General features: G+C 35.8%; 3 protein-coding genes, 1 long non-coding RNA gene and 1 other non-coding gene across 6 annotated transcripts in view; 2 read left to right on the plus strand and 3 right to left on the minus strand.

Moving 5' to 3' along the window:
- Positions 1 to 1,503, plus strand: part of LOC104232810 (uncharacterized) — a 1,654-nt gene extending 151 nt beyond the window's left edge. The window contains exons 2-3 of the long non-coding RNA XR_712431.2: positions 264 to 368; positions 1,305 to 1,503. This is a non-coding gene — a long non-coding RNA (uncharacterized lncRNA). The remainder of the gene's footprint in view (positions 1 to 263; positions 369 to 1,304) is intronic.
- Positions 1,504 to 11,082: 9,579 nt separating this feature from the next.
- LOC104232811 (chaperone protein dnaJ 11, chloroplastic) lies at positions 11,083 to 11,616 on the minus strand. The gene has a single exon (XM_009786093.2). The coding sequence runs from the start codon at positions 11,614 to 11,616 to the stop codon at positions 11,083 to 11,085; it is 534 nt and encodes a 177-aa protein (XP_009784395.1).
- A 20,171-nt stretch (positions 11,617 to 31,787) lies between these two features.
- Positions 31,788 to 31,861, plus strand: TRNAI-AAU (transfer RNA isoleucine (anticodon AAU)). Its single transcript has one exon. It is a non-coding gene; the product is annotated as a tRNA-Ile (tRNA).
- A 1,353-nt stretch (positions 31,862 to 33,214) lies between these two features.
- On the minus strand, positions 33,215 to 39,098 carry LOC104211975 (calcium-dependent protein kinase 28-like). Of its 2 annotated transcripts, none has more exons than XM_070168010.1 (12): positions 38,223 to 39,098; positions 37,113 to 37,243; positions 36,958 to 36,999; positions 36,730 to 36,841; positions 36,548 to 36,656; positions 36,221 to 36,390; positions 35,524 to 35,650; positions 35,061 to 35,176; positions 34,854 to 34,961; positions 34,625 to 34,687; positions 34,062 to 34,235; positions 33,215 to 33,800 (listed from the first exon to the last, which is right to left on the minus strand). In XM_070168010.1, exons 1-12 carry the CDS (start codon positions 38,649 to 38,651, stop codon positions 33,639 to 33,641), a joined length of 1,743 nt encoding a protein of 580 aa, XP_070024111.1. In that variant the 5' UTR covers positions 38,652 to 39,098; the 3' UTR covers positions 33,215 to 33,638. The 2 variants fall into 2 exon arrangements, with proteins under 2 accessions (XP_070024111.1, XP_009759436.1); XM_009761134.2 differs by having other exon boundaries at positions 36,578 to 36,656; positions 38,223 to 39,096.
- Positions 39,099 to 55,810: 16,712 nt separating this feature from the next.
- On the minus strand, positions 55,811 to 57,808 carry LOC104217085 (naringenin,2-oxoglutarate 3-dioxygenase). The gene is made up of 3 exons (XM_009767241.2): positions 57,298 to 57,808; positions 56,400 to 56,828; positions 55,811 to 56,302 (listed from the first exon to the last, which is right to left on the minus strand). The coding sequence occupies exons 1-3, from the start codon at positions 57,664 to 57,666 to the stop codon at positions 55,991 to 55,993; spliced, it is 1,110 nt and encodes a 369-aa protein (XP_009765543.1). The 5' UTR covers positions 57,667 to 57,808; the 3' UTR covers positions 55,811 to 55,990.
- Positions 57,809 to 72,089: the final 14,281 nt, after the last annotated feature.

Consider the following 72,089-nt stretch of genomic DNA (forward strand, 5'->3'; position numbering starts at 1 on the left):
ATGTTTTTGTCTTGACGTTGTGCAAAGTGTGTCTTATCTTAAATCGAAACTTAAAAGAATCTCATAATTTAAGTATGTGTTTGAACCCAACAATCATTTAACCAAAACTTAAAATCGCTAAATCCAAGGGCGAGAAGAAATCAACAAGGGAGAGAGTTTTACCGAGTGTGATAAAGATTTGAAGGTATAAAGTTTCATGCTTACGTCATGTATCTCTGTATAAAATTCTTCTTCTTCTTTTTCTCCTTTTTTTTCCATAGCAGGCCTTATATTGGGTTTCCCCCTTTTTGGGATTCAGTTGTCGGAGCCGGAGCAACAATCTATTGGATCACAGGAACTCCACAGAATATTTTTTTCTCTTTCTTCTGGTATGGCCAAAATTAGAATTGCATCACAAATCAGTATTTGAATTGTAATTATCTTCTTTCTATCAATAAGGAATAGATTTTTTGAGAGATTAAAGAAAATATTTTGATCATCAATTCTCAAAAGTTCTGTGCCCATTTGCCTCTGTTTCCATCTATTGTTTGTTGCTGCTGTTGCTATTGATGATACATAATATGGTATGTCTAGATTTCTTTCAGTTTTTCTTTGCGTAATATGTGTTTAAATGCAAAATTTTAACTTCAAGACTCATATTGTTTTTTGGAATAATCTGATAACTTCAAATCAATATACAATTTAAAGGTTGCTATGTCGTATAGTCATATTTTATAGTAATTTGCAAGTTGTGAAATCCTCAAGTGCCGAAAAATGGGGTGCTACACTTACCCCAGTAGGACGTGCTTGCGCAAAACAAGCAGGCGAAAAAAAAAAGGTGTCTATATCAATGAGGAATAATCTGTGGAATCCACTGATCATGAGAGCTATTGCTCAAGTTTTTTATCATAAATACATGTGCCTAAATTAAGTTTTTGCATTTGATTCAGAGGAAAAATTTACCAATCAAAGGGTTAATTGTAGAGTCTAAAAGAGCCTATTTTGCCATGTAGCCTATTTATAGTCTTACGTTGTTGTGATGATAAAGCAACAATCTTATTTTTAATAGTGTACATGTTGAAGCAAATGAGTTCCTGTTGCGGATACATATAATATTGTATAACCAATTGTCATCCGCGACTCTCATGTTCTGTAGCCTCCATGTTACAACAAAGTTATGTCAAAATTAGGCAGGTAAGTATATCAACAGGCTCATTATGGGGATTGTCCAGAATTAGATTTCCAGCAACAGTACAAGACTTTTTTGATTGTGAAAGTATTGTACATCTCTCACTGATATTTGCTTCTTTCGTTATCTACTTCAGGATACGAGACGTCAATCAAATGAAACTAGGGAAACAATAGTAATACTTACTGTGCCACAACTAGAGGCTATAGTGAGGTTGAGGTGTTGCTCTCCTTTTGGATTGAGACCCTTTTATGGGGAATGTAAGAATACCCTTTTTTTTATTATCTATGTTGATTTTATTTTGAATTTGAGACAAATTTTATAGTCGTACCTTTACATGAGTGCATAAGATGGAAGTTCCTTTTAATGTCTTTGCCTTGAAGTTTTTGTGTTCAAGTAATCCAATACATCGTTGTCTTTTGCTAATAAATAGAGAACTTTTTATTGGCTTATAGTTGGGTAAGATTTTTTTTTGCCTTTGTTGATACCTGATTTTACAACATGACATACCCTTATTAGCATTTTTTTTATTAGATACTAAATTTAGCAGCACATGCTAGGGTGGCCAATATTAAAGAGGAAAGAGGAACAAATGTTTTACCGATCAATTCATCTAATAGTTTGCAATATACGTCTGTTTCTACATGTAGCAATAACTTACCTTAAGTATGCAATAGAGAACTTTGTTCCTCAACTGTAAAGGAATAAGTAGCTTCTAATGATGTTGTTTTCGATTGGAACAACATGATGGCTGCTATATCAATAATTGACACATAATCTTGATGAGAATTAATGTTCTTATTGTAGATTCTGCTAACAAGGATTAGGTATTTCTAGGATTTTGGTTATCAATATGAGTCTTCATTTGTATCATCGACCAACATGATTGACTTGCTCATGTGCTCATATACTTCTGATCTAAAGTACAAAACAACTGAAGGTGATGTCTTAATTATTGTGATTATACATAATTTTAACTGTTTTTTGTTTTTGTTGATCACAACTTGAGACAATTTTTTTTTTTTTTGTATTCTCACGCGGACTAATCCTTTTAAAGCCAAGTACTGGTGTAGCATTACCCTAGTATGATGTAACATCTCTTGATTATTGATGGTCCCTGTCAATAATTTTATAGAGAAAACCCGATTAAATTCATCTATTTTTTTTTTGGTTTAATTCCTCTGAATGTGGTTGCTAAATGTAGTCTGCAATTTATTTCTGTCTCTAATATTTTTTCCCCATCTTTTTTCCTTTGAAATGATCCGCACATCGCGTGGGTAAGTATACTAGTATACATAAAAAGGAAAAAAGGCATCTGTAGGCATTTCTTAGATTAGACTAATGCCTATAGTTAATTAAGAGGTTGAATCTAGAATTGCCACGTGCCAACACTTTTTCCTTATATTTCAATGAATCACTCACAGTTAGATTCTCTATCAAGTCTATTATGTCCTTGATAATTCTACGTTTGAGATACTCCATGTTATCATGTTCATCGGTTTAAGAGATGATATTTTTGAATTTCATGGATTGACATGGATAATGTATTATAAACCAGTAAACAGGTAGTAATATTAAGTAGTATAGCAACTATTGATGGAATTCAACTTACATGCAATAATAATTTGGTTCACAGTCAAATATTTATAAATATTTAGTTGATTTCTTTATATAAATATAAGGTTTATGCAAAAATTATTGGGTTCCCGAAATACATATTCAATGCTTTGGGTCCGCCACTGAATCTTGTGATCAAGCTCTAAGAATGAAAAAGTTTCTGACATAACATGTTTTTCCTTTAATGAGTTTTATGCGACCCGAATCAAAATTAGTCAGGCTATTGACTATTGAGTACCGAATATCATATGGTTAAAGGACAAAAGAAAAAAATCGTTTCTAAAATTTCAGCGCTGCTTATCTTTTATTCCTTTTGGTCCACAATAAATGATTAATTTGCTTTTTTATTTTGGTCCAAAATAAGTGTCCATTTATATAATCAAGAAAAAATTCAATTTATTTTTCCAAAATTATCCTTATATACATATTCCTAAAAAGTCATTTACTCTTCACATTTGAGAAAAGAAGTGCTAATATAGCTTTGGTGCAATATTTAATGAAGGGTAGTTTAGTCACACTAAATATTTTCATCTAGAATTTAGTAATTCCTGGTGTGCCCAAAGCAAATTGGTCACTTATTATCACACCTCCTTTTTACCCGAAAGGGGATATAAGGGAGTTTTTCCAATTTAAGTGACATTAATCGAAATGGGATTATTTATTTATTTAGAGTCGCCACTTAGAATAATTATGGTGTTTCAAGTCATCGGTTTATTTTTAAAATCCCAAATCGAGGAAATTTGGCTCTATTTATGGTCCGCGAATACAAAAGACCAGATAAAGCAAATCTACCCACTTAAAAGTTAAACACACCATATGTGCGCACAAATCAACTTCACAGAAGAGAGAAAGCTAAGAAGATCTAAACCAAACAATATGCCCCAATTCAGTGTTAACAATCACTTCATGCAACTTTAAAAAACTTTCCTGCTTCTGTTGAGGAAGCGAAAGAAGCTAAGACCAATGCCAACATCAAGAAAATGGATGAAGAAATCTTTGAAACAGTCATATTGGTTGTATTTTTTGCAAAAGGACTAAAAGCTTATTTAAAAGATATGGAACAGACCTTTTAATTGAAACATCTCTTCTGGATCAAATTTTAAAGTCTCCAAATAAACTTATACATCACTGTCAAACTAGCAAAGAAGAAATCTAACTATAAGATCTACACTAAAACTCGAATTATGAACGGAACAAGAACCTCAAAGTTGGTTCTTGGTTGAAATTTCTCGTTCAAGGCATAAGAAGACAAACAGCCAACTCAAATACACAAGTTACTCTCAGTAAACTTAGGATTAGATAACATAAAAAAAAATTTGCTTTTCAAACACATGTAATAAATCATGGATGAGTAGACTTCAGCATTGACATTGGCATACACAAATACAAAACGGTGCTCAGCTACAGCATACCAAAGCTTTTCAAACTTGCCAAAGCATGAATCAAATACAGAAACATTGACAAAACCTCGTTCGATGCTGAATAAAAGCTAAGAAGAAAACAAGATGGAGTTCAGCTACTACTTCAACAGAAATCGCAGCAATCTAGCACCAAATCACTCCTTGATAACCCAGAAATTGCAGAGTAATCTAGGCCCTCATATCTCCATTTTTATTCTCAAAATCTAGATTTGTTGTTGAAGTTCTTTCGAATTTGAAGGTGACTTCGATTTTTCATGTGTTGAAGAATGAGAGAGGTTAGAAAGGGGGATTGGAGAAGAAGAAGGGAGCCCGTTTTAGGCAATGTGAGGGGAAAAGGATCTGATTTTGGTCTCTCTCTCTCTTGCGCCGCTGCTCCTTTTCTTTTAGAGGAGAGGGTCTGATCCGGTCTCCCAGGTCTTGAGGGAGATGATTCTTTTACTAACTAGATGACTCTAGCTTTCCCGCGATTGTGGGCCCAACGATTTTGATTCTAATGCAGCTTTACTTCACATTACAACTAAGAAATAAGAACACTTCATGAGATGTACAATTAAAATTCCCTATGCCAAAAGAACACAGACAAAATTAGACATAAAAAACCCACAATACCAAATATGCACATAAGCTGATATTTCCAAATTGTGAAAAAGTCACCTTCAATCTTATGGTATCTTGAAAAATCACTCAACATGGGTGTGTTAGCTAGAGGTGTACAAACCGAACCGAAAAACCACACCAAACCGAAAAGTCAAACCAAACCGATTAAAAAACCTGACTTGGTTTGGTATTGAGTAAAAAAATTCGAACCAACCCGGCATATAAATATATAATTTTTATATATACTTTTAAGATTTTATATAAAATTTTCTTTAAAAAATATTTAGAAATATTTAGATATTTTAATATGTGCTATTAATAGAATTCTCCCATAAGAATATTTTAATCGATAATATGTTTGTCAATTTTTTATATTTTTACTAAATAGATATTTACTTATAATCAAATATTTAACAAAGTAAGATTGAAATAATATGTAAGTAACAAAAACCCCGAAAACCCCGACAAAACTGAACCAATCCAAACCGAAATAGTTGGTTTGGTTTGGTTTTGAATAAAATCGAACCAACCTGGTCCATGTACACTCCTAGTGTTAGCCATGAACTTAATTAAAGAAAAAAGTCGCCTTCAATCACCTCTTGTGCAATTGTATGTTGTAGCCAAGGTAATATGTTTCCCTTTATAAACATCTAGAGTCCCCGTTTTTCCCTTCTACGTCTATACCTGCTGAAATTAACTCTCTTCTCTTTCGGTTGATGCGGCTTGTGGATAGGAAACCAAGTACTAACATTTTAACCATGCATAATTAAAACTTTTGTCTGCACCTAGGGGTATACATATGCCGGGTTGGTTCGGATTTTACAATTACCAAATCAAACCAATTGTGTCGGGTTATTAATCTAAAGACCAAACCAAACAAATAAAGCTCGGATTTTTCAATCTCGGTTTTTCTCGGGTTTTCAAGTTATTCGGATTTTTTCGGGTCTTTTTCCGGTAAAATCTTCGTAGAACAAAACATATAACGCATGCTCAAAATATTTCTTTAATCCTAATAAGATACAACTATATAAAGTATTTTTCAAGAAAATAATACAAAATATGAGATGTGTCATGGCATTATCCTAAATATTCAACAATAAAGACAATAAAATTATGTAATACAAATATTGCTAATTAAAAAGCCATAATAAAAATAAACATAATCTAAAGGTACTAGTCATGTTAAATAAATAGACTAATAAGAGAGTATTAATTACATGACTAAACGCTAAAGAAAAATAAAAATAGGTTATGCATTTTTATCTAAATTATTGCAAAACAAAAAATAGATATTCAATACATTCTCGTTCGTAATATTAAATTGAATGTCTTTTGTTAGTATTAGTATTGATTTGATTTTAGTTTGGGCTTTTGTTAGAATTATTTAATTTACTAATATTAATGGCTAAGCATTCAAAAGTTCTAAGTCCAACCTTCAAACAATACCTTAAAAGATAAAATTGTGAAATTTTTTAAGAAATATTTATAATTTACATCACAATAAGTATATTTATATATTAAATATATCTAAAATTTCTATATATATAATGTCGGGTTGGTTTGGTTTCGGTTTGACTTTCTTTAGTTAAAACCAAACCAAACCAATTTTGGTCGAATTTTTTTTTCAACACCAAACCAAATTATAGTCGGATTTTTTTTCTCGGTTTGACTCGGATTATCGGATTGGTGCGGTTTGTCGGTTTCCTTTGTACACCCCTACCTGCACCCTTGACTCGACATGTATGTATTGCAAACTGACAAGATCTTCACGATATATCTTCTTTCTCTACAACTTTCAAGCTCAAGAGTCAAGAAGAAATATAATGATAATACTTGCTTCAATTAGATCCCGGAACAAGTTCCACCAAGGTAATTGTGAACCAGGCAATTTTGAAAGATTGGAAATTCAAGAGAAGGGGATTATGTAGGATATGTTACATTTCCAAGAAACTTTTGTCCTAAAAAATGATTCAAAATTACTTAGCAGAAAGATATACTCTTTACATCAAAGCAATATACACAAGTAAAACATGAGCGTCACGCAGTGTTCTAGGCTTTGCTCGCCCAGTTCCCTTCCGCCTCCACGATTTTCTACCAGTCCCAATAACTTCACTAATGGTTTTAGTTGAATGGGTTCCCTGCAACATTCTTCAAGAGTAGGTCAACAACACCATTTGAATCCTTTACTACCTTGGCAAGTAACTATAATTTTACAAAGCTTGTAGAATCAGGGGAACAAGCATAAAGATAGCAAAACAGGTAGGAGAATAGGAGGCCCTCATGAATTTAAATGATTCGCCTTAGACCATTTTTTGTCTGCAATAATTTTCTTTAGCAAGGCGATATTTTTCCCAAAGGCATATGAGTTTCTGTGGTCTTCATATGCCTCAAAATGATCATCCTGATTCTCTTTTTTCCCCAGTAAGTCTCTTTGTTTCCCAGAAAAGCAATTGACAGTAAGATGAGAAATGAAAAATGATAAATGGCTCTTAGGCACGAGAAACATAGAGTAAAACAGGAATAGCTCGCCAATATGTATGCTCTATAATTGAGAATTTGGGATTCAAAAGAATCGGGCACATACTTGTTGTTGTTTTGCTAGCTACCATCTCACAACACGATGAGTAATATCCTTCCTAATTGGCACATCAAAAACATCCCTAGCCAAACATATAAAACCCTTGTCTTCATTATGAAAACTCATTACTGAAATGACCAGGTCCTGATGGAGCCCTGTCATATACAATAATCAAAATGATAGTTACACAAAATCAGATGATATAGATTCATCCATTGAAGTAATTTTTCAGTATAAATAAGGCAGGGAGTTATATGGGGCAAACATTATAACAACTCTACTTTGTACTATTAATATGAGGCAATCATCCTTACAAAGGGCAACATATGATGATCTAGGAAGTGTTCCATCATAGTAGGTGAAAGTAAGGCAAGCAACAAACAGTTTCAACTATTACTTCTTCGTTACTTCTAAAGCTAAAGGGGAATAAAATAGCATATTATACTTAAACCAACAACATGGCGATCAAGGCAAAAACATTTCCATGAAGCATGATAGAGAGCTATGTTTTCATTATATTCCTACAGCTTCTAAGTTAGTCATGGGAATATGAGGAACTATAATTCCATTAATCAATACTCAACAATCATTTTGTGCCAAATAGCTGACCTCAACATGCTTGGTATTGCGGATAGTAGTTATTGTTTTTCTGCCAAATACTTAAAAGTACACAAGCCTCATTCTCTAGAAAGCTAAGGAGTAAAAGAGAAACTTCCCCAAAAAAATGCAGTCGATGCCAAAAGATACTTGTTTTGCAAGATGTGATATCCAATAACGTACTACTTTACGCTATTCTTTATAAACTGAGGGGGCTCACTAAAAAAATACTGGTAGGTCCCACACAATACGAGTATCTATAGAATCTTCTTTGAATTCTAACTTACATGACATACATAAACATGCCATTTCATTTTAAAATATTGCTGGTAGAGAATCTCCTAACCTCCAATATAACCAAAACAGATAAAGGTGATTCATCCAAATGAAATAAAACTCTTTGATGTTCCTCTATGACTAAAAAATCATGTTTGGTTATCATTTTTCACAAATATGTCCAAACTATTTCAGAAACTTCTTTTATATTATATGTAAAAGCATCAGAATCTTAAAGGCATATAAAGTTTAACTGAGGGCTTCAAAAAGTAAAAAACATGACAAACAACTTACCGAAAAGGGTGAATCTTTAGAATAAAATTCCATCGTATATTTTGGTTCTTTAGAGATTAGGCATAAGGTTTCACCGGATATAAAGCGGCAAGAATCAAGAAGGGGATAAGAAACCCGCTAGTAACAATAAGTAACCCCTGAGGAAATACTTCAAAAATGGATTATTACAAAACAATAAGACGAAAGGAAAGAGTTACCAAAGCAATTCAAGAACCTCACTTTGATAATTTAGATGCAATTAAAGAGATGTCAAAGTGTTTACGAAAAAACCAATTCGATAAACCCCTCTCATCCCTACAAATTTCTGGAACAGATGAAAAAATACACACAAACAAAAATTTCGAAAATAAATATAATTCAAAAGTTCCAGAGAAAAAAAAATCATAATTAAACCCCAAAAGACAATTGCAAGATAAAATTCCCATACATACAAAAGCAAATAAATAGATATTCCAAATGAAAATAAGGGAAATAGAAGTAGGCACATTAGTTTTAAGCTGACACGACAAGAATGACAAAAGGGCATCATTACGGAGAAACCTCATTCAAGAACTATAAAAAATCATATAATTAATAAATGAGCAATTGGAACTCAACTGAAACTACAACTAAAAAGGCCTGAATCCCATCATCAATTGCCACCCAATTAAGAAGATGAAGAGATTCGAGCAAAAAAATGGAGGAGCATTTCTTTGTGAAAAGAGATGAAATAACCGATGTTTCTAGAGCTACCTTCAAACCTGGAGTGAGCAAGCAGTGAATACATAAAACATTTTATGTTTATCCATCTTACCAATTTAACCTTGCATATTGATGTAATTACAATTTTGCTATTGGTCGACCAGACTTGGCTTTTCTATATAATAGAATGAGGGTTGCTGCTAGGTTAAGAATGGGGAGTGGGCTTTTGGGGCGAAATTTGGACCTTCAATTGATATTGGGCTGCCGAAATTCGTTTGGCCCAATCCAAGGCAAGCCAACGTAATCTCTTTCTTTCTTTATTAGGCTTTTTTTTTCAAATTCTAATTAAATCTAATTTTTACATAATTAACCTATTCAATCTAATTTACCTAATCCTTAATTAACATTGCAAAATGCCATGCAAGAAATGTCTAAAGTATTTTTTGGGGATTTTATATTTTAGTAATGCAGTTAATATGCAACTAGATGCTACCAATGCAATTAAAGTCTAAAATGTAAAATATAAAGAAATAAATATTTTTATGATTTTCTATGGCTTAAAACAACTCTAAATATGCATGATCATGCAAATAAATGCAAGAAAAAATTCTAAAATTCTATAAAAGTGATTAAAATTATTTTTTGATTTTTTAAGAGTAATTTTCTATGTGGGGCAAAAATTAGGTGTTCACACTTATTGTGGACCCGGGGAGTACCTCCTTAAAATGAAGAAATAAACACATAAAATTTCTTTTTCCACCTTTCCGCCCACTTATCTTCAGTCTTTTCACATCGGCCAAACATCAATAAGGTCATGCCAAGAGGCAAACATAAATCTACCCTACCAAGTCATATTAGTTAAACTTATTTTGTCCCTTTCCTCACACCTATTGTTAGCTCCATCTAAAGTGTGTGTCAAAATCAGGCAAATGCCCTACTTTTTAGTTACTTACAAGAAGCAAAGACTGCATATATCCTCCAGTAGCAACAGCTTTGAGTGCATTAATCCCTTACTCCGAAGATGTCGACTTTCAATTATCTTTGTTTTTACAAAGCACAAATTGTATTTTCGTTACTCCCACTACATCAGCTTTGCCATAGTATTTATAGGGAAGTACATATAACTAATCAATTAGACTTATCCTATGAATTGTAATATCTTGAATAGTTCGTTTAGAATACCAATATCTTTCTCTATTTTGTAGGATTATTTTGTTTATTTCATTTCCTCTCGAAGTTAACTTTTTGTTTCTAAGAATTCAAAGATCATTAAAGTCCTCACAAATTTCCCAAATCTATATACTCCGCTCCATTTTTATTGAACAAGTAATCACCAAGAGCTAAATCTTAAACAAGTAATCACCAAATCCAACGTCGAATGAGATTAATGGACCGATATCAATAATTTAATTTTTTAAGGATTTTTTTCACTTTTAGAATCATATAGTGACTATACAATATCATTTTTTTTATTTTTTAAATCCAGAAATATAAATACCAAAGTCTAACAATTTCAACCATTGGAAGCAGTTAAGGCTTCTGCCACTTTTTTTTTTTTTTTGGAAGTATATATATCCAGTAAATGGAGAAAAAAATTTAATAAGAGAAAATTAAAAGGACTACATGCATGGAACAGAGATTTTGTAGAATACTGGAAGTATGAGAATTGAAATTCATGTTAGTATTCAGTTATAAAATCAGCATATACAACGTAGAAACCCTAATCAGATGCTTAACAGAGAAAATCCAACTAATTTTCCTCTTTTGTTTTTTGCCATTTTTTAATCTCTTTTTCCCTCTGCCTCACAAAATGTACAATAGTCTTCGAATTTCAAATCCGATGATCGGATCAGCTACCAGCACTGATCTGTCTCCCAGTTCCGGGGAGTATAGCCGGTGAATCCCGACATTGCTGAAGGAGAACAACCGCCGGAATACAAATTGATGCTCCGGCGCCTCCGGGAAAGGCGTCGGTCATAATCGGCACGTTTGTCCGGATCGGATAGAGTGGAATAAGCAGAATGAATCTTCATGAAATCGTCCGCCGACGAGTCCTTCTGATCAATCGCCGCCACATCGGGATGGCAAACTCTAGCTAATCTCCGGTAAGCAGCTTTGATCTCCTGGACAGTAGCGCCCATCGGAATATCTAGAATTTCGTAAAACGACGCCGGAGAAGCAGGGATCAGGTTACGAGGCAGCGTCGAATACCTTGAAGTAGTGGATTCAGTTTCGACGGAAGCGCAGGTCGCAGCGGCAGCCGTGAAATAACCGGACTGCCGGAATGTGAGAGAAGACGGTGAAAGAGCAGAACTGTCGCCGGAGGAGAATATATTCACCGGCGGCGGTGGGGTTTGAAGAAACGAACGAGTGGAAGTGGAAATCATGGGTGTAGTTTTTGTGAAGTGTGATGAGTCAGAGGAAAGGAGGCATAAAGTGGTTATATAGAAGAATGGGATGAAGTTTTAAGTGGGGGGCTAAAAGTTAAAACGGTGAGATGGTTAAAAAACTAAAATCTAAAGAGTTGGGGGGGCAATGTATAATTATGAGGAATTGGATCGTTTAGAAGTTATGCAAAGGGAAGGCTTATCCGTTATATTTGGATGAGTCAGCACTCAGCTTATCCTATAGTGAGCTCTGAGTTAGATGTGGGTCTCGGTATTATTCTTTCCTTCGCAAAGCAGCATAGACGATACAAGTAGGAAATATCACCAATGTGAAAACAACATAAGAAGATAAATATAATATAGTATGAGTTTGCATTAAAAATCTAGCTTGAGCCCTACGTATATATATACTCTACCTAAGGATAAACTAGTAAATAAATACAAGATCAGGATAAGTAATTGATGAACAAAAATTACCAAAATAAATTGACGACAAACAAAAGTTCAACTCAAAAATGGAAGCAATCTAGAGTGTACGTATCTTACTTATGATAAGTAAGATAACGTGTGTGTATACGATAAGCGTATACCTCCAAATGCACTAATTAATCCATAGATGAACACTATGACGAATTATAGTGTATAAAGGGGCAAGATACCTTAGATCGATATAAAATTGCATGCTTATTAAATTTTCTCAAATTAGCTATAATCTCTCTAAATCCATACGAACTTATATAGCTGATATGAACTCAACAAAAACAATCACTCTATATGCAGACGATACTAGCTAGTTACTTTGGGTGAGGGGTTAGGCTTTATTAACTTTTCAAGTTCGGTATTGACATATTTTTTCTTAGTTTAAATGGTTGAAGATTTCTAATCATAATATCCATAAGTGTGAGCTTTAGAGTTTTTCTAGCTTATGTGAACTCCTCTCTTCGTCTGTAAAGAACTAAATTATTGAGTTTTGTGACTCTCTTTCTCTCTGATATATATATATATATATATATCGAAAAATAGTTTTGCGATTTTCGTAATACAAATTAAGTTTAATGACTACATGCGAAAATAACCCTGATATATTACTATGTATAACTTGACCATGTTAAGAATATGTAAGTAATACTTATGTATACATACGTACTTACACTTTGAAGCTTTACTGTTGTTTGGTCACATTTTGGAAATACTTTTTGAAGTAACGCTTTAAAAATACTATTTGAATTATAATTGTTTTCTAAATTTAAATTTGGTAGTTTAAATCAAAAGATAGCTCTAATAGATAAGACCGTTTTCATGTTTTGATTTGATATTTCAAAAGCGTATTCTTTATGGAAGAATTAACTTAGATAACCACTTGTCCACGTATTTAAACTTAAAATAGCCAGCAGGTATATAATATATGTATTATTCATGTATAATATACGTAAAACGTATATACATACTGTATAATCTATGTAGACTGGCTAGAAAAAGTAAACAGTAAATTCCACATTCTAATATGTATTATTCATGTATAATATGTATATTCGTGAATAATTATTGTATAATCTATGTATACTAGCTAGAAAAAGTAAACAGTAAATTTCGCAGGCTATTTATGTAAAGAACCCTTTTTTATTTGCAAAACAGGCTTAAGCTAATGCTAATGAGAAAGTAACATTGTATAGTCGCTCTCAAAATAATAGTCGAACATATATAATATATTTTTTGTATATTTTTTATATGTATATATTAAAGACGGGAACTAACACGTAAAAAAGACGCATGCTAATCGTGAGTGTCGTTATCAAAATATCAAACAAGAAAGAAGAAAGATAGGAATGGTTGTAAACCGTTGAAAACAGAACCTGGGCCATGCCTGCTTTCGATTGAATGAAAGCTGACCACAAGGATATTCTACCGTTATGAACACATCAATTAGCATTTAGTAGTTTTTTTCCGTTTCATTTTATGTGTTTTAATTTGTTTAAATACGAAATTTTAAACTGTAAAAAAACAAAAAAAATCTCATGATCTTAAAGTAAAAGTTACTAGTATAACATACCAAGATTATCATTTAAAAAAAAAAGATTATCTTCATATAGACTTTTGAGAATGATCAATTCAAGAAGAGTTTAGGAAAAAATAAAATAGTTTTTTTTATGAGAAACTGAAATGAATGATAGTAAAATTGGTGAATTGAGCAAATTAAGCGGGAGTTTGGGCATAAGATTTGTGAAATTCAGAAAAAAGTGATTTTTGTAATTGAAAAAAGTATTTAAAAATTAGAGTTATGTTTGGACATGAATATAATTGGAGCTATTTTTGAATTTTTGTGAGCGATTTGAAGTGAATATTTTGAAAAACAACCTTTTGGAGTTTTTCAAATTTCCGAAAAATTCCAAGATTTAACTTCAAGTTAAATTTAAAATTTTTATGGCTAAACACTGATTCCGAAAAAGGTGATAATTTTTAGGAAAAAAAAAATATATTTTTTATGGCGAAAATACCGAAAATTCTTCCTTTCGATGCTCCATAATTTGAAGAATTCGTAAAATTGCTTAATCTTGTCACTCGCATGCACGGTATTAGCTTTGTCAACGAATAATCGTATGGTTATTCACTTATTGCAGCTCCAATATTGATCAACAAATAATTCATCACTAGAGTTTAAATTTTATCTCTAAAATAATTAAGTCAGGCCCCAAACGGAACGCCACCGAAAATTTAGTTTAAGGATAAGAGCGACCCATATGCCCATATCCCTATCAGTTTAACATTCAAAACCATAATAGACATTGGATAACTCTTAATATTGTTGTCTAGTGTCTGCTGATTCAAAAGATCAATAAGAGTTCTTCAACGATATTATACTAGTAAATATGTTTGAACAAATCAAACAAATAAACAAACCACAAATTAAACAACCAATTATTTATGCATGGTATGTCCCATATGTTTCCAGAAACATGTCAAATCAGCTTATGGAAAAATCGTTCTGGAATACATATGGACAACACACAAGCACCAAAAAAGAAACAAATTAAGAAGAATAAAAATGTCATACTGTGTGCTACAACTATTATAGCAAATTGATGATACAACTTCCAATGAAAATAGACCATTTTTTAAATATTTAAATGACTTCTTGCAAGTAGCGAAATCAACTTGGAGAGTTACTTTAACAGCATCAATCAATAAATAAATACTATAATGATAATTTTACCCAGAATTAGAAGCAAAGCTCAAAGCCTATATATATATATATTATATGCTTTACGAGCTCCCAAGAGTCGCATGACCTTATACACAAGTTTCGTCTTTCTTTAATTACTGAGAGTGAAGGCAGTCACTCATTGTTTTCTTCCAGACTCTCTAGCCTCACAAGCTAAACTTGCATTTGCCTGATTTGGCCCCACTCCATTGCAATATATATGTGTTAGTGCCCCACTTTGGTTGGGTGGGAGACCATTTGTTTCTAATATGGCCTTTGACAATCGACATAACTTTTGGGACGGACAATTATCTATCTCTTGAGCTAGCCGAGTGATAGTAGGCTATATAGTTGATATTTACACCTTAATATGACTATACTTCGTTGTTGTTTTATAGATAAATTGCCAATAAAAATGCTCTAAATAGTGTTCTTTTGTTTAACAGGGAATATTATATGAGAGGAAGCAACATGAAGTAATTTGGAGGCGATAATATGAAGAAAAACGTCACTCGAGAAGTACCCGAACACAAAAAAGCATAAATGGCCTGGGCAAGAAGGCCACCGCGGTAGATTAACAACGTAAGGCAGAAAGGTCAGCATTCACCGCGATCGACCGCGGTTGACCGCGACCGTGGTGCACTGTTCACGTTGCTGGAAAGTTTGAGGACCAAAGTGTAAAATCGGGAAAACTTTTGCAAAACCCTTATATGCTTTAGAAACTCGCTCAAGATGGGGCTAAGCTAATTTTTAGACTACTTTTGGAGGTAAGAACATGAATGAGAAGATCAACCAAACATTAGAGTTTTTCTATCTCATTTTAATTCTTGCAATTTACATTATGAACAATTTAATAGTTTTCTCTTATTTTGTTATGAGTAGCTAAATACTTATCTAGGGTTGATGGAACCAATTGTTGGTTGAAGTTTTGACTCAAGTTGTTATAATCGAGCCGGATTTATGATATGATTGTTCAACTACATTTTGTATGGTGATTAATTGAATGGGCCCTTGATTAATCGTGTCTAATTACCTTATATTGCTTGAGAAAGAGTATTAGGTTAGATAGTTATTGAACAACACCACTTTTGGGTAATTGAAGAGATTCATTACTTGAACTTAAAAGTGGGTTTAGAGATAACAAAACATTGGTGGAATAGTTTGGAGTTGCACACATATTGTCAGCTAGAGTAGTTCGAGAGAATGCTCTAGTAAATTATTGTAGTTGATCGAGAGATAATTACGATAACCCATAACTCTTAATCCTCATAGAGTATTATGGCGAGATTATAGCAGAAGAGTCAAGACCTAAACTAGCAATTGAGGAAATCACTGCCCTAGACATTTTTTTTACCATTGAATTAACTTTGTTTTAGCGTACTGTTGTTTTTAATAGTAGTTGAAGTAGTTAAACAAAAACCCAATCTTTATTGATCAAAAATCTTGCATCTAGAGATTGATTGAGTTGATAATAACATTGCCGTAGAGTGTAATAGATAGGTTAGTTCCCTAAGGATTCGATTCCGAACTTAAAACCGAATTATATTTGCAGCGACCGCTTTGTTCTTTAAAAGGCATAGTTGGGCGTTATCAAATTTTGGTACCGTTGCCGGGGAGCTAACGGCGTTGTTTATTACAATTTAGAAGTAGTGTTAAAATTATTAGTCAAATCAATTTTCAAAGGTGTTAAACAATTTTCATTGAAATTCTAACGTTTGAACTATTATGGAATTCAGGTGTATGCCTAGAAATTCTTCGAGGACTGGAGAACTGCTTGAAGGACTTTCAGACCCCGAGAAAACATTCAGGATATTGAACCGTGCCAACAAGAGGATCCAACAACCACAACAACCACACCAGCTTGAAATTGACATGGGTGACGTAGAGAACGTCAACGGAAACATCAGGGATGAGCCAGATGACCCAAACTTCAGAGTGGTGGCACCTCTTGTGCCAGAAGCTGCACTTTATGATTGGGCTCAACCCACAGCTGACAACCTGGCAACTGCCATAACTGTGCCTGCAATTCAAGCGGAGACATTCCAGATCACCAATAACATCATGCTGCATCTGCTACAGAATAAAGGATTGTTCTCCGTGTCACACATTGAAGACCCTCAGCAACATTTGAAAAATTTTCTGTCAATTTGTGTCACTCAAAAGCAGCCAAATGTGACCCCAGAAGCTATCAAGCTATTACTGTTCCCGTTCTCTGTAACTGGAGAAACTCAGACTTGGCTGAATTCGCTCCCAGTCAATTCCATTGTCACCTGGGAGGAATTAGTAAAGCAGTTCCTGAATAAGTTCTATCCGCCCAACAAGACTGCAAGGTAGATTAATGAAATATTGCAGTACAAGCAGCAACCAACTGAGACCTTGCAAGAAACTTGGGAAAGATTTAAAGGAATGCTGGTGAAGTGTCCTCACCATGGCATTCCAGACCAGATGCTTGGCCATAGATTCTACATGGGGTTAGCTGATAATCTAAAGGCCAATGTGGATGCTTCAATTAGAGGTGCATTTTTGAGTAAGACATTTACCGAGTGCAAAGTCCTTCTTGACAAGATGTCCCAGAATTCGGGGTGGATGACTAGAGGTACAACACTAGCACCCATAGTGCATTCAGTTCTTCTTGACCCAAATAATTCACATGCAGAGAATATGGCCACACTCATGACTCAGATGTGTATTTTGACAAAGAAGATAGATGAGATGGGTACCAAACAGGTGCATATTGTTGACACGACAAATGGAGGACTGTGTACACCCTGTGTTAATCAGTCTTATGTGTGTTCATGGAGCGGAGAAGGTGAAAATCAAGGGGCAAGGGAAGATATGAATTATGTTAACAAATTTAGGGGTCAGATACAAAGAGGACAGCAGTGGAGACCGACACCAAATCAACAATACAGACCCAACATGCCTTAGCCTGGGGGCATTCAAGCTCAAGGCCAAATGTTGTTATACCACCAGAGACAACAGGGCTACCCACAACAGAACCAGCAACAGTTGACATATCAGCCACCTCCTCAGCAGCAAGATAACAACATGGTAGAAATCAGGGGGATGCTCCAGCAACTCATTGGGACAAATGATAAGATGTAAGAAAAGTTGGCAGTACATGATTCAGCTATAAAAACATTGAAACTCAGTTGGGGCAGTTGTCTATGGCTTTAAACAACCGCCCCCAAGGAACATTGCCAGCGGATACAAATATTAACCCCAAGGAGCAAAACCCGAATCAGCTGATGGCAGTAAGTCTCCGGAATGAGAGAGATTTAGACAAAGAGCAGGAGGTTGCACAAGCCAGCAAAGAGATTACACCAGCCACTCCAATTCTACTAGAGGTAGATGAACCATCAAATCTGACTGAAGTGGTGGTTGAACAAGGTCAAGATGAAAAGGGTAAGGCTAAGGTAAATGAACAAGCTGCAAAACAGCTAGTGCCTCTTGTGCTACAGAACCCCAACAGAGAGAAGCCAGCAAACAGTGCACAAAGGGTGATACCTGCACCATTCCCTCAGAGACTGGTAAAACAAAAGAAGGAAGATCAATACAAGAAATTCATGGAGATGCTGCGTCAAATTCAGTTGAATATTCCTTTGGTGGATGCCTTGAGGAAGATGCCAGGTTATGCGAAGATGATGAAAGACCTAATGTCACGGAAGTTTGATTTTCAGGACCTATCCACAGTAACTCTCACGCAGACTTGCAGCGCAGTAGTGACTAAACCGATGGCTCAAAAGATGTCAGACCCAGGTAGCTTCACTATTCCATGCACGATTGGGAGTTATGCCTTTGCAAAGGCATTATGTGATTTGGAAGCCAGCATAAATTTGATGCCTCTGGCTGTTTACACCAAACTGGGCATTGGCAGAGCTAGACCGACTTCGATGCTGCTGCAGCTGGCTGACCGCACAGTAAAAAGGCCTACTGGGATTCTTGATGATGTGCTGGTGCAAGTGGGGAAGTTCGTGTTCCCTGCAGACTTTGTTATTCTGGACTGTCAGGTAGATGAGAAGATACCTATCATTTTAGGTAGGCCATTTTTGGCCACTAAGAGAGCACTAATCGATTGTGAGGCTGGGGAATTAAAAATGAGACTGAACGATGAAAAAGTCATATTCAATGTTCAGCAATTTATGAGGAGACCCAGTGAATATGCTAATTGCTCTCTAGTGGAGGTAGTGGATGTGATCCTGCAAGAAGATGATGTGACCCTGACTGCTAAAGATCCATTGGAGGCATGTCTAACAAATTTAGAAGAAATGGATAGTGAAGGGTTAACTGAGTGGGTCATGATACTTGAAGGCCAAGGATTCTGGAAAAGAGAACCCCAGTTCGAGTCCCTTGAATTAGAAAAAAGGGATACACCTCCAGCAAAGCCATCAGTAGAGGAACCACCTAAGTTGGAGCTGAAGCTGCTCCCAGCTCACCTCAGGTACGTTTTCTTAGGCCCCGATTCTACTTTGCCTGTTATTATATCATCCAGTTTGCTAGATGTGCAGGTAGAATAGCTCTTACAAGTACTGTAGGAAAGCAAGACTGCCATTGGCTGGACCATGGCAGACATAAATGGTATCATCCCAGCCTTCTGTATGCATAAGATTCTCTTGGAAAAAGGGCACAAACCTTCCAGAGAACATCAACGAAGGCTGAACCCGATAATGAAAGAGGTAGTAAAGAAGGAAGTGATCAAATGGTTAGATGCGGGAATCATCTTCCCTATCTCTGATAGCAATTGGGTCAGCCCTGTCCAATGTGTGCCGAAAAAGGGGGAATGACTGTTGTGCAAAATGAGAACAATGAGTTGATCTCAAATCGTACAGTCACGGGATGGTAGATTTGCATGGATTACCGAAAATTGAACACAGCCACCCGGAAGGACCACTTTCCCTTGACTTTCATTGACCAAATATTGGACAGGCTGGTCGGGCGATCGCACTTCTGATTCTTGGATGGATATTCGGGGTACAATCAGATATCAATAGCCCCCGAATATAGAGAGAAAACATCCTTTACTTGTCTGTATGGAATCTTTGCCTTTCGGAGAATGCCTTTTGGGCTTTGCAATGCACCGACGACATTTCAACGGTGTATGTTAGCCATTTTCACAGACATGGTGGAGGATATTATAGAGGTCTTTATGGATGATTTCTCCGTGGTGGGAGATTCATTCGAGGACTGTCTTCACAACTTAAGAAGAGTGCTCAAAAGATGTGTGGAGACAAATTTATTGTTGAACTGGGAGAAGCGCCATTTTATGGTATAGGAAGGGATAGTCCTGGGACATCGAGTGTCCAGTAAAGGAATTGAGGTCGACCATGCTAAGGTTGACGTGATTGAAAAACTACCACCGCCAACTTCAGTCAAGGCGGTGAGAAGTTTCCTTGGGCACGCCGGGTTCTATAGGCGATTCATAAAAGATTTCTCCAAAATTGCTAACCCATTATGCAAACTCCTTGAAAAGGATCACCCCTTTATGTTTTCTAATGATTGCAGGTTGGCATTTGAGGAGTTGAAGAAGAGATTGGTGACTACACCCATCATTGTTGCACCCAACTGGGAGCAACAGTTTGAGCTCATGTGTGACGTAAGTGACTATGCTATAGGAGCAGTCTTGGGGCAGCGAAGGGGTAAACTAATGCACCCGATTTATTACACAAGCAGAATGCTAAGCGGTGCACAACTCAATTACACTATGACGGAAAAGGAGATGTTGGCTGTTGTTTTTGCATTCGACAAATTCAGGTCATACTTGATTGGCTCGAAAGTTATTGTTTACACTGACCATGCAGCAATTAGGTACCTGATAGAAAAGGAGTCAAAGCCACGCTTGATTCGCTGGGTTCTTCTGTTACAAGAATTCGATCTGGAAATACGTGACCGAAAAGGGACAGATAACCAAGTAGCTGACCACCTCTCAAGGTTGGAAGGAGCTGAAAAGAAGGTAGAGGTTGAGGATATAACAGAGACATTCCCGTATGAACAGTTACTAGCAATGACCATGGAGGAGGCACCTTGGTATGCTGATATTGCTAATTATTTAGCAAGTGGTATTATACCTTATGAACTCTCCTCAATTCAAAATAAAAAGTTCTTTCTTGATTGTCGGTATTACTATTGGGATGAACCTCTATTGTTTAAAATATGTATAGATAACATGATCCGGCGGTGTATCCCCGAGAAAGATCAACATTCTGTTTTGTAGGCTTGCCATGCTTCACCATATGGTGGACACTTTGGAGGAATTCGGACAACAGCTAAGGTGTTGGAGTTAGGCTTGTACTGGCCTACTCTGTTCAAGGATACCCATGCTTGGGTTAAAAACTGCGATGATTGCCAAAGGACTGGCAATATATCTCGTAGACACGAGATGCCAATGACCACAATTCAAGTGGTGGAGATTTTTGACATTTGGGGGATTGACTTCATGGGGCCATTCGTCAGCTTGTATGGTAATAAGTACAAATTGGTAGTAGTTGACTATGTCTCCAAGTGGGTCGAAGTAGTGACTCTCCCGACCAATGATGCAAAAGGGGTACTAGGCTTTCTAAAGAAAAACATTTTCACACATTTTGGTACCCCAAGAGCTATACTCAGTGATGGTGGAACCCATTTCTGCAATAGAGCATTCACACGGCTGTTGGAAAAATATGGAGTTCGTCATAAAGTGACCACCCCGTACCACCCACAATCGAGCGGGAAGGTTGAAGTGTCCAACAAGGAGATTAAAAGTGTCCTCACAAAAATAGTGAATGCAACAAGGACTGATTGGGCAAAGAAATTGGATGATGCATTGTGGGCATACCGCACAGCCTTCAAAACCCCAATTGGTATGTCACCGTACAAGTTGGTGTTTGGTAAGGCAGGCCACCTCTCAGTTGAGCTAGAGCATAAAGCATTTTGGGCATTGCGGTAGTTAAACTTAGACATAGAGACAACATGGACTAACAGAATCACTGGGTTATATGAACTCGAGGAATTCAGGTTCCAGGCCTTTGAGAGTGCTAGATTATACAAAGAAAGGATGAAATTAATGCATGATAAGCACATCTTGGATCGAAACTTCAAACCCGGAGATCTAGTGTTGTTATACAACTCGAGATTGAGATTGTTCCCAGGTAAGTTAAAGCTCTGATGGTCAGAACCCTTCAGAGTGGTGCAATTGTTCTTAAGTGGAGCTGTAGAGATTGAATCAGAAGATGGGACAAATAGGTTCACAGTAAATGGGCAAAGGTTGAAACATTACCTTGGAATGGCTGAAGAAAAAAGGGATAGAGTAGTAATCACTTTGGAAGAGCCCCAGTACGCGAATGAGGAGTGAGGATCAAATGTTTGCCTGATTCCTGTTTAGCCCAGGATATGTAGGAAACCTTTGAAGCAAAGGTTCGGTCAAATCTTTTTCAAAAAATGCTTCACACGGAGTACTCGGATGGGCAAAAATCGCTCGCTTTATCTTTGCACGAAAACCCTTCGTGTCTTCGGGCAAAGAGGGGCAGCTGTAAGCACGTGATTTTTGCCCTATATGAGAATTACTCCCAAAAAATTCAAAAATAAAATGATTTTTCTTTGGTGTGCAATTTTGTGATATTTTGAATAATTATTTGTATTTGTCTGTGCGTGTTTATTTGCTAAATTAATAAAAAATACAAAAATATGTCGCATTTTGCATGTAGGATTTAATTCTACAATTGTTAGTAATTAAATTTGTTTTACAAAAATTAAAAATTACAAAAATAGGCATCGTTTGCATTTTTAGCATTTAATGTCCAAATATACAATTTTATGCTTAATTAATACTTAATTGTGCGTTAATTGTTATTGGGAGTTAATTTGCGCTTTTATAACTTAATTTAGTTCTTAATAATAGTTTAAGTATTTTTATAATTTAGTTTTAGAAAAAATAAAAGAAGAAAAAAAACCTACAAAGAAAATAAAAAAAAAGTTGAAAATTAGAAGAGAAAGTAGTACACACCTGATAAATATTCTGGTATACAGGTGTAGAAATTAAGGGTTGAAGATTAACTAGCCTTTCAAAAATCTGAAAATTTCCCTTGGTTTCTGTCCGTTATTTTCGGCATTCCTGGATTTTATTTTGAATTTTTCAAATCTGTCACTGGGATTTTCGTTGACTGGTTATTGCTGGTTATTGTTGTTGTTGCTGTGTTACGTATTACGTTGCTGACTTTCTTCTTCTTATATTGACAATATCAGGTACACAACTGTAATTTTGGCATTTTGTAAGCTGAAATGAAGAATGGAGTGTTAAATTTTTAATTTAGTTTAATTTTTTTTTGTATTGTATTTAGGTTATTCATGTATTATTATTCTGTAAATCACTGTCATTTGGCATAACTAGGCATATTATAGCGACATATTAAATAACGCCTTAACCAGATTATTAGGAAATATATTTAAACCCGATTATTAATTAAAACTGTTTAATAATAAAAAATAGAAGAAATAACGTAAAAAATGGCGTTATTGAATCAGTTTGGCAAAAATTGACTAAGTTCCTTATTCATAAGGTTTTTCGTCAACGATAAGTTAATCGGAATCATGTAGTTAATTTCAGTTAAAACATGAATTAGTTTGCGAATCAAGTATTAGGACATGATGTGAATTAAAACAAAGTTAGTTAAGGTTAAATTGTTTAATTTTTTTAGAAATATGGTTTAGTAATCAAGTTTTTTTTTTCTTTCAATTTTCAGTATTTGTAAATAATTAGTTTCAATAAGCTTAAATCTTACTAACAATTTGAATTTTAATCCAACTATGGGATAATTATTTTTTTATTTTATTTTTCGACAATTCCATGTTGTATTTATGATTATAATTTTTATTACTTTCTGTTAATATTTGTTTTTCTCTTCTATTTAATATGTTATTTTCAAGAATGTAGATATTGATTTTATATTTATAGACAAACTTAGTAATAATAAAAAGGTAGTCATTAAAGGATATTCTTAAAATAAGGAAGGATTTCGCTAAAAATAAATAGATGTAAATAATACAAAAATTTACAGGATTCTCCAATCTCATTTATTTATTTAATTATTTTAAAAAAAATTACTTAGAATTTGGGATGGATTGTTTAGTGAATTTCACTTCCTTCCCCAAAGATAATGACGCGCTAGACTCTTTAGGCGCGATTTAATTAATTTTACCTTCTTAAACTCGGATGCGCATTTCATGCGACCCAAATCTAAATCCTAAAACATTGAATAAAAATGTGTTCCGGATTGCGGGTGCATTTCATGTGACGTAATCCAAAGACATGTTTTAAACGATGTTCACAATTTTTTTTTTAAAAAATAATAATAATAATAAAGTGGTAAAGAGTTAAAATTGGCACATCGGTTCATAATTGTATTAAAATCAGATAAATAAGCCAAATATGACAATTGAGCGACCGTGCTAGAACCACGGAACTCGGGAATGCCTAACACCTTCTCCCGGGTTAACAGAATTCCTTATCCGGATTTCTGGTATGCAGACTGTAATATGGAGTCATTCTTTTCCTCGATTCGGGATTAAAATTGGTGACTTGGGACATCCTAAATCTCCCAAGTGGCGACTCTGAAATAAATAAATAAATCCCGTTTCGATTGTCCTTTAATTGGAAAAACTCCTACGCCCTTCGCGGGGTCGGAAAAAGGAGGTGTGACACCCACCACGGCCGCGGTGGACCGTGGTCGACCACGGTGGGTACCAGGTATTTTAATTATTATTTTTTGTGTTTTTCTTTTCTCTTTTCTTCCTCTTTTAATTTCAAAACCCAAAACCCCCCCTCTTAAACCCAAAATACCCGATCCCCTCCCCCAAATTTTCAATCTCTCCCTCTCTCTAAGCCCTAACCACCCAAATACTCTCTTCTTCTTCTTCTTCTTTCCTCATACTAACATCTCCCACCTCCATTCCTCTCAACCATTCTTCAACTACGGTATGTTCCTCACTTCTTCCCTCTCTTTTATTTTGTATTGTGTTGTAGTTTATGTAGTTTTATATTGTGTTGGGATGTAATTGTTGGTATATTCGTTTTCTTCTTGTTTTTGCTTTTAAATTTCGTTTTTGAGTTTGATTGGTAAAAGGGCTGTGCGTTGCATGTTTGAAAAGGTATTTATTGGTGGGTGATTGAATGAAGTGAGTGTGGGGTGTGTGGTGTGGTAGTATACTTGATTGGGGAGGAGCTTTGATGTACACATAAGGGCTATATGTTTTTGGATAGTGCCCTGCTCACAAGGTTTTTGGAAAATTGACCCAATGGAGATATAAGGAGCTATTGTGACATGGTTATGGTGAAGTTTGAGTAATCATCCATAGTCACATATTTTGCGCACTCACTAATAGGCGTTTCGTTGTATGACAGGTACAATGAGTTCTTCCAGGAAGAGATGAAACACCGGACCCTCCACTAGCGGACTGGGAGGCTCCTCACGAGCTAGGAGCCAAGCCAGTGCACCTCAGTTCGATAGCACTCGGTTTGTATCCAAATCAGTGGAGGATAGATACAACAAGAAAGCAGCTAAGAAGTTGCAACCTAAGATGCACATTGATTGAACGACTTTGGAGGTGGAATGCCCCAATATGTTTAATGAGCTGATGCGGTGTCACCTGGACATCTTCTTCGAGGTACCGAAGGAGGCTAATGTTCAACTAGTAAGGGAGTTCTATGCGAACTTGCCAGAACATGAGAATGGGGTTGTGACGGTGCGCAACACCCCGGTAAATGCATCCCTTGACACCATCCTCAGGGTATACAGGCTGCCAGTGTTTAGGGGTGAATTTGATCCTTATCGTACTTTTAGCGGTACACGGGCCTTGTGGGGAACTCTTCTCGATACTATCTATGTGCCGGACGGAGAACACCTATGGATCAAGAACAGGATTACTCTCAACTCTCACTATCTGAATTGGGAGGCTAAGTGTTGGCTCACCATTGTCAACAGTCGATTGTTGCTATCCAGCAACACGACAGATGTTAATCTACCACGGGCATCCGCAATCTACTGTTTCATGTCCCATAATGATTTTGATGTGGCCCGACTCATCCATGAAGAGATGTTCATTAGATCACCTAAGCTAACTAAGGGCCACTACTTCCCTTCACTGATCACCCGGCTATGCCGTATTGCTCAAGTCCCTAAAGACCCTCGGGTTGATGGGAGATTGCCACTAAAAGCCCCGTTTCGGGCGAGAAAAATAGGAATTGGACGAGAGCCGGTGGTGAATGTTGATGACTCTGATGATGATTCAGCCGGTGGTGAATGTTGATGACTCTGATGATGATTAAGCCGATGATGATGATGATGCTGAGGTAGCTGCAGTTCCTCCTCCTCCGAGAGTTGATGTGGCAGGCCCATCACAGCCACGCCGGAGCACCCGTATGACAGCTTTGGAGCAGGATATGGCTGGGTTGCGTACCTCAGTCACTGATTTGGGTGCCTGTGTTGATGCGGTGGCTGAGAGGCAAGTGAAGCCGGAGAAGAAATTCTTGGGCTGGTTAAGAGGGCTGGGACGTGCGTGCAACGTGAACCCAGACACTGTCTCCGATCAGGAGTGAGCCTTCGGGGAAGTTCCTTAACCTCACTATTCTTTAAATTTTTAAGCCATGGGGACATGTCTTCATTTTAAGTGTGGGGTAGGGGATACTTCATTGTATGCTTGTAGTTGTAACAATTGACTGTTTGATTTTGCTTGTTTTGTCTTGCTTTGATTGTTTTGATGTAGAGTAATAGTTCATTAGGAAAGCTAAAATAGTAAGCGACTTGTCCCGATGACGGATCTCTTTCGGCGGGATTCTTGAGGGACTAAGTCGAAAAAAAAATTTGGAATATGGAGACTCTTCCTGATGACGGATCCTTTAGACAATTTTCTTGAGGGAAGTTAGTCTAGAGAAAAAACCAAAAAGATTTTTATTTTTTTTTTATTTTTAGGTAGTGTAGTAACTCCCCCTTGGTTTTTCTTTGGGCCACGGTTCTTTTCCAAGGGTTTAGCTTGAACCGGGTATAGGTAGTTTTTATTTATTTTTGTTCTTTTTAGTTTTTAGAGTAGGACTAATGGGCTACGAGCTAAATTCGAAGGAAAACCCTTAGCATTGATACACCTGAGCACAATAGACACTAGAGTATAACGCCTAACTTCATTGGTTGAATCCTGTTAGAGTGCCTTAAAATTGTACGTTTGTATCTAACTTGAACAATCAAAAGAGAATGTCTTGATAAACCAATCCGGAGTGAGTCATGTGCCATGTGTGTGTGAGTTTTACTGTGTTCCATGTTTCATATTTGATGCCTAGAACTTGCCCTGTGTGTTTGCAAAGCAAAATAGTAGTTTCTTTCAGTTTTAGAAGTGATATAGGCATTTCTTTGTTGAGTCAGACATATAAAGTAAACCCACCTGAATGCAATACATCTTAGTTAACCCCGTTGAGCCTATAAGCCTATTTCTTTGGCAACCACATTACGAATCTTACCCAATTATTTGAATAGTTTGCCGTTTGAACCCTTTTACCTCCCAATAAGCACTTGAATGATAGTGAAAATATGCAAAAGCAAAAGTGTGGGGTGGTGGTTTGATTTTTGAGTGGAACCATTGAGATAGAGAAAAGGTGTGGAATTTTGAAGCATAAAAGAAAAGGCAACACGAAAAAAAAAGTAAAAAATATGGGTTATAAATAAATATAATGGTTGATAAGTGGTGGTTTGTACAAATTGCACCCAATGGATGGGGATGTTTTAAACAAATGAGGTGGAGTGTTTGGTTGGCACAACTATGGTCTTTAAGTTTAATGTAATTGTATTAAAAGTGTTTAGGGAGGTTAGTCACTATATCTAAATATATCCTACCTGTCCCTTAGCCTACATTACAACCAAGTAAAGTCCTATTGATCTTAGACTGAATGGGCTCAATTAGTAAAATATTACACTACGGGCAAGCCTATGGTGCATCTTTGTGGCATGTGAATATTCTTTCTGAGAGTGAGTGAATTTTGTCTATCTTAGTTCCTACTTGTTCTAATTATCATTATATGTGGAACTACTCTCTTGTGTGATGTGAGGGCATGTGATTCACAAAGGAAAGGTAAGTCTTGACTCTTGTATATAGTAGTTTGAGTAAGTGCAAATGTTGCATGGTACAAAAGGTTTGACTCTTGAGGTAAAGATTATTCACTACTAGGTGCAACTTTTGTAAAATGTTCATGGTGTTAGTCATTAAGGGAAAAGCTTAGGGAAGGAATTTTGATGGAGTGTGGTGGATTGCTCGAGGACTAGCAATAAATTAAGTGTGGGGTGTTGATAGTAGGCTATATAGTTGATATTTACACCGTAATATGACCATACTTCGTTGTTGTTTTATAGATAAATTGCCAAGAAAAATGCTATAAATAGTGTTCTTTTGTTTAGCAGGGAATATTATATGAGAGGAAGCAACATGGAGTGTTTTGGAGGCGATAATGTGAAGAAAAACGCCCACTCGAGAAGTACCCGAACACAAAGAAGCATAAATGGCCTGGGCAAGAAGGACACCGCGACCGCGGTGAACCGCGGTAGATTAACAACGTAAGGCAGAAAGGTCAACATTCACCGCAGTCGACCGCGGTTGACCGCAACCGCGGTGCACTGTTCATGCTGCTGGAAAGTTTGAGGACCAAAGTGTAAAATCGGGGAAACTTTTGTAAAACCCTTATATGCTTTAGAAACTCGCCCAAGATGGGGCTAAGCTGTTTTTAGACTACTTTTGGAAGCAAGAACACGAGTGAGAAGATCAACCAAACATTAGAGTTTTTCTATCTCCTTTTAATTCTTGCAATTTACATTATGAACAATTTAGTAGTTTTCTCTTATTTTGTTATGAGTAGCTAAATACTTATCTAGGGTTGATGGAACCAATTGTTGGTTGAAGTTTTGACTCAAGTTGTTATAATCGAGCCGGATTTATGATATGATTGTTCAACTACATTTTGTATGGTGATTAATTGAATGGACCCTTGATTAATCGTGTCTAATTACCTTATATTGCTTGAGAAAGAGTATTAGGTTAGACAGCTGTTGAACAACACCACTTTTGGGTAATTGAAGAGATTCATTACTTGAACTTAAAAGTGGGTTTAGAGATAACAAAACTTTGGTGGAATAATTTAGAGTTGCACACATATTGTCAGCTAGAGTAGTTCGAGAGAATGCTCTAGTAAATTATTGTAGTTGATCGAGAGATAATTACGATAACCCATAACTCTTAATCCTCATAGAGTATTACGGCGAGATTATAGCAGAAGAGTCAAGACCTAAACTAGCAATTGGAGAAATCACTGCCCTAGACCTTTTTTTTACCATTGAATTAACTTTGTTTTAGCGTACTGTTGTTTTTAATAGTAGTTGAAGTAGTTAAACAAAAACCCAATCTTTATTGATCAAAAATCTTGCATCTAGAGATTGATTGAGTTGATAATAACATTGCCGTAGAGTGTAATAGATAGGTTAGTTCCCTGAGGATTCGATTCCGAACTTAAAACCGGATTATATTTGCAGCGACCGCTTTGTCCTTTAAATGACATAATTGGGCGTTATCACTGAGCTAGCTTTAAGGTCCATTTTTTATCAATATGTTTCTCCATTATACACTTTCCATTTAATAATATTGGATCTGAATTCTATCCACCGTTTTTAAGACAAAAAAACAGAGAACAATTCCCGGTTCCTCTTCTTTTTTCTGTTCAAAGGAAAGGTTGCATTAATTTCTTTGCTTCTTTCTTCTTCCTTCTCTCTTTTTTTCTTCTTTTTTGTTGATTGAAATAGATCGTAATCCTGACAAGTCATCCATATTTTTATTTAGGAAGTTAAAACAACCTAGCAGTATATAGAAGTAACCCCTCTTCATATAAAAATTGAATCCACCATCTTGAAGTTTTAAAATTGTCTGGAATGCTATTGTTATATTCATGAGTGGAACAACTACAATCTTCTCAATACATGATCGTATGGTAATTGCTCCAGCGTTGTGATCAATATGCAAATCACTAGGGATATAATATGTTAGTTTCCATTCTTATCTATTCTTGGAAATTTGTATATAGATAAAGTCGCTAGGGGTATATGTGAACAAAGTCCCATATGGAAAATCAGACAAGAAAAATAAGCTACTTAATTATAAAGAATTGTATACTTTTAGTTGTGTGAGGCCTATTGAGAAAAACTATGCGGGCTTAGCTCAAATCGGATAATATAGGAGGAAAATCAGAAATACCCAGATTTACAACTAGTAATTGAAAAATAGTCACAGTCTCAAAAGTAATCAAAATTCAATAAATTTTATATATAAAGATAAAATCTGAACAAAAACATCCTTAAAAATCAGAAAAAATTCCAGCATAATATGCCGAAGTTCGAATTTTTTACTTATGAGATTAATTCTAGCATAATGTGCTGAAGTTCTAACATAATATGCTGGATGTTTACACACAAGAACTCCATAATCCAGCATATTATGCTGGAATTTTTTCGTGTTTTGGAATATATTCCAACATAATATGCTGGAAATTTATACGCATGAGCTCCATAATTCGACATACTATGCTGGAACTTTTCATGTTTCAGCAAAACAATGGCTATTTTTTAATAAATTTGCAAATGATGACTATTTTTTAATTATTAGTTCGAAAACTGGCTAGCTCGTGCTATTTTCACTATCACGCCATGTTAAGAATATTTTGGACCGTTCTAGTCCAACAGCTAAATATCTTTATCATTAATATTCGAAACCCATTGTGGACGACTCTTATTGGATGATGTCTACCTAGTGCATGTCCACCGATTCATGAGTCGACCAACAAGAATTTTCCTTCAAAGAAATACTAAAATGCTGTTTGAACAAATAAAAAAGAGACAGAAACCGCATACTATTGAAAAAAAGTTCTTCAAAAAGAGGGGGGGGGGGGGGGGCACGGCCATGTCACCATTTGTTTCTGGAAACCTGTCAATTCAGCTTAAGGAAAAATGGTTCTGGAATCCATGGACACACATACAAATACTACTAAATAACAAAAGAAGGAAAGGAAAAAGTCATACAGTGTGCAACGACTATTGGCAAATTGGTGATGCAACTTACAGTGAAAATAGACCATTTTTCTAGTATTTTAAGGACTTACTTATTGCCCATTATGCATCGACTTGGGTGAGATACGGTTAAAGCATAAAAAATAATTCATCCAGAAACAAATACGTCAAAAACAGTTCCAATATGCTTTACGAGCTCCCAAGAGTCATTTGACAAAGAAATTATTGATCTGAGGGTTGTGTCGAAATAGATGTGATATCTTTATTTTTAATTAATAATATCGAGTTCAAGCTTTGAACACTGAAAAAATTCTGATAAAGAGTATTTTTCGGACGTTACAAGAAGATAAAACCTTAATCGGATCCAATTAACTTCGTCCTTTTTTATATAGAGAGTGAAGGCGTCACTATCTACTCATATTTTTTCTTCTACACTCTCCAGCCTGACATTTTAGACTTGCATTTGTTTGATTTGGCCCCACGCAATTGTAATATTGATCTCTTACGTTTCTCCATTATGTACTGTACATCTCTCTCTAGTTGATTTAAATTCTATATATATATTGATGGTCTATTTTATAAAGTCGACCAATAATTCTGATTTAATATACGTAGATTAAGAATATGGTAAAAAGTGGAACCAGGTGCGTCTTTACTTTAAACCCTATTCCCTGATTTCCCTCACCTTTTCATAACAAATTATCCACTTTGATTTGCTTCGAGATTTAAAGTGTTTGAAAATTTATATTTTTCGGCTCGAAGAAGTGTTCAGAATAATAGTTTACTGAAAAGTATTGCGTAAATAGTTACCATTATTGCTTTATGACAAGAAAATGTCTTTTTGACGGAGATATGTAGGAGACAAGTATATGTCTTTGTGTCTTATTGTACAAGGTGAGTGCACTAGGCGTAGTGGCCCATTAGCTCAGTTGGTTAGAGCGTCGTGCTAATAACGCGAAGGTCGCAGGTTCGAGACCTGCATGGGCCAAAAACTTTTTTGTTTTAGTTGATTCATTTTCTGCAGATTCGGTTGTCATATCAACCACATGCGGCGCAGGTTGTTGAAGAATGTATATATGGATGGCCCATTTAGGTGGAAAAAGCGACGTGACAAATGCAGTTATTTGAACCTTGCAAGAGGTTTTGTACTTCATTTAGCAGCTTGCTTAGTTGCGCCAAAACAACTACTGTTAGTAAAAGATAAAGCCCATACTCACAAGTAAAGCGACTTGATAAACTTTGTTTATCTATTTGGGCAATGTTTAACTGCATCGTATAGAATTGTTTGGTTAACTAATCTCACTTTCATAGTATGATTACGTTACTCTGTAAAAGCCGGACTACAAGTGTTATCTGATTTCTCTAATTCCTCAACCAAAACATAACAATTATCTTACCTACAAGCAAATCCGACGATAAATGCGCTATTATCTACCACTAAAGACGAGATCAAATGAAGTCCTCGTTTACTTAAGACTTCTTTTAATCGTTTCAAAATGCGCTATTATAAGCACTTCGTTAATTGTTTAGCGCTAGTATTTCCTAAAGAAATATTTCTTTCGAAATTATAACTTTGAATTCAAGGAAAACTGACTATCTGAATGCATCCTCTACGTAGCATGAAATTTCAACATATAATTCTAGCTAGGCTCAATAAACAATTTAGAATTCCATATTTTGAATCTCGATGTAAAGTACCTCTATGCTAAAAAGATTTGTTTTTTCCGCGTATACTAACAAGTTCATAAACAAAGAGTAATGCTATGTTCGTGGATCAAAATATATTTATCGAAAAGGAAAAGTAGAAGAGTGGAGTATTGACCATGTAAAAGATGTGGCAATTTAAAAATTGATGAACGGCTTTCTTTTATTATTAGGGAATTGCAGCAACCAGCACTCCACTCTAGAATATGCTTTGATACAAGTGAACTATTTCCCACTATATACCACAATATTATACTTATGCTATCCACTGATGGTCTATTTGAAATCTTCTAACTGGATATTCACGTTACGATAACACAAAGTTATGTAATAAAACATCAATTTCTCAGAAAGATAACTTATTGAAAAACATTGGCGCGCATGTAAACAAGATCCAATATCAAGTCTTATATTTGAAAAGTAACAAGACACGTGGTGGAATTAAAACAGTTTAAAATAGTCTCGCGTGCTGTTGAATAAAGAGATTGTTCTCTTTAGATAGCATTATCTGCAACAAACTCTATAGACCAAAATGATTCTCAGGCTCATCTCCCTAAACATCCGTATTTACTATACTATCTTTTACTAGCTTCCGACGGTTAATGTGAAGTTTCCTAACATGACAAACGAGGTCTCATGAACAAATATTTTGATAAAGCCGATTCTCATTGATGATATAATCTATAATAATGACATAGTATTAATTACACTATCAAAGGGAAATGCATAGACTCAGGACAGGGGAAAAGAATGTACACTAAAACGACCAGAATACAGATATTGCTGCTGGTTGTTTAGAAGAAGCAATTTCAAACCAAATACCTTTCTGGATTACAAAGGCAAACTCTGTGGGAACCGCGCTTGGCATGGCGGCCGCTGGCTACACAAGGCCATTGGGCCAAAGGTCTCTGAAATACCATTCATCTTAGAGACCTCTATATAGAGAATGGCAGCAGAGAACAGCACATGAGAACACGTAAACCAACAGGAACTTCCACCAAAATTTTCTCACGGAGGACTTTCACTTCTCTAAACACTCACTTCTATGCACCTTTACGAAGCTAACTTTTCCGAGAGCCTCTAACAGTTGGACTAGTCACCATCCGTGAACTCATACTTGCAGTTCTTAGAAGCCTACGAAATTCTGACAAGCTTATCTTCCCATCTTTGTCAATATCTGCTTCTTCTAGAAGTGGGTCTATGGAGCCCTTTAGGCCGGTATGCTGCGTGAACATAACCATCATGTAAGTAAATGTCAGATATGCCACAATTTGGGGCTAGCATATCCCAACAGAATATGCAAACTATCAATATGGAGGATCCACACTTTCAAAGATCAATGAAAGATTTATGTGCTTAATAAGTACAGTATAACCATGTAGCTTAGCAACTCTTATTTCTTTTCTTCTCGCCTTTTTCTTTTGGAAGAAGCATCGGAATACCACATTGTTAACCACTTGAAGTAGAAAATATGACATACTAACCATTCTAAGTTCTTCCGGAGTTATGAATCCATCTCTATCAACATCAAATTTCTCAAAAGCAGCTTGCGATCTTTCCTGCCATTTTGTAGAATTATGCTCCTCCAACTGGTGGACATGTAAAGTGGCTGCGACAAACTCCGGGAAATCAACTAGCCCATCTGTGTTACTATCAATCTGCCAATCAATGAATAAAATGCTTCAGGATTCTGAATTGTAGAAGAAACCATGTAGTAGGAAATGAAGAAATGTATATGCAGAAAATAAGAGCATGGACAATTGTTGAGTAACCCCTCAGATCATCACATGGATTCATGAGCCGGAATCACAGTACTGCTATGTGACATCAATAAGAGCATTAACAATTTTTTTCTTTATATCATTTTTTATGGCTGTTTGTGCAATTGTCCGATCCTTTCCTATCTCTTTTGAGAGAAGTAGGCACTAAATTGGTTGGTAACATATTCCAGCTTGAAGCCACATCAGGTATTACATAGCAATAACTTAATCATTCATCACATGTCCTATTGCAGTGCTATACTTCATTCTTAGATAAATGAGTTTACCGCTTGAAGAATCTCAAGAACCCGTGACTCTTTCATCTTCCAGGGAAGATCCTTAGCAAGGGCCTGCATTAGAATTGAATGTCATAAGCCATAACTTAGATGACAAAAGGAACATAATCGTACACAACGCTTAGCAGAAAGACAGAAATCTACGTGCTCGTGATTTTAGCCAGATACTTAGAGAACTGTACAGGAAAAAACTAACTAGACTATGAAAGATTGGAAATACCTGTCTCATTTCTTCAAGGCTAATGACACCATTTTTATCCACATCAATTGCAGAAAACTGATCCCGGACATCTGCCAGTTCCTCCTCATCAACTGTGCTAGCCAATGCCTGCCAGGTAAGGAAATTTCATGAAGTTAATGTTTTGTACATTTTGTTTTGACTTGGCCACAAAAAGGCCTAAGAAAATAACAAGCTATGAAAATTTACCCGTAAAGCAAACTGTTTTAATCGACTGTATTTGACAAATTGTCGCATGTTGGATAAGACGGAGATGTCCAGTGGAATCTCAGATGCATCACCTCCTTCGCGAACCCATGGATGAGCTGAAATGTTTGAGGATATCAGTTTGAAACACGTAGTTTGTTGTATCAACAATTTAAGGTGATGACCACCAGTAACATCTAATTGATTAAAAAAACTGTGAAAATAGGCATATCTGAAAGTTGTTCAATAAGTTATCAAACATGGAAGATATTTAGCCAAAACTGATAGCTATAATGGACATCCAACACCGAACAGTGCTGATGAAGAAGTAGGTTACTCAAAACTGACAAAATCAGTGTATGAATCTTTGGACCTTGAGCTACTCCTCTGATGAATCATGCATTGTCATAGTAAAACTTAAACAGCACTTAAGAAAGTTGTACTAGATCAGAGTACTTTTACTTACATAGGGCCTGGGCAGCAGTAAGTCTAGCACGAGGATCCTTCACCAACAATTTCTTAACAAAATCTTTAGCACTGTTGCTTATAGTTGGCCATGGCTTACGACGAAAATCAGGCTTGTTTCTTAGTACCTTTTAGTAGTAGAACCACAGTTAGGAATAATAGTAAATCAGCTAAAGCACAATTTACTAAACATGAGAAAGAACAAGTTAAACCTCTCAAAGAAATAAATAACACTTTTGAAAAAGATTGTCTTTAAGGAAATATCAACCAAGCCAAACTTATTCAAAGAAATATCAATAGCTTCTGTGGACTCAAAAGAGAACAAGAAAATTTCAGATTCTAGAAATTTTGATACTCAGTATACATTGCAGGGCAGGATACTCAAGAACTAAACTAAATAAGCAATAAACTGCACAGGAGATCGCATCACCAGACCATACTGCAAAGTGCGAATGGAAATTCTGAAGTTTTAAATGAAAACTTAGCTAATTAAAAAGAGACTGGAAATTTTAATCTTCAGTCAAACATGAAACATACTATGCAAAGGTCAACAAGCAATGGTAAACATGCCGAATATACAGTTCATTTCTACTAGAGCTTAGAAATTTTAATTCATTTCCAGAACTTATAAAGAAAAGACACCCTTTGAAATGTTAACCAACTGCAGAGATATTAGAATAAAAATATTAGCAGCTCACCTCCTTGAATATGCCATCCTCTGTTTTATCCCAGAAGGGCCGACGGCCACAGAGCAAAATGTATGTAATAACACCAATGCTCCACACATCTGATTCGGGTCCTGATCTACGCTTTAATACCTCTGGCGCTACGTAATATGCACTGCCAACAATATCTTGGAACTTCTTCCCTGCATTTATTGATTTTCAGTTATAACTCTTTACTATCTGAGGAAAAACTATAATACGCTACACCATTGATGACTAGCAGATTTATGAAGAAGATTACAGACCATAGCATTAATGAGCTTTTTTTAATAAGCAAAATGAGTTTACATTAAAATTTACCACCGAGTAGATTTACGGACATCCAGCTACCTGGTCTTATGAAGTCTGAAAGACCAAAATCTGTGGCCTTCAATGGTGAATCCTCCTTTGGAGATTTAAAGAGAAAATTCTACAAGAAAGAAACATGTGTAAGAAAAGCAACATGTAGCAACACAAACAAGCCAACATAACTTCTTGCAGACCTCAGGTTTCATATCACGATGCACCAAACCATGTAAATGACATTGAGCCGCAACTTTTAGCATCTGACGTACAACTGTTGCTGCATCTTTCTCGGCATAACGGCTGTCCTTTCTGATAAAAGGAAATTATTGGTAACTCATATAAGTATTCTTCTTAACCAGATATAAAATATAGAGCAGGCACTACCACCCATGAATGATTAACTAAACCTGGTTCATGCTACTTACTTGGCCAAAATGCGGTCCAAGAGTTCTCCACCCTCACATAACCTAGAGGAAACAAATTTGAAATCTATTAACTCACCAGTGGATAGCGTGATCAATTATAGAGAAAGGAATTAGGACCCAAGGAATCAAAACAGAGCTCTAATAACAAAACTTACTCCATTACTATGTAGACATAGTTATCATCCTCAAATGCATTATTGAATTGAACCACATTCTCATGACCGGATAAGGCCTTCAATATCTTGACTTCTCGTTTTACATCCTCAACTGCAATCGGAAGAACCATCTGCAGTAATTCAGGAGTTATGGTATAGTTGAACTATAGTAGATTAGAACAACATGAAGTTCAAGACAAGGTAACTGAATATGCAATTGTACTAAAACTTAACAAGTATCCAGAAAAGAAACATCAGCCCCATCATTACAGAAGGGCGATCACATCTTAACTGGTGTGAAGAGATTATAGGAGACAAAGCTGGAAGAACCTTTCACCAAATGAAAATTCCATAAAAGTCAACAAAGAAAAACATAGTTGTATCAGGCATTAATAACCAAGATTTTGTGCAGTCAGTCACAGACAAGTCCATACCAAAAGAAGCTACTGGTGCCTATTGACTAGAAACCAGCTCTTTTTAAACCAGGTCAAGGAAGCCATTCCCCATCAAGGTTGTACATAATACTAACTGCAGCATCATTCATGGAAGGCAAAGGTGCAGCGCAATAGATGTTTCTCAGCATGTGTCAAACTCAGAACCACAACCACCATTATTAATAAACAACTAACATACACCTATAGGTTTCGAGATATATGTCTATTTGCAGGCGCAGCTTTATCCTCTAACCATGAATAACAGTTAACAATAGCTTAAGTTGGTATTTCAAATTTTAGCAGAAGATACAAAAGCTAAGCAAAAAACGAAAAAAAACAAGAAAAGATGCTAAAGCTATTTACATTAGTGATTGATAGATATTCTGGTCTATGAACGTAAACCATTTTGAGTATCTCTGTTAGAATGCACAATAGAACTCAACTATCAGTCAATCAAGACATTTGAAAAAGAGATTCAAAAGAAAGTCGTGAACCCATAATTAGGATTTAACAGAAACGTCTCACAACTCTGACAAAAATTTCAGACAATATCCCAATTTGATGCACAGCATAATTCCATAATAACTTAAAATTCCAATAAAGTCGGATACAAAAATAATATTTTTTGGTATAGAAGAGGACGGGCAAAATGGAGACAAAATAAAAAGGGTAGAACCTTGTTCTTCTCAATTCTCTTGACAGCGACGCGATCACCATTAGACTTGTGGGTGGCAACGTAGGTGTAACCAAATTGGCCATGACCCAACAACTTGCCAATGGTAAACCTCTTATCAAAATCTTTATCAAACCCAAAATCTGTTCTTTTCCCACAAGGAATAACCCCACTCTTCTGCCTCCTCCCATTATTGTGCTTCTTAACATTTTGCTGAGAATTTCTAGGTTGTTGTTTTTGGTGTTGGCTTCTGTGGTTATCTTTAACTTTCTGTTTATTGCAATGAGACCCTTCTTGTTTTGTTGATGTAATTGTGGATGTAGAAGGTGGATTGGCTGTGTTCCTCCGGACATTCACGGTGGTGGTGGTGGTGGAGGGGGTGTTGCTGTTAGAACCACTAACTTTTGAGCTGGAAAAACAGTTATTACCCATAATTGGGATATGAATATAAAACCTCAATGTTTTTGGAGAAAAAACCAAATCATCAGACAATTGAAGAAAGATTATGGATATAAGGAGAGAATTATATTGGGGGAGGAGAATGTGAATGTAAGACAATAATAAAAGAGATTTAAGAGGAAAGTTATTAGAAGGAGAAAAGAGGAAAACGGGAAGAAGGAGAGGGGAGATGAAGATGGACCATGGTCAAAACAGAGACTTTTGGAAGAAGAACCATAAGCCCCTCTTATTTTCAGTTTTATGGAGGGAGAAAAAAACTGATAATTTTACCCTTTGATATTCTTTTTTGTCCTTTTGATTTTCTGTATTTTCATTTCTTTATTATGGCCTCTCTGAGATTAAGAAAATAGACATGAGGTTTTTGGTTTTTTCCTTCTGGAATTAGGAGTCTGTTCCCCTCCCTCCTCTCTCTGGTGTTTATTTTACACGCACGTGGACTGGTTCTGTACGAGGGGACTGCTAAAATCGGCAAGTTCAGACTGTGAATGTCGGGCGGCCTGAATAACATGGGAATATAGTAAGTACGTTTAAATTTTATAATCACATACAAATTCACAGTTTTGAATACTAATAAATGTGCTTCATTTAGGTACATCTTTTAAATATAATAAGTCTACCTGTCCATTTATGAATTATCACAAATTTAGATTAAGTTCATAATGGATGTGCTGAAAAAATCCAAATACAATGTTAGATGTGTGTGAATAAGTCTCACGTGAAAAGTTTAAAAAAAAAAAATTAATTATAAGGTATTGGATACTCTTAATGCATGGTATGAGATCTTTTGAGAAACGGTGTGAAAATGACCCAAAATAAATAATATCATACCTTATTAAGAATATTTTTGGATCATTTTAACCCAAAAATTAGTATTAAAGATAATGGCTTGACGAGATGAGTACGAGAATGGTGGAGTGATGACATAAGGTCTTGTTTATTGTCTTTGCTAGTCTATAGCTTCAAAGACGAATACAATATATAATGTCTTTGGGTGACACGGTTAATCTCCAAAGCATTAAATTATAAACATTCTCAAAGGTTGGGCATTTAGCTGTTGAATGCTACAAACAAAAAATTAACCACCACTAAAATGACAGAAACCACAAGCATTTTTCGCATGCAAAAACCCTCTGCGCCAACAAGATACATGGGGAGTGGAACAATTTATTTGTCTCAACACTTTTTTTAGACATTTGTGCTACTAACTAATTAATATTATTTATACATATGTTGTTACCTTTACAAATTAACTACTCCGATTCGTCTAACTATTCATTATTTTATATGGGGGGTTAATGTGGATGGTTTTATTAATTTCTCTCAATTTTTTCACAAGATTACACTATACGTGTTGATTTTTCAATTCCATTAACGCAAGAAAGCTCTTAATGTAGTATCAAAGGGTTCTAAAAATATTTTAGGTTGTGGGTTTAGCTAGCATCGATCCCTGATAGTTCCCTCAATGAACTCATAAATAGATTTTCTCAGTTAAATAAATAATAATGGGCATTATTAGTTGAGCGTAACCATCAAATTACGTATATCTGAACATTTTAAAAAGGGGGAATAAGTCTGTTATGTGATATGCAAAAAGAAGTTTGCCCAACTAATGAAATTAAATTTTTTAGTGTATTAGTCGACTAAACTATTTCAAACAAAAACACCATCTGTTTCATGGTGGGTAAACTAAAAACCCAAACAAAACTGTGTAAATAGTGTGGTGAGAATGTTAGGAATGCCTCTATCTTTAACCAAATTTTTTGGATTCGAACCTTGAAAATAAGAAACATTTAGATATATAAGAAACATCCATAACTAGTGTACCTACCATACAATACGTAAATCCGGATTAGTTTATTTAAAACTAAATCTGGATTAGTCAGGTCAAGAAATTTCAAATTCCGAATAATTTTAAAAAATTGTATGTAAGCTCAATCCTAGAGACTGTCGACAAGAGGACGATAAGGGATATTGTAAGTTGATGAAATGTTAGCGATATAAAGGTGATTGTGTTGGACTTTAAGCCATTGGGCTTTAAAGTAGAAGAAGTGTGAATTGGAAATGGAGGGAAATAAAATTGAGGGAAAATGAAAAATTTGAAGAAGTTAACTTTTGTTTTGCACTTTATCCCTCATTGGTGAGGGACAACCACATTTGTGTGTTTATATATAGAATCACTTCTTAAAACTCTTAAAAGGAGTTGAAGAGAATGAACCCTCGCGCCGTCGCCGTCGTCGCTCGCTCGGCTCGGCTTTGGCTTTGGCTTTGGCAAATGATCGATAAGATTATTTTTTGGACAAAATTTATTTAATTATTTAATAATTAATTAAATGCCAAATCACTGCTGAAAATACGCCAGAATCCTACTGAAGATTTAGAGGGTCTCTCTGGCCGCGGTTTTACCGCGACCGCGGTAGAACCGCGGCAGGCAGATTCAGAGAGCCTCTCTGACCGCGGTAGAACCGCGGCAGGCAACGTATTCTTCTGAAAAGGCACCTTTTCCAGACACCTCTTCTAATAATTGCCTATAAATTCTGAGGCAAGGCTCCATTTTCTATATACGAAAAACACTCCAGAACTTCTTTCTTTCTGAATACACTGCATCATAATTCGCAGTCTCTCTCTCTCAAATTCGTAAGTGTGATTTTGCTCCGTTCTTTGAGTTCGTTGGTATCCTGCAGTTTGTGTTGCCACTGTTGCATGAAGGTTTATTCCGTTTTATCTTGGGAGGATTTAATCCATTACATTGGCAACGTGTGAGGGGGTTAAAATTCCTTAAGGACGCACAAGAAAATTGTGGACTCGGAATATTTCTTATTATTTACTGTTTTTTGTTCCAGTTTTTCCTTCTAACAGTTTTTCTTTAGTTTCCTCCTAATTTTGTGTTTCCACACAGAAGCGGGTTACAAGCTTAAGGAATTTTAAAATCTAACATTTCTGTGTTGAAATATATATATTAAACTGTTATCTATATTTTGTATACTGGTTTGTAGACTAAAGCCTTCGTGCTTTCTACTCCAATAATTGTTCTGTCCGGTTTAAAGTATAACAAAACTTTACCGGAATAAGAAACGTATGAGTTTGAAGTATATAAAAACTTCACCATTGTTACGTGTTGTGTGTTTGGTTTGGTATTCAGTTTGAAGATATCAAAACTTCACTGATTTAACAAAGTTCTGTTTTGTTTCCAACTCTACAGAAACATGTTGAATGAAAACCAAACTAATGGAAATGACGTCGGGAATGAAAACCAAACTAATGGAAACCATACAAAGTTCTGTTACGAGTATTGCTGCCTCGTCAAGCCGTTCAACTCCTGCTCATGCTATGGCACCAGCAGAAAAACCCGAAAAGTTTTCCGGTATTGACTTCAAACGTTGGCAAATGAAGATGCTCTTCTATCTGACTACGTTGAGTTTGCAGCGATTCATCAAGTAAGATCCTCCGGCCCTGGCTGAAGGCACTCCGGATGACGAACGATTTGTGGTAACTGAAGCATGGAAACATTCTGATTTCTTGTGCAAAAAACTACATTTTGAGTTGTTTGGAAGATAGTTTGTACAATGTCTATAGTGTCATGGAAACTTCAAAAGCATTATGGAATGCGCTTGAGAAGAAGTACAAGACTGAGGATGCCGGACTTAAGAAGTTCGTGGCTGCAAGGTTTTTGGATTTCAAGATGATTGACACTAGGTCGGTCATAACTCAAGTCCAAGAATTACAAGTCATTGTGCATGATCTCCTTGCTTAAGGTATGACCCGAATCAATAATTTTATTAATAAAATTTTTCGTGTTATTAATTGTGAATTTATTATTGAAGGTATGGTCATAAATGAGGCCTTTCAAGTCGCCGCTTTCATTGAGAAGTTACCTCCGTTGTGGAAGGACTTTAAGAGCTATCTTAAATACAAGCGGAAGTAGATGACACTTGAAGACTTGATTGTTCGTTTGAGGATAGAAGAAGACAACAAAAATGCTGAAAAGAAGTCACGTGAAAACTCGACAATAATAAGGGCAAACGTTGTTGAGGAAGCGCCACAAAATAAGAAGAGGAAGAAGGCTTCTGGACCAAAGAATTACCCAAGCAAGAAAAAGTTCAAGGGTAATTGCCACAACTGTGGAAAATCTGGGCATAAGGCCGTGGATTATCGTGCGCCAAAGAATGATAAGAAGAAAAAGAATCAAGCTAACATGGTTGAAGATGAAATGGAGGACTTATGTGTCATGTTGTCTGAATGCAACTTGGTAGGAAATCCAAAAGAATGGTGGATAGATTCTGGAGTCACCCGCCATGTTTGTGCTAACAAGGAGTTATTTTCTTCTTATGCCCCCGCAGGACCCGACGACACAATCTTCATGGGAAATTCATCTACGGCCAAAATTGAAGGAGTTGGTAAGATTGCATTGAAGATGACGTCGGGAAAAATAGTGACTCTAAACCAAGTCCTCCATGTTCCAGAAATTTGCAAGAATCTTGTGTCTACCTCACTTCTTATCAAGAACGGATTCAAATGTATTTTTGTTTCTAATAGTGTTGTACTTAGTAAGAACGATGTATATGTAGGAAAAGGTTACCTAAATAAGGGCCTTTTTAAGCTAAATGTAATAGCATTTCCTATCAATAAAGTGAATGTTTCTTCTTACTTACTTGAGTCAAACACTTTATGTCATTCACGTTTAGGTCACGTAAACTTCAAAACATTGCGGAAGATGATAAATCTAGAAGTATTGCCAAAATTTGATTGCATTAATTCCAAATGTCAAATATGTGTGGAATCAAAGTATGCTAAGCATCCTTATAAGTCCGTTGAAAGGATTCAAGTCCTTTAGACTTAATTCACACAGATATTTGCGACATGAAGTCAACACCATCTCGCGGTGGGAAAAAGTATTTTATTACTTTTATTGACGATAGCACGAGATACTGCTATGTTTATTTACTTAATAGTAAAGATGAGGCAATTGATGCTTTCAAGCAATACAAGAGTGAAGTTGAAACGCAACTAAACAAAAAGATCAAAATGATAAGAAGTGATAGGGGTGGCGAATATGAATCTCCTTTTGAAGAAATTTGTTTGGAAAATGGCATTATTCACCAAACAACTGCCCCTTACTCTCCACAATCTAATGGAATTGCGGAGAGGAAGAATCGAACATTGAAGGAGATGATGAATGCATTGCTAATAAGTTCTGGCTTACCACCGAACTTGTGGGGGGAAGCTATACTTACAGCTAACCGGATAATCAATCGTGTACCTCATAGTAAAACACAGTCCATTCCTTATGAAAAGTGGAAAGGAAGGAAGCCTAGCTTGAAATACTTCAAAGTGTGGGGGTGTTTAGCTAAGGTACAAGTTCCTAAACCTAAAAGGGTTAAGATAGGTCCAAAAACGGTTGATTGTGTGTTTATTGGATATGTAACCAATAGCAAGGCATATCGTTTTCTGGTTCATAAATCAGAAAATCCTGAGATTCACATTAATACGATAATAGAATCAGATAATGCTGAATTCTTTGAAACTATTTATCCGTATAAAAAGGAAAGTGAAGTGACCTGCCAAAAGTCAAAACGACCTCGGGAGGAAATAACAGATGGTATGCCTAATGAAGAAAATCGAAGAAGAAGTAAACATCAAAGGATATCTACTTCATTCGGTCCAGATTTTCTGACTTTTCTGTTAGAAAATGAGCCTCGTACCTTCAAGGAAGCAATGTCTTCCTCATAAGCACAATATTGGAAAGAAGCTGTCAATAGTGAAATAGAATCCATATTGAGAAACCATACCTGGGAATTGGTTGATCTTCCTCCAGGTAACAAAACGTTGGGTTCTAAATGGATTTTCAAGAAGAAAATGAAGGACGATGGTACTATTGACAAATACAAGGCAAAACTTGTTGTCAAAGGATTTAGACAACGAGAAGGTCTTGACTATTTTGATACATACTCGCCGGTAACAAGAATTACATCCATTCGGATGCTAATAGCGTTAGCCACCTTGTATGGTCTTCAAATCCATCAAATGGATGTAAAAACAACATTCTTAAATGGTGATCTTGAGGAAGAAATTTACATGAACCAACCTGAAGGGTTTGTGGTTCCGGGAAAAGAAAAGAAGGTGTATAGACTTGTCAAGTCCCTTTATGGACTAAAACAAGCACCCAACCAATGGCATGCGAAATTTGACCAAACAATGTTGTCAAATGGTTTTAAGATTAATGAATGTGATAAATGTGTTTACATTAAGAACGTTCCAAATTATATAGTCATTGTTTGCTTATATGTTGATGATATGCTAATAATGAGCAAAGACATTGCCGACATTCAAGCTACTAAACGTATGCTTGCTAGTAAGTTTGATATGAAAGACTTAGGAGTTGCCGATGTAATTCTAGGAATTAAAATCCAGAGGACTCCTCAAGGTCTAGCTTTGTCTCAGTCACATTACGTGAAAATGGTACTGGAAAAATTCAAACACTTGGAATTTAGAAGTGCAAGAACTCCAATTGACTTAAACCATCATCTTATAAAGAATAAAGGTGAAAGTACGTCTCAATTGGAGTATGCTCGTGTATTGGGAAGCTTAATGTACATCATGAACTGTACACGACCTGATATAGCTTGTGCAATAAGTAAACTTAGTCGATTCACAAGTAATCCCAACAAACATCACTGGGTGGCAATAAAACGAGTTCTGGGATACTTAGAGTATACCCAAGACTATGTTTTGCACTACAATAAATATCCTGCGGTTATCGAAGGATATAGTAATGCAAATTGGATAACCGGCTCAACAGAAACAAAGTCCACAAGTGGATATGTTTTTACTGTTGGTGGAGGAGCAGTATCTTGGAAATCTTCCAAACAGATGTGTATCGCTCGTTCTACAATGAAATCAGAGTTTATAGCTTTGGATAAAGCCGGTGAAGAAGCTGAATGGCTTCGAAATTTCTTAGAAGACATTCCGTTCTGGCCAAAGCCTTTGGCTCCTATTTGCATACATTGTGATAGTGAGGCTGCCATAGGACGGGCAAGGAGCGTTATGTACAACAGAAAGTCTCGTCATATACGACGAAGACATAACACCGTTAGACAACTACTTTCTAGTGGAATTATCACTATTGATTATGTAAGATCAAAGGATAATGTGGCGGATCCGCTTACAAAAGGCTTAACTAGAGAGGGAGTTGAGAAATCATCTAAGGGAATGGGACTATGGCCGAGGACAAGTCAACATGGCGGTAACTCTACCTAGAATTTTGGATGTTCCGAGATCTAGGTTCAAGGAGCTTCAAACAAAGTTGTGATTGACCGGTTCAACATTGTCAAAATAAAATCTTTGGTCCATTCTCGTGATGAAGACAATGTTCAGTAACAAGGATAGAACTTTACACGTTCTTTAATGATTACCAAAGTTTGATGAGGTATCTATCAAATAGTGTCAATCTAAAGGATTACACGTTTAGGAATCACCTACGTAAGTGTGAAGTGTAAGCCGCTTCAAGGAGAATTCTGTAAGGCCAATTCTCTACGCACTTATGAGACCAGGCGGTGTTCATGGCTAAAACGAACACAACAATGAGAACCAAAAGACGGTTAAGGGTTGGTTGTGTGACATATGGTTGTCTAGGTATACACTAAAGTTCGACGGTTCAAAGATATCAAATCTACCGATTGACCGAGTATATCCGACATATGTTCACTACGGAAAGTTCAAAGGGAAACCTACTTATCCAGATGCAATTAATCCTTACTTGCAAAATCACATAGCTTTCATCTATGATCTTTCTTGATACAGCCATTCCCATTCATGTGGGGGATTGTTGGACTTTAAGCCATTGGGCTTTAAAGTAGAAGAAGTGTGAATTGAAAATGGAGGGAAAATGAAAAATTTGAAGAAGTGAACTTTTGTCTTGCACTTTGTCCCTCATTGGTGAGGGACAACCACATTTGTGTGCTTATATATAGAATCACTTCTTAAAGCTCTTAAAAGGAGTTGAAGAGAATGAACCCTCGCGCCGTCGTCGTCGCTCGCTCGACTCGGCTTTGGCTTTGGATTTGGATTTGGATCGATAAGATTATTTTTTGGACAAAATTTATTTAATTATTTAATAATTAATTAAATGCCAAATCACTGCTGAAAATACGCCAGAATCCTGCTGAAGATTCAGAGGGTCTCTCTGGCCGCGGTTCTACCGCGCCCGCGGTGGAACCGCGGTAGGCAGATTCAGAGAGCCTCTCTGACCGCGGTTCTGCCGCGGTCGCGGTAGAACCACGACAGGCAGCGTATTCTTCTGAAAAGACACCTTTTCCAGACACCTCTTCTGATAATTGCCTATAAATTCTGAGGCAAGGCTCCATTTTCTTTATACGAAAAACACTTCAAAACTTCTTTCTTTCTGAATACACTGCATCCTAATTCGCAGTCTCTTTCTCTTAAATTCGTAAGTGTGATTTTGCTCCGTTCTTTGAGTTCGTTGGTATCCTGCAGTTTGTATTGTCACTGTTGCAGGAAGGTTTCTTCCGTTTTATCCTGGGAGGATTTAATCCATTACTTTGGCAACGTGTGAGGGGGTTAAAATTCCTTAAGAACGCACAAGAAAATTGTAGACTCGAAATATTTCTTATTATTTACTGTTTTTTGTTCCAATTTTTCCTTCTAACAGTTTTTCTTTAGTTTCCTCCTAATTTTGTGTTTCCACACAGGATTGTTAACAGATTGAAGTGGTTTAACAACCACTTTGATTAATAGAAAAGGATATGTCACTTGCTAAACCAGAAAATTAAACAATTCCTGGATTCCTCTCTCTTATTCATCAAATTCTCAAGTTAGCTCTCTATTGTCGCCTAGTCGTCCAACATGCTAAAGAATTGAGAACTGTTTATTTAGGACTGGACGAGCATATATAATTGGGCTCTTTTAGGCTTGAATCAATAATATTAATATTGACTATTGATTATGGAGCCAGCGTGATCTCTTCTCTTGTTTTCATTCTTTTTACTTATGGATATATACGCCCATAAGAACATTATGACATATTGACAAAATTAAGAAAAAAGAATCAAAGGCAACAAAAATAAAAATAACTTCGGAAGGGAAAAGCAAACAGCTGGCATATAAAGATTTGTCCAAGCTGCATAAATAATGATGTGTCTAATTAGTTTAGTTGCAGAAGAAAAATCTAACATTCTTTTTAGTGGATTCCAAGGTGGAAACATACATCAGTGTAGTGGAAGTTAGATTACTAGTAAATAAAATTCTACTACATTATATTGACTAAACGCCAAAAGATCAGAGTAGCCATCAAAAGGAATAGACAGATTCAAATTAAATTATAGTCACAGTCCATAACCAAAATGAGGGGTCTGCCCAATTCCACTTGTCCAAATCATTCAATCTTACGCTTGCTTTCTGGTTATTAGATTGAGAGTGTGATTAAAGTTGAGATCGATCGAGTCATGCATCAAATTAAAGTCCATGTCTTTACCACAAGTATTGACCTAGTCTTTTAGGCAGGTTCAAATTTCTATCTATTTGCTGCAAGTACAAGCTAAGTCATCTCCTTAAAACCTTTCAAAGTTGAATAATACAAGTATATTTTTAGTAGAGGTGACCAGTCTAGTTGATACTAAAGGCCTGGTCATGAAAACTACGTACGTACGTATGATAAAGAAGAGTTATTCTAAGTAGTGGTGTTTGGTTTAAGGTCAGGTTTCGGAAACTTTTACAATAATTAAAAAACCGACGTCTTTGTTTAACATGAATGGCTTGGTTTTTGAAATACATTTCACAACCTTAGCTTCAGAAAAAATTTCTCTTTTGTGATCCAAAATTCAAAACCTTACTTGTACGACTTTTGGAAGTTTCCTAAAAGCTTTTCCAAAAACATTTTGTCGAAAAGTAATCCAAACCTGTCTCAAATTTATATGACATGGTTACCCTCTTTTATATCCCCAAAAAAGCTTTTCCCCAAGAATTTCTCCAATAAAAAAAAAATCCCATAGATCGCATTTTGATTTTTGGATCTCGAACGTGGAGTATTATACAAAGGCATTTGAAGTTTTATAAATCTGGGTGCACACGTATATCTCTATGTTGAGAACTTAATTAGAAAGTCAGTAATTAGAATAGGCTCATAAAATGTTAGAGCCAAATATAGAACTTGTGTTAATATATGCATTGAGAGGAGGGGCGTACGTAGGTCGGGTTGGTTCTTATTTTTCAATTACCAAACCAAATTAATGTTGTCGGGTTTTTCGGATTTTTTCCGGATTTTCGTTTTTTTTTCCTGATAAAGTCTTCATAGCACAAAATATGTAACTTGTGCTCCAAGTATTTTTTGGTCCTAGTAAGATACAACTATATAATGTATTTTCCAAAAAAGTAACACAATAATATGAGATAAGTCATAGCATTATACGAAAATATTTAATAACAAAGATAATAAAATTGCATAAAGTAAATATTGCTAATTAATAATCCATAATCTAAAAATACTATATAGGTCATTCTAAAATAAGTATAGCTAATAAGTAATATTAATTACATAACTAAGCACTAACGGAAAAGATAAACTCAGTTATGCATTTTAATTATAAACCAATGTAAAATTAAAAAGTTAATATCCAACACTATTGTCATTCCTAGTGTTGAATGAACTTCTTTTGTTAGCATTAATATTGATTTGAACTTTGCTTAAATTACTACATTTATGTCTATAAAATTTATTACCATTCAAGAATGTTAAGTCCAAAGTTGAAATAATACGTTAAAAGATAAACCGTGAAAAGATTTAAGAAATATTTATTATAAAATTACATTACAATAAATATTTATATGTATAAAATATTTTTTAAATTTTATAAAATGTATTATCGGGTTGGTTTGGTTTCGGTTTGACTTTTTTTAGTTAAAACCAAGTCAAACTAATTATAGTTGAGATTTTTTTCCAATACCGAACCACAATCGGATTTTTTCCAATTTAATTCGGATTATCGATTGGTGTGGTTTAATAGTTTTCTTTGTACACCCCTCATTGAGAGAATGTTATACGTGTGAAGCTTTGTTGATTCCATTTACACAACGGCGTAGTTTGACCTCCTCCATCTTAGGCAGAATTTGTGCCCTATATTCTCCAAGTTAAACGATTTAAAAATTTAGAACCTTGATAAGAGATAATATATACAATTCAGTTACAGTATAGTATAGAGCGGTTTTTTTTTTTTTTTTTTTTTTTAAATGTGAATCATAATGTCAACTATGTTAAATAGATACTGTCTAATTTCTATTAGTTTCAACTTTTAGAAGAAAAAAAAAAGGTTCGCACAATTTAATAGGAGTAGTTTACTTATAGGTTATGAAAATGTAAAAAGCTAGCTTTGATCCCTTTTAAGGTTGAGATGTTGAGTAGAGCTTGGTAAAAGAACTTAATCTTCTAGCATGATACACTTCTAAATACTAGAAACGACTCTAATTAAACATGTTTAATGTGCCGTTATATATGCATTAATTAACTACAACCAAATCTCTCAGTCCTGTTTTCTCACTCCTTTTAGCTTCAATTTCACACTGCAATGGGTTGTTCAATTCTTTTTTCCTTTGCTTGGTCATTGAGTACCTAATGCAGACTCATAAAACATAAACTTTTTTTCTTTTTTAAAGATTTGGCCCGAATTATTCATGCGTCACGCATTCATTTGTCACTTTATTTTCAATTCTTCTTCTGGTCTATCTCCTGGGCAAGACAAGCCCGTTTCCTTTTTTATCATTTCTTGGTGTGGGGTGGTTATATGTACCCAAATATGAACGCAAAATACATAATACATAATTCAATCTTAAAAGAAAAAGAAAAAAGCGTGCCCCATTTCGTACATGTGGCCCAAAGATTAGGGGGTGCTGTCGGAGTTAAAAAGGAGCTAAATGCCTAGTGCTTGAGTAGCCCTAGCATGTGACGAATATGTAAACCAGAAGAGAAAAAGAGCAAGACATAAAGCTGGATTTGCCAGAGTAGCGGGAAGTTGGAACTAATTTAATTAAACCATTTTCTTTTTACTCCGACAAAAATCCAAAATTGTTGAATAATTAATAAATTAAAATAAAAGTGGCATAGAAAGAGAGAAAGAGAAACACCCTTTGGCTTTCCAAACCCGGACAGAGCAGAGACGAATTCTGTTTCTTGCAAGAAATGTTCACGCTCTACCGCACACACTACTAGAAATTCGGTAAAATCAATCAAGAAAAACCAACCAAAGTGGGTCGATAATTTTGTTTTTTAATAAAATCGATCAACTTTGGTAGGTTATTTTCGTACAAAAATACAATTAAAGAGTATAAATAAAAAAAAAACAAAATGCACCAATGGTCTAGTGGTAGAATAGTATCCTGTCACAGTATAAACCCCCGTTCGATTCCCAGATGGTGAATCTTTTGATTACATAATTAAAATACCGACCAACTTTGATCGGTTTTTTTTTTTTTGCAATATTTTTTTTTGAATTTAATTGACCGACCAACGTTGGTCGGTAATTTCCGACTAACTTTAGTCGGTATATTAAAACGATCATTAAAATACCGCCCAAGGCGTATTTGGTTGCATTTTGGTCGGTAATTGACTATAACCGATCAAAGTTGGTCGGTTTTTTTGGTCGGTTTTTTTGGTCTGTATTTACCGAATTTCTAGTAGTGAGATTTGATTAATGTCCTTTGTAGAGGTTATAACTACAAGTTTTTATGGCTTTTGTTGTAAACTAGCTGTCATATGTATGGTTATGGAGTCCTACAACATTTTCAGATTATTATAGTCTACATACAACGCACACATCCCGGCTTGCATGCAAGAATTTTGCTACTTCAGACGTAGGAAAGATAAAGCCCCTTCTTTTGCCAAATCGATTATTCTCCGGTAACCACCAAGCACCAACGTTGTGATGAGATGATATTACTTTCTTCATTCTTAACTAGAGATCTTTTGTTCGAGCTTTAAAAATGAAAAAAATTCTGATAGGGAATTTTCCCCGTGACTCTTTGAATCTAAGTTATATACATAGATCTTTCATATTATCCGTGTAAATATATTGGTATAGGTACTTATCATTTATTTTAGGTAGATGCTAGTAATACTTATAGAATAGAGACACCAGCAATTACCTTCTTATACACATACATTGTGGATACACAAAACTTAAAGTCTATAATTTTTTTTATGGCTACTTACCATTTATTTTTTTGGTCAACTACACCAAGACATAAAACATAAATCTCATTTTTCTTGTAGATAGTAAAATAGACAAGTGAAAAAGAATTAACGTGTTAGCAATAGTCATGAGTCCATTGAAATTATAACTTTGTGGCGTTAAATGGTCAAATTGTGACAAAATATGTTGTGATTCTATTAACCAAAAAAAATGTTGTGATTCACATTGGTTAAAAAAAAGAAAAAAAGAGAGGAGATGCTTGACCTCCACTTGTTCTCCGGTGCAAGTTTACTTTTTTTTTTTTTTTTTCTGGATATTTTAAATTTAATATTTTACAATACCAATATTAAGTGGTTTTCTAGCTTCAAGAAAACGTGAAACAACTTAGAGAATGGACGAAATATCAGATCTTCTCAGTCCGTTTTCATTTTGTTTATTATTCACGCGGAAAAACAAATCTATATTCGTTTGCGTACTATTGGCAGGACTTGCCCAAAAAACAAGTCCAAGAATTATGATGTAACCAAAGTTGTGTCCAACAGCAATAAGCCAATACACAATGGTACTGTGTCCCGGCCGCAGGGTCGAAGCCACCTTTTACAAAGGGTGGTCAACTAACCGCCCTTCACCGAAATATTATGAAAAATTATACTGTGTATATAAGTAAAATATTGATTTTAGATGTATAAAATATATAATAAACACCCATTGTCAGGAACCTTTTTTAGTTCTTTCAAGTCTGAACACCCTTGGAAATATTTCTGGCTTCGCTACTGCCCAGACGACTCTGCTTCAGAAGATGGAATCAACTCTTATAATGAGAGGTGTTCAAGAAAAATTGATAAACTAAATCAAACTAAAAGTTTGATTAAATTGATATGTCCATTGACTTGATTTGACTTGGTATTACTTTTACAAAAACCGAACATATTTGTTTTCATTTGGTATCATACAACATAATAGCTTCCTTAATTTGCTAGCAGATGCGCAACTCCATTTCCTTCCCTGAAGTTAAGCCTGAGTACTAGGACGCTTAGTTAGTGCATTAACAACCTGCAATCAAATAAACTGTTAGTAAAAGATTGGTTGTCCTCACCCGTAAGTTTAATGATTTTTGTGGAGTCTGTTTCAATCTCCAATTTTATGAAATTCATCTCCATAGCAATCTTTAAGCCTTCTTGTAATGCCATAAGTTCAGCTTGCATGGAGGATGTTGCATAGCAAGATTTGTGGAAGCCAAGGATCTAGTCTCCGTTGCAGTTTCAGAACACCCACCTAAGCCTGTTTTTAATGATCTTTTGGAGAAAGCACCATTTATATTTAGTTTGACAGTGCCATTGGGGGGTGATTCCCATTTGACCTCGATTCTAACCTTCTTGATCCTAAAAGGATTCATTACTAGTTGTTTAGGAATTCCTTTGTTTTCATTTTCGCAGACGAAATTGTTTAAATCTCAAGTTGCCATATAAGAACGTCGTTTGTGATGCGCTAAATGGCAGTGGGCTACACTAGATTATAGGGAGAAATTTAAAAATAGCCCGATTTACAAGTGGTCATTCAAAAATAGCCACAGTTTCAAAAGTAATCGAAATTTAGTCATTTTTCATGTAAAGATAAATCTGAACGAAAACACGAGAAAAATTAAAAAATAGCCAGATTTACAAGTGGTCATTCAAAAATAGCCACAGTTTCAAAAGTAATCGAAATTTAGCCACTTTTCACGTAAAGATAAATCTGAACGAAAACACTGTTCAAAATCCGGAAAAATACTCCACCATAATATACTGGAGTTCCAGTATAATATACCGGTCCAACATAATATACTGGAGTTTGGAGCACCGGTGCTCCAGTCTCCAGTTTATTATATTGGGCCATCAAAGTATACTGGTCCAACATAATATGCTAGAAGTTCATACACAGGTGCACCGAACTCCAGTATATTATGCTAGACCGGTCTCTGTTGCAGTAAAATGGTGGTTATTTTTCAATGACTTGGCAAATACTGGCTATTTTTGAATGACCAGTCCGAAAACTGGCTAGACTATGCTATTTTAATAGAAAATACTGTTCAAAATCTGGAAAAATACTCCAGCATAATATGCTGGAGTTCCAATATAATATATCGGTCCAGCATAATATACTGGAGTTTGGAGCACCGGTGCTCCAGTCTCTAGTATATTATACTGGAGCCAGCAAAGTATACCGGTCTAGCATAATATACTGGAAGTTCATACACAAGTGTACCAAACTCGAGTATATTATGCTGGACCGGTCTCTGGTACAGCAAAATAGTGACTATTTTTCAATGACTTGGCAAACGCTGGCTATTTTTGAATGACCAGTCCGAAAACTGGCTAGACTGTGCTATTTTAACTAGATTATAAAGAGAAAGCTTTGTCATTGAGAGACTCGACCGGTAAATACTTGGGCTCAATCTTAATTCTTCTTTTATGGATTTTTAGTTGTAATTCCATTCAGTAAAAATTGCACGGGGCGCCCTATTTGGTCGCCCCCATTTAACTTATACCTATTTTTTAAATTTTTTTTTAACTTGTACCCACTTTTTAAATAACTTCAGCCCCCCTCCTCCTCCTCCTCCTCCTCCTCCTCCTCCTCCTCCTTCTTCTTCTTCTTCTTCTTCGTTCTCATCGTCCAATTCATAATCTTATAGGGAATCGAAGGAATCACCTAGACTTATTCTTTTTACTTTCTCATGTACATAATAATGAAATGCTTGAATTAGTCAAAAAATGAATTAAGTTGAAAATGTTGATCATATACCATGCTATAAATATCACCATTGCTGTTGTCAGTTTCCTCACCAAGAAATCCAAAAGGAAAACAAGCAAGATATGGCTAAATACACAACCTTCGTTGCCCTTCTCTCCTGTCTTCTCCTTGTTGCTGCTACTGGTAAGTCAAATTAAGTAGCTTATTTTTTTTAATCAAATTAAAGGATTGGGATGTTCAGGATTGTCCCAAGATACAAAACAAAAACTTCCTTCGATAAAAACTTTAGCAAAACAAAAACTTCACCTCTAGAGCTGAAGTTCGTTCGCCAGTTACAAAACAAAAACTTCAGCTCTAGAGCTGAAGTTCGCTATTACAAAACAAAAACTTCAGCTCTAGAGCTGAACTTGAGGCCCGACTACTAGAAAGCTGAAGTTTTGCGTGATTGTCTTTTCTACTTCAGCCCCGTATGCTGAAGTTATGCGAAAAAACGGGTACGCTTGCAATTTTTTTGCAAAGCGGGCACAAGTTAAAACGTGACACAAAAAGCGGGTATAGATGCAAATGCCCCTTTATTTTTAACACATTGAACAGAAACCCACCTCATTGTTCTTGTGTAGAATCAGTTTTCTCCTGTACCTCCTTTTCTTCGAGAAAAGCAGAAATAACATCGTCCATTTTTTTTTAATCATTTGCAACAACGAATTAGGAATAGGTGCAAGCATAGATTTTTCTCTAATTTAATTCGCTTTTTCTGGAAATTAATCATACTCTTTTTTCATCTTTCATATCATAATTTGATATCATCTATAATGTGTTGTTGATAAAAGGGTAAAGCTCACCTATTGAAAATGTTGTTTTGCTTATGGTGCTTATATGAGAGGTGCGATTTCCCAATAAGTCTATTTTCGCTTAATAGAATAATTTATCTGCTTACAAACCAAAAACCTAATAAATTGAATCAAACCAAACCAAACCAAAATAGAGATAATTATCAGAGTATTGTGGTGCAGAAAGTGATAATTGAGTTTGAACATTGTGGTGTACTTAAGTTATCAAATCTTATGTGTGCCTCCGTCTTTCAGTTATGTAAATTGGAGTCAATGCTACTGGCGAAGCACAGCCGAAAAAGCGATAAAGAAAGCAAACGACTGAAAACAAATTAAGACGTTGCGGCGAAGTGACAGTAACATGCAGTAACAAAATTACTTTGACAAAAGGTTTGCACTTTCTCCTTAGCATACCAAACATATAGGTTTGGCAACTTTATCACCAATTCAAAACGGCAAGATAAATGGTTATTGAAGACAATAGTAGTAATAAAAAGAAATTATAGGAGTAGGATCAATTTCGAGCATTAAAATATGTATAATGACTAAAATTGTAAAATTAAGCAAGAATTTCATCAATAGGCTTGGTTTCCGACTTGGCCTTCTCAGCAGCTTCTTCAGCTTGTATTTGCTGCTCCTTGGCTAGTTTCTTGAGCCTAGCAAGCTCAAGGTCCTTACTCATTTTCCTCCTATACATTTCTGCAAATGCTACGGGCTCGTCCATCACTGCCTTCTCTCCTTCCCTAATTTTCAAAGGATACACTATTGCCTCTGGTGCTGGATTCTGAAACGTAGCTATCGATAATCTGCTGCTATTCGAGTTCACCACTGCTTGATGATCAGCGTTCTTAAACCTTCCATTGCTCAAAAACTGTCAAAAATTCACATAATTAAATGCCAATTTATTTATTAAATTGATAACATTGAACACAAACAATTGTTGGGTCTAAGTAATACTACAAACTTACATGACCATGGTCACCAAGATTGACAACAAAAGCGCCAACAACGGGCTGAACAGTAATCCAAGTTTTGCCATTATCTTTAGTGGCTTGAAGCCCACCAACTTGGTCTTGTAACAAGAGGGTGATGGTTCCTGGATCAGTGTGTCGTTTCAGCCCAAGGGTAAGGTCAGGCTGTGGACACTTTGGGTAAAAATTGACAACCACTTTTTGGTCCATATCCACACATGCCTTGGTTAAGGCCTCCTTCTCTAAGCCCATAGCCTCTGATAGTACTTCCAATAATTTGCAAGCCAACTCCATTAACTTTTCACTGTACTTTTGAGTCACATCTATCCATCCCTCTGGTTTGTCTGGCCATCTAGAGTAGTCTCTAGCCCGAATTGGGTATGAGAAGTAGGTCACTATTTCACGCCAATCTTGGACCACTTCACCCTATAAAAAGGATTCATTAACAATTGTCAGTAAATGTCAAATCTAATTTTCTCCCATTCCTTATTAATTACTAGTACTATTTTCTACTTTCTAAAGTCAGAACATGTAAAAAGATAGTATATACATATACTAGTTTAATAATTTTAACATTAGGTGAAAGGATTTAAGTTATATATATAGCAAACCTTTTTTACTTAACACATGATATATAGCAGGTTAACTATCAATTTTTTTAATCATATTACTACTTAGTAATGTTTATCATTAAAATTTACATGTAATTACCTCATAATTTAGCTGCTTACCTTAAATGTTTTTATTTTGTCACAACATAAGCTTAAACCTCTAAACTTTTGATATATTTAACTCTAATGGAAAATATTACTGTAGGTGATAAGTTTTTTTTTTTTTTTTTTCAAATGGAGGGACTATGACCAAGTATATATATATAAACATACAAGGTAATTACCTGTAGATGGCTAGAGACAATGAAGCCACCTTTCTTGCCACCCGACATGTCAAACCGTAGCTTTTCCTCAGCAGGCAAAGCGAAGAATTGTTTAGCGAGAGTTGTCATTTGTGAGATAAGTTGAGCATCAACACCATGATCAACTACCTGGAAAACGCCCCAATCTTCACATGCCTTGACAATCTTTTCACATATTTCACCTCTTCTTCCATTAATTCCACCCTCATCATCAATACCCTTCAACGATATGATCGGAATCTCATCGCTGAATTGGTTGTACGCCACTTTTGGTCGCTCATCTTCATCTCTTATGAAACTTGTTTGAAGTGTCTTTTCCTCTGCTAGAGCTGTCAATGTCGAAGGTGCCATTTTTGGTAATCTTCTTCGTTTGATAGACTAATTTCTTGTTTTTTGTTTGTACATATATACAAACGAGCACTTAGATAGTAACGCACTCTTTATGTGGAGACGTATATAGGATATATAGGGGAGAGATTGACAAGTAGTGAGGAGTTAGAGGAAATTAGGGGCTGAGATTTATAAAGGAGTGGGAGTTGCATGTAGGCGTGGAGCTCTAACCACCTCTCCTTGCAACTAACTTTAACCCTGCACGTGCTTTCCTTTCTAGAATTCCATTGCTTCTGAGTTGAAGGGCAGATACCGAATCACGTCTCACTTACAACACTACTTGGGAAAAAATAGAAAGATCATAGCACTAAAAGCTTCACCCTTGGTAAAAAGGATAAGGACAGAATACGAACTAATAACTGTTACGATAAATATCACATTATGGTAGATGTCTACTCTTCTTCCATGATCTTCATCTTAAATGCTTAATGATATATTCAATAACATATTTTGTATGTTCGATGACATATTCCATGATATATTTTCTTCATTTTTTATGCCTATATAAAGACCTTGTAATAGATAGGAAAATACACACAATTGAAGAAAAAATAAGAATCTCTCTTCCTCTCTTTCTCTCTATATATCTTAGTTTGTTTTTGCTTGTTCTATATTGTTATTTTGGGTTATATTTTATAACACGTTATCAGCACGAGACTCTACAATTTCAAGAAGATCTTTGAGAAAATTGAGGTATAATTTTTCTCAAATTTGTATTTTTTTAAATTATGTCTGATATTATGAAAAGAAAGTTCGTTGCCCTTGAAATTTCGGGCAAGAACTATATGACATGGGTATTGGATGCTGAAATCCATTTAGATGCAATGGGTCTTGGAGACGCCATTAAAGATAAAGATAAAGCATCTACCCAAGACTGTGCTAAGGCCTTGATTTTCTTGCGCCATCACCTTGATGAAGGGTTAAAAATTGAATATCTCACAGTGAAAGATCCACTTATTTTGTGGAATAGTTTAAAGGAAAGATCTGACAACTTAAAGTTGGTCACTCTTCCGCAAACACGATATGATTGGGCTCATCTTAGGCTCCAAGACTTTAAGTCTGTTTCTGAATATAATTCTGCTATGTTTAGAATTACTTCTAAATTGAAACTCTGTGGAGATAATATCAGTGACTATGATATGCTGTAAAAAACGTTTACAACGTTTCATGCCTCCAATATGGTCTTGCAACAGCAGTACCGAGAGAAAGGCTTCACAAAGTACTCTCAGTTGACTTTTCTTCTACTTGTGGCTGAACGAAACAATGAATTGCTTATGAGAAATCACGAAAATCAACCCACTGGGTCTACACCATTGCCTAAAGAGGATGAGGTGCATTCCCATTATGCTAATCGTGGAAAAGGTCGTGGTCATATTCGTGGTCGTGCTCGTGTCCATATCCAAGGAAAAAAATTTCCTAGTGTTAATCATCCTCCACCGAAAAATAACTTCCAAAAATGGAAAGGGAAAGATGAGAAGCGAAACGCAGAGGGTTCAGAAACTAAATTCTATCATTGCGGTGGAAAAGGGCATTGAGCAAAAATTTGTCGCATACCAAAACATTTGGTTGAGCTTTATCAAGCATCTCTGAAGAATAAAGGTCCTGAAGCCAAACTTGTCTATGACAATGAATTTGACATCACCCACTTGGATGTGACAGATTTTTTGAGCACCCTGATGAAAAAATAAACCACTTGATCGGTGATGGATCTGTGGTTAGAGATGATTGAGCAATTTAATTTTTATGTTTTCCTACTCGTAGTATGTAATGAATAAACATCTCGTAATTTTTATTGCACTTTATAATTCTTCTTATGTAGTTCTTAAGAATATTTTTATTTCTGAAATATTATAAATTTCACAAACAAGGAGTAATATCCTATTAATTAGTATTCTAGTCTCAGTGATCTTTTAACAATTTTAACTTTCCTTTACGTTGCTTTAATTCTCTTTAAGAAAAGGTTTACAAGCACCCTGGAACAACTTTTGTTACTTCACCCTCAATATTTTTTATGAGTATGTTCTTTTCTTACACGGATCAATTATTTTTCATACAATGTGTTGGAAAATGCAAATAATTTATACATGTAAATAAATTTGTTGTAGTTGTATTAGTCATATGTGTACTTGTATTATTTTCTGCATAATTATTTGTATAATAATTAGAATTTTCCAGAAAATGCATTAAAGGCTGATATTGAATTATTGGTTTAACTTTATTTCTTTTCCATTTTTCTCTAAAAATACTAATATTTATTCATATACTTCTTTTGTATGTCAAACTACGGGAAGCAAATATGGATATCTTTCAAAGAAAACTTGGATCAAAGTTCAATTGTAAAAATATTTGCTTAATTGATTCATGTACGACACATACAATATTCAAAGAGAAGAAATATTTCTCTCATTTAAGTATGTGTAAGGCAGATATTACTACAATTTCTGGTAGTAGTAATCTAATTGAAGGCTCTAGAAGAGCTACTATAACTCTGCCTATGGGAACAATAATTATCATAGAGAATGCAATGTTCTCCTCCAAGTCCAAGAGGAACTTGTTGAGTTTTAAAGATATCCGCAGAAATGAATTTCATATTGAGACAATAGATGAGAATAATATGAAATATCTCATCGTTACCAAGAATGTCTCTGGCCAAAAATGAATTATTGAGAAGTTCCCATCTTTATCTTGTGGCATGTATTGGACAAAAATTAGTGTAATTGAGGCATATTCTACCTTAAACCAAAAGGTTACTACTTCCAATACTTTTGTACTTTGGCATGATCGATTGGGCCATCCTGGATCAATTATGATGAGACGAATCATAGAAAACTCAAATGGGCATCCATTAAAGAATTTGAATTTTTTTTTTAAATAATGAATTTTCTTGCACTTCTTGTTATCAATGCAAGTTAATTATAAGACCATCACCAACAAAGGTTGGGATTGAGTCCCCTGCATTTTTAGAACGTATACAAGGGGACATTTGTGGACCTATTCACCCACCTAGTGGGTCGTTTAGATATTTTATGGTCTTAATAGATGCATCTTCTAGATGGTCTCATGTATGCCTATTGTCATCTCGCAACCTCGCGTTTGCAAAATTAATGGCACAAATAATCCGATTACGGGCACAATTTCCCGATAATCCAATTAAGTCTATTAGACTTGATAATGCTGCTGAGTTTTTATCCCCAAGCATTTAATGATTATTGCTTATCAATTGGGATAAAAGTGGAACATCCTATAGCTCATGTTCACACTCAAAATGGTCATGCAGAGTCTGTAATTAAACGTCTGCAATTGATAGCAAGACCGTTACTCATGAAAATGAAGTTGCCCACTTCTATTTGGGGTCACGCCATTTTGCATGCAGTAATGCTAATTCGCCTCAGACCGATAAATTATCACAAATATTCCCCATTGCAATTAGTTTTGGGTCATGAACCTAATATATCTCATCTAAGAATTTTTGGATACGTTGTATATGTGTCTGTAGCACCCCCATATCGCACCAAGATGGGTACCCAAAGAAGGTTAGGAATATATGTTGGGTTTGAATCGCCCTCCATTATTCGCTACCTTGAAACATTAACAGGAGATTTGTTCACTACTCGTTTTGCAGATTGTCGATTTGATGAGGCATTTCCCCCAAAATTAGGGGGAGAAATTTGTTAAACCAAACGTGAAATTTTGTGGAAAATACATCATTGTCTCATCTTGATCCACGTGCCTCTATTTGTGACACAGAGGTGCAAAAGATTATCCATTTGTAGAAAATAGCAAATCAAATGCCAGATGTATTTACGGATCTGAAAAGGATAACAAAATCACATATCTCTGCAGAGAATGTTCCAATCCGTATTGATGTCCCTATTGGACAATCTTCTAGTGTCATAGCTAATGAGTCAAAAACACGCCTAAAACGTGGCAGACCATTAGGTTCTAAGGATCGAAATCCTAGAAAAAGGAAAATAAATGATCAAGATGACACTACGAAAGAGTTTCATAATGAAATTCACGATTTAACCAATCCTGAGATTCATGAGGAAATCAATGAGCCTGAGACTCAAGAAAATAAGGAACTATCAATAAATCCAATCGATATTGAGACAAATTTGAATAGAATGGATATAGTGGCAGATTACATCTTTGCATATAATGTTGCATCTAGCATTATGCAAGAAAGTGAGGATCTTGAACCTCAATCTGTTGGAGAATGTCGACAAAGACTTGATTGGCCAAAATGGCAAGAAGCAATCCAATTAGAGTTAAGTTCACTTGCAAAACGTGAAGTTTTTGGGCCTATAGTCCAAACACCTAATAGTGTTAAGCCTGTTGGCTATAAATAGGTCTTTGTACGCAAAAGGAATGAGAAAAATTAGGTACAATGATATAAGGCACGCCTTGTTGCACAAGGATTTTCACAAAGGCCTGGTGTCGATTATGAAGAGACATATTCTCCTGTTATGGATGCTATAACATTCCGTTATCTCATTAGTTTTGTTGTCCATGAAAAGCTTGACATGCATTTAATGGGTGTATGCCAACCTCTACGGCTCACTTGATAATGAGATTTACATGAAAATTCCCGAGGGATTTAAAATGCCTAACACACAGAATTCAAAGTCCCGGGAAATATTTTCAATCAAATTGCAAATATCTTTGTATGGTCTAAAGCAATCAGGAAGAATCTGGTATAACCGTCTTAGTGAGTATTTATTAAAGGAGGGTTATATAAATGATGCCATTTGTCCATGTGTTTTTATAAAGAAAACAACAACGGAATTTGTTGTACTTGCCGTATATGTCGATGACATAAACCTTATTGGAACTCCTACAGAACTCCAAAAGGCAATTGATTATTTAAAGAAGTAATTCGAGATGAAAGATCTCGGAAAGATAAAATTATGTCTCGGTTTGCAAATTGAACATTTGACAAATGAGATTTTTGTTCATCAATCTGCCTACATTAAAAAGGTATTGAAACGGTTTTACATGGATGAAGCATATCCATTAAGTAGTCCGATGATTGTTCGATCACTTGATGTGAATAAGGACCCGTTTCGACCTCAAGAAAAGAATGAAGAGCTTCTTGGTCCTGAAGTACCATATCTTAGTGCAATTGGTGCTTTAATGTATCTTGCTAACACTACAAGGCCTGGCATAAATTTTTCGGTTAATGTCTTAGCAAGATATAGCTCTGCTCCTACAATGAGACATTGGAATGGGATCAAACACATATTGCGATATCTAAAAGGGACTACCGATATGGGATTATTTTATGACAATGATTGCAATCCCGATCTTATTGGTTATGCCGATGCTGGGTATTTATCTGACCCGCATAAGGCTCGATCTCAAACAGGTTATGTGTTTACATGTGGCGACACTGCCATATCTTGGCGATCGACTAAGCAATCAATCGTGACTACTTCTTCTAATCATGCTGAGATAATTGCTATTCATGAAGCAAGTCGAGAATGTATTTGGTTGAGGTCTATAATACATCTTATCCGAGACAAATGTGGTTTGAAGTGTGAAAAACTACCCACAATTTTGTATGAAGACAATGCAGCATGCATAGCCCAATTAAAGGGAGGATTCATAAAAGGATATAGGACAAAACATATTTCACCAAAGTTATTTTTTACATATGATCTTCAAAAGAATGGTGATATCAATGTGCAACAGATTCGTTCAAGTGATAATATGGTTGATTTGTTCACCAAATCTCTACCAACATCAACCTTCAGGAAACTGATGTACAAAATTGGGATGCGAAGGCTCAAGGATGTGAGTTGATGCTCTCATCAGGGGGAGTTAATACGCGTTGTACTCTTTTTTCCTTACAAAATTTTGTCCCACTGGATTTTCCTTGCAAGGTTTTTAACGAGGCAACTAAAAGGCGTATTTCTAAACGTGTGTGCTCTTTTTCCTTTATTAGGATTTTTTCCCCATAGGATTTTTTCCTAGTAAGGTTTTAACGAGGCACATTATCTTTGGACATCCAAGGGGAAGTGTTATGATAAATATCACATTATGGTGGATGCCTACTCTTCTTCCATGATCTTCATCTCAAATGCTTAATGACATATTCAATGACATATTTTGTATGTTCAATAACATATTCCATGACATATTTTCTTCACTTTTTATGCCCCTTGTGATAGATAGGAAAACACATACCATTGAAGAAGAAATAAGAATCTCTCTTCCTCTCTTCCTCTCTTCCTCTCTATATCTCTTAGTTTGTTTTTGCTTGTTCTATATTGTTATTTTGGGTTATATTTTATAACAAGAACACTAATGTCTTTAATTTTCTGTGTATGGATTTAATTGTTAATTTGGTAAAGAAATTTATGTATTTAAAACTACATAAACTATTGCTTCCAAATTTTAAACAAAATAGTATTTGAAACATCATAATCAAAAGATTTGTTTCGTTTCATAAAGAGAACTTAATACTAAACGTAATTGTTTAGACTGAGGAATTAGCTATTTTTGGCAACAACAGTAATTGCTTTTTTGAAAAGTTGTTATTTTGTTTTTCAGAAAGATTAGGATAATTGATTGTCGGTTAGGACAAGTCACGTGACCGCTACCAACCAGCACTGCTTAGCTAAAAACACGTCAATTAATCATCTAGTATTATTATCTGTTAGTATAACATATTACTCAGGATCTCTTGATTAATTAAATTGTCTTGCTTCTATTCAGATTTATCCTAATACTGAGTCGGTTTTTATAAGAGAATTATTCCTTTATTTCTTTCAATGTATTTTGAACAAACTACTTTCAAAAAGGTACTTTGACGAACTTTTATTCTTGGGAAATAAAATACATCTATAGAAACTCTTTACTCAATATGCCTAACTATAGAAATTACATAGGAAATACCTAAATAATTATACCCTATATTATTTTTACTAATATACATAATCCTAACTACCACTTTTTAGGGGATAATATCCATTAAATGTAGCCATAACTATTGATACGTGTATGTAGAGAATATTAAAATTCACCTTTCTCTCCTAATCAAAACCTATTCTTCTTCTCCACAAGAATTCCTTTTTTTTATCGTACAAGGTGTATGTAACGACCCGACCGGTCGTTTTATGAATTTCAGCCTCATTTCCCCCATTTCTGCTTTTTTATGTCTTGTTCAGCTGTATTATGTGGTATCAGATTGGTTGGTTCGGGTTCAGAGTGGTTTTTGAGAAGTATGAGACACTTAGTCTCTTTTGAGTAAGTTTAAGTTGGAAAAATCAATCGGATATTGACTTATGTGTAAAAGATTTTGGATGTGAATTTTGATGGTTCAGATAGCTCTGTTAGGTGATTTTGGGCGTAGGAGCTTGTTCGGAATGTGGTTTGGAGGTACGTGGTAGATTTAGGTGTAAATTGACGAAAATGGAAATTTGGCATTTTTCGGTTGGCAGTGAAAATTCTAATATCGGGGTCGGAATGAAACTTCGAAAATTGGAGTAGGCCAGTAGTGTCATTTGGGATGTGTGTGCAAAATTTCAGGTCATTCGGAGTTGGTTTGATATGTTTGGCATCGTATGCGGAATTTGGAAGTTTCTAAGTTTTTAGGCTTGAATCCGAGGTCGATTTGGTGTTTCGATGTTGTTTTGGGTATTCCGAAGGTTGGAATAAGTTTGAATAGTGGTATATGACTTGTTGGTATTTTTGGTGGAGGCCCCGAGGGCCTCGGGATGAATTCGGATGGCTAACGGAAGGATTTGGAATTGGTTGAGCAGCTGAACTTTGCTGCTTCTGTCATTTCTGCACCTGCGGATTAGGGACCGCAGGTGCGAGCCTCACAGAAGCGATATAGGGGCCGCATATGCGAAGAATTGAGGAGCTGAAGAGAACTGCAGGTGCGCACAAGGACCGCACATGCGAGATCGCAGGAGCGAGAAACTGACCGCAGAAGCGGGAATCCCATGGTTAAGTGAAAACCGCACGTGCAATGGATTTTCCACAGGTGCGGCATTGCAGAAGCGACTCTGAGACCTCAGATGCGGAAAACATTGGACAGAAGGTATAAAAAAGTTTTCTTCATGAATTTTACTAAGTTTCTCCATTTTTGAAGACTGGAATTAAGATTGTGCAGTGATTTCTCAAGAGGGATCAAGGGTTATTAGTTGGGTAAACCACTTAAGCTTTATTACTTGTGTTTATGATCATGTTTTCATTGTTTAATCATGATATTAGTGAAAATTAGGGAAAAAAGTTGGGAGATTAGGGTTTGAATTTTGAAAAGCTTTGAGTGGTGATTTAAGGGGCCATTTAAGGTCCGATTTCGATGCTTTTGGTATGAATGGACTCGTGGGAGGATAAGGATTCTAGTGATGTGATTTTTATCGAATTCCGAGACATGGGTCCGGAGGTCGGGTTTGGCCAATTTTGGGATTTTTGAGTTAATTTGATAATTTTTGTATGGGTTGCATTCCTTTAGCGTATATTGATGATAATATACTAATTTTGGTTAGATTCGGGGGATTTGGAGGCCGAATAGAGAGGCAAGGGCGTCGCGGGCTAGAGTTTGTCTTGACTTGAGGTAAGTAACACTTCCAAACTTGGTTCTGAGGGTTCAAAACCCCGAACTATATGTTCTATGATTACTATTGAGGTGATGCAAATGCCAAGTGATGGGCGTGCACAGTCAGAATTGCGCCCTGGATCATTCCATGGCACCGCTTAGTAACTCTTTCTTGTTGATATCCGTATTTCTATTATGTGATTAAGTAAATGTGTTGTAAAATATGCTAGATATCCTGTTAGGGCTTCACGCCAATATTGTAGAGACCCATGTAGTTGTTTCTTGCTGTCATCTCATTACATTCATTGATATTCTGTACTCAGTTTTGCTTATGCATATCATACCATGCCTCGGTCTCAGTTATTATTATTTAGCACATCATATCATTATTTCGGGCTAGTTTCATGATATTGTGAGCCCGTGTGTGTGAGACTGGAGAGTGATGACTGAGTGAGGCTGAGAGCCTAATTGTGAGTGACAGTTATGGGATCGGGCTATATGCCGCAGCGGTTATGTTGATGATTATGATAGCGCTTGGGCTGTTGGAGCCCCTCCAGAGTCTGTAACACACCCCCAGTGAGCGCAATTGATTATACTCAGGGATGGATCTTCCCTTGGTATGGAGATGGATCTTCTCCATGAGGCTGGTTGGCCTGTTCTTCGGTACTGGAGACCGATGGTCTGTAATGTGTATATATTCCGGGACGGATCTTCCATAGGCCTTGTGATCCATATACAGTACCGAGAGGTTGTAAGGTTGTTGTTATTGTTATTATCTGGAGATGGATCTTCTCCATAGGCTGGATTGGCCATCCTCAGTACCGAGTGACTGCTATCAGAGATGTATATATTCCGGGATAGATCTTCCAGTAGCCATATATAGTACTGAGTGGACGAGCATTTGAGATTGTGGGCACATGAGGCACTCAGTATGGTGCATTCCGTACAACATGTGCACTGACATATAGATGTAGTAGAGTCTCATTTCTTTACCATGTTAATATCTGCTCTATTCCCTATTTTGAACTGTCTATTTAGTTGAAAACATGCTTACGTTACTGTACGTTATTTCTGTTATCTTTGATGAGGTTGAATTTGTAACTACCTCTTAGTCCATAGTTTGGACTTGTTACTTACTGAGTTGGTGTACTCACGTTACCCCCTGCACCTTGTGTGCAGATCCAGGTATCTCGGGCCACGGTAGCGGTTGTTGATCATTTCAGTCGTGGGCTTTCATTGGAGATAGCGAGGTAGCTGTTTGGCGATTGCAGTACCCCCTTTCTCCTTCTTTATCTTCCTCTTAGTGTATTTGTTGGCTATTCTCAGACTATGTTAGTCTTATTTTATTTCGAACAGTTGTAGTATTTTTCTCATGACTTAGTGACACCCGAGATCGGGATTGTATTTTTTCTGCTTTGTTTTGATTTTTACTTTATATCTTTTTTAGGATTTCAGTTGAAAACATGGTTTTACTTATGTTTTAAATGAAATATGTATTATTTGGAAATGAGTTGGCTGACCTAGTTTCACGATAAGGGCCATCACGACCGGATCGATTTTGGGGTCGTGACAAGTTGGTATCAGAGTCTAAGTTACATAGGTCTTACGGGTCATGAGTAGGTTTAGTGGAGTCACGCGGATCGGTACGGAGAAGTCTGTACTTATCTTCGGGAGGCTAGAGAACCTTTAGGAAAAACTTCACATTTATGAATTGGTTAATTATCGGATAGCAGGATATTACCTAATTAATAAATAAATCCCAAAACGTGGCAGCAAACCCTTGTTAATAAAATGACCATTAGTCATTTTATATGAGGTGGCTTCTTAATGCCTTAGTGCAAGACACCTCCTACTTTAAAACATTCAAAACAACCATGCCAATTTCATTTCAAAAGTTTCAATATTAAGATACAAAAACATTAGTTATTCTTAACCTCTTTCAAATTTCATTCTTGAAGACTTTGAAACCAGAATCTACATATTTCATTAAGCAACATGATTTCCTACACGTTTCAACGATTCCAACAAGATTTGGCAACGTAAAATTTTATGGTTTTAAGGGAGTACGGTGTAACCTTTTCCAAGAACATTATACAGATTTTTCCCTACTCCAGGTATGTTAAGGCTAAACCTTTCCTTTATTTTTGGCATGATCTCGTAATTACTAGGGTTGATAATGAGATATAAAGAAAAATTCATATCCCAAAATTTACGTATATTTTTGCTAGTCTTGCAAGTTACGTATATTTTTCTAGTTTTATAAGTTACGATGGTCGGTTTGGACCAAATAATGTGTCGGTTTGGGTCATATTCAAAAATGAATTTTGCATTTAATTGGAAGCTGTTTCATGGTATGACCATGTAAAAAGCCGAAATATTTCGGGTTCAACAAGCTACTGTATTCTCTTTCTTTTCAACGACATTGAAATGGTTGAGCTTTGGAACACTAAATACGAATTTAGTCAAAAATAAGAAAAAGGTTTTAAAATCAGAAGGAGATGTTACTTCCCAAAAGTAGAAACAAGAGACTCTGTAATGGATAATGGAAGGCCAAGAATGATGACTCACTAAGTTAAACGTAATTTTTATTTTCTGCTATTAATTCAATATGCCTCTTAATCTTGTCTCTTGTACCTTCAATAGTTAAGTTCATTTTAATTGTTGTAGGATCATTCTTCTGTTTCTCGTAGGATGAATATAAATCTTATTCAATTGAGTATTTTCCTTCTTCCGGTCAAGAGAGCAGAGAGTTTATATATACAATATTAAAATATTTTTTTTACCATCGAGTTATAATCGACGGGTAGGCCCCTATTGGGCAACCTCTGATCAGATGGTAAGTTATATATCGAATCTATTGTGGCCGAGCGCCTATGAACGGGCCCAGTTGGTCGAGATACAGAGCCTAGTATGGCCGAGCGCCTATGAACGAGCCTACTACGGTAGAGCATATATATATATATATATATATATATATACCGAGCCTTATAAGGCCAAACAACTATTTTAATTACTATATTGAGAGAGTTGAGTCAGTATCAGCATATGAGCATATCTTCAGGTTTTCCTTAACCCCCAGTTGCTTTCTGTTATTATATTATCAGTTCAGTTTCAGCTTTCAAAATATTACCTTACATACTCGGTACATTATTTCGTACTGACGTCTCTTTTTGGGGGCGCTGCATTTCATGCGTGCAAGTTCAGACAGACAGACGGGTAGATCTCCTCAGTAGGTGTTGCCCGAGTACAACTTTATCGGTAAGCTCCCCTTCTTTCGAAGTTGCCAGATCTAGCATTTGGTGTACATCTTGTGTATATATGTAGATAGGTTATGGGTAGGTCGGGGCCCTGTTCCGATCACAGTACATCTATCAGTAGAAGCTTGTAGACATATCGTGTCAGTTGGTGTAGTATGTTGGGCTTGTAGGTCATGTACGTATATTTTTTTGGCTTGTCAGTTGTAGTAATTATGACGGCATTGCCGGCCCAACTTTATGTTTGTTATACACTATTTTAACACGAATCAAATTAGAGTATTAACATATTGGTAATTCTGAAGGTTTAATTAATTAAAGAGAGTCGCCACCTAATTATTTTAACAGTGAATTAGGACACCAATTTTAACTAAGTAGTGCTTAAAGTTAACTCTGTTTATATGACCCATTAACCTAAAGATTATGAGTAAGGGTTCTAACTATCTCAAAAGGAAGGGGTAAGACACCTTTTAAGATCCGTTAAAAATGGTTAACCGGCCAAACTTAGGTCAATTAATTTCAAAACTAAGTGTTAAACGTTTGTCAAGAAAAATGATTGTCAATTAGAGAATACATGTATACTAGTGTTATGTTTGAAGAAGTGAGTCATTACAAAACTATATAAGTTTCTAAAAAGAGATAATTACTTTAAAGCATTTCAAACTCAAGATATAAATTGTTTTGACTTAACTTCTAGGAAAATGTTTAAACCCCATAGAACTTGACAAACCCAACAATTGAAATCGTTCTTCAAAAGGTTAGGACTTACGAAAATAGTTTCATATACATACTTTACAAATCATTTCGTCGGACTTAAAAATCTTGTGTTTACGAAAGTTTAGCACAAGGCCAATAGAAAATAATTTTGATGAAAAGGTTTTGAAGCGTCACTTTAAAAGCTGATTCTAAGTCCTTATAATAGAGGCTAAATTTACATGAATAAGATAGTACCAAATAGATAATAAAAGTAAAGCTTCTACATAATTAAACATACTACGGTAACACGAATTTTAACACATAATCCCAGAAATTAGAGATAACTCAAATCACAAGCAAAGGTCAAATAACATGAATGGTAAAGAAAAGAAATGAAAGACGCCATAGGCGTCCCCAAGCGTTTAGCTTGTTTTTCTTGCTATCCGGTGCGTCTAAGGAATATGGTATGCAATGACTCCATCTGGTGGTAGTAGCGTTGAGTCTCTATGCGACTCCACTGCAAGAGTCCCGAATTAAGACTCCATGTGCTCCAAAGTATACCTGTTGCGAGGCAGTAAACTAGGGACGTCGCAGGCCTCGAATCTACACTCCTCTTGCGAACAGAATCAGAACTGACTCGAACGTGGTAAAATACGAAGTCTCTGTTATAGCTAGAGCCAACAAAGACGAAGAAAACAATAAGAAACTCAGATTTTCTGAGAAATTATAGCAACAGATACGAAGTGTGGCGATGACCAATACTAAATTTGGGGGAAGAGTGACGGATGAAGCTTAAGGATTCTTGGGGGGTGGGGGGTGGGGGGTGGGGGGTAAAGGTTGTTCCCAAATGGGCTGCAATTGCGAGCATTTATAGGGGCAAAAATTAGGGTTCTTGGTTTGAAAATTAAAATAGCCGTTTGAGTGAGGGTAGTAGAGAGGTGAAACAAATCTCCATGATTGGCCATTTATTTCACCATTTTAGTGAAGCTAGGTTCGGTCATCTGGAAGGCAAAGCAAAAGAAGAACTATAGAAGGAAAGATTCTTTGGAAAAGGGGAGATATCACGTGAGGAAGAGAGAGAGTTGATAAATTTTTGTGGGTTTATTTGACCAAACTTAAATTAGGGTTATTTTGGTCATGAGGAAGGTATTCTAGAGGATTCCTGGACTTGGGCTAGCGGGTCACTAGAGGGTTGATTGGGTTGAACTTTGTTGGGTTAAAGAGAGACTTTGGGCTGCGTCAGGTGGGCTGATTTGGCCGAAATTTAGGCCTAGACTGCTGAACATTTTCCTTCTTCTTTGTATATTTCTTTGGGCTTCTATTAGATAAAATATTTTAATAATCATATTATGTAATACTACATAATATTAACATATAAAAATATCCCTTATACTAATTGATAAGTATAAAACTGTAATATTATTGGAACATATATTTATAAAACGTAGGATTAAAGAAACATTACTATTTTACTAAATAAAGGAGAATGATATGTTTTTTCACAAATTTCTAGTTAGATGAACACTGCTCTGCTGCATGACGGAGTGATCTTTCCCTCTTATGAAAGCCGGTAAAGGCGATAAGAATGAATGAACGAGTGAATAATAAACAACAACAACGGGTATAGTAAGAGTTTTAATAGTAATAACAAATAGGCATAATTTGTATTAAAATAAATACTAGAATAACTACCTTATATTATTAGTGATATTAGAAGCTTAAAGAAATAATTTGGAAGAAAGGAGGGACAAAATGGGATGTCAACAGTGTTGACATTTAGTCAGCGTTAATCTCTGTTCAGTTTTATATTTTGCATCGCACATTATCTTGTAATGTGGCCCATAGCCAAACTATGACATTACATGTTCAGTCTCTTAGTCGCAAGT

The sequence above is a fragment of the Nicotiana sylvestris genome, chromosome 2 (genome assembly GCF_000393655.2).
Source record: "Nicotiana sylvestris chromosome 2, ASM39365v2, whole genome shotgun sequence".
In the NCBI taxonomy this organism is placed as follows: Eukaryota; Viridiplantae; Streptophyta; class Magnoliopsida; order Solanales; family Solanaceae; genus Nicotiana; species Nicotiana sylvestris.

Excerpts from the sequence above, each read along its gene's own strand:
- LOC104232811 (XM_009786093.2), bottom strand. The coding sequence starts at position 11,616 with ATGATTTCCACTTCCACTCGTTCGTTTCTTCAAACCCCACCGCCGCCG.
- LOC104211975 (XM_070168010.1), bottom strand. The coding sequence starts at position 38,651 with ATGGGTAATAACTGTTTTTCCAGCTCAAAAGTTAGTGGTTCTAACAGC. Across the intron at positions 35,651-36,220 it reads AGGATGGCATATTCAAGGAG|GTACTAAGAAACAAGCCTGA; the intron begins GTGAGCTGCTAA and ends TACTACTAAAAG. Across the intron at positions 35,177-35,523 it reads TACTGCTGCCCAGGCCCTAT|CTCATCCATGGGTTCGCGAA; the intron begins GTAAGTAAAAGT and ends CAAACATTTCAG.
- LOC104217085 (XM_009767241.2), bottom strand. The coding sequence starts at position 57,666 with ATGGCACCTTCGACATTGACAGCTCTAGCAGAGGAAAAGACACTTCAA. Across the intron at positions 56,829-57,297 it reads TTGTCTCTAGCCATCTACAG|GGTGAAGTGGTCCAAGATTG; the intron begins GTAATTACCTTG and ends TCCTTTTTATAG. Across the intron at positions 56,303-56,399 it reads ATCTTGGTGACCATGGTCAT|TTTTTGAGCAATGGAAGGTT; the intron begins GTAAGTTTGTAG and ends AATTTTTGACAG.